General features: G+C 35.2%; 2 protein-coding genes across 2 annotated transcripts; one reads left to right on the top strand and one right to left on the bottom strand.

Annotated features, from left to right (window-relative positions):
• The first annotated feature begins 191 nt into the window (after positions 1–191).
• On the top strand, positions 192–24,555 carry GNPDA2 (glucosamine-6-phosphate deaminase 2). Its single transcript, XM_080796812.1, has 7 exons — positions 192–290; positions 3,477–3,637; positions 6,763–6,864; positions 8,360–8,542; positions 14,096–14,280; positions 17,830–18,004; positions 23,256–24,555. The coding sequence occupies exons 2-7, from the start codon at positions 3,514–3,516 to the stop codon at positions 23,315–23,317; spliced, it is 831 nt and encodes a 276-aa protein (XP_080652938.1). The 5' UTR covers positions 192–290; positions 3,477–3,513; the 3' UTR covers positions 23,318–24,555.
• Positions 24,556–26,731: 2,176 nt separating this feature from the next.
• On the bottom strand, positions 26,732–48,990 carry GUF1 (GTP binding elongation factor GUF1). The gene is made up of 17 exons (XM_080796175.1): positions 48,630–48,990; positions 46,514–46,625; positions 46,215–46,363; positions 45,867–45,947; positions 44,710–44,787; positions 43,429–43,512; positions 39,152–39,216; positions 38,264–38,467; positions 36,797–36,936; positions 35,949–36,072; positions 35,344–35,476; positions 34,170–34,313; positions 33,079–33,212; positions 30,447–30,548; positions 29,288–29,407; positions 27,708–27,744; positions 26,732–26,905 (listed from the first exon to the last, which is right to left on the bottom strand). Exons 1-17 carry the CDS (start codon positions 48,792–48,794, stop codon positions 26,768–26,770), a joined length of 2,010 nt encoding a protein of 669 aa, XP_080652301.1. The 5' UTR covers positions 48,795–48,990; the 3' UTR covers positions 26,732–26,767.
• Between the last annotated feature and the right edge of the window lie 23,099 nt (positions 48,991–72,089).

The following is a 72,089-nucleotide window of genomic DNA, read 5'->3' as shown; positions in this document are numbered from 1 at the left end:
TTGATAAAAAGAGTAGCGGCAAGGTGATGGCCCAGGAACTGGAAACTCCGGCGTAGGAAAGAGATGCCGCCTCACAGAATTCCTAAGAACCTCCGCACAGCCCATCCCCAGAGTGCCAGACGTCCGCGCACGCGCAGTACCCAAGGGCTGCGCCGCCGTCCCTTCTGCGCCTTGGGTTTACATCCGGGTCTTTGGGCTTCACGCTCCGCACGCCGGCTGGGGTCGCTCGGGGTTGCTGGGTTCTTGTTGTTTCCGCTGTTCCAGCATCAGAAGAGCCGTTGGGTCGGCAGGTGAGTCCGGGTTGGGGACCAAGAAGGGGAGTCGGGCGGGGAACGGATTGGTCATTGCCCCCTTAGGGTGGCCTTTGTGCCGAAATGGGGACGTGCGGCTGGGGCAGATTGGGGTCCTGGGAGCTTCGAGGCGGGGCGAAGGGTGACGCGTGGCTGCTGGTGCCCTTCGAAACGCGGCCTCAGGGAGCGGGTACCTATTCCTTTCTCTGTTTTGGAGGCTTTCTCCTGACATTTGTTAAAAATCAGTAACAGTCATCCGCATTTGTATTCGTTATAGTTTGCGGAGTGATTGGGGCCAGCAGCCACGGAGTTGAGGTGGGTTTGCAGCCGGCTTTCCGGGCAGGGACCACAGCCTTTTTCCGCCGCTTCTCGCTGCTCTTAGAGATGGGGCTCCCCTGCCCTGCACTTCAGAGTCATTTTCAGGTCTGGTGTAGAAAAAAAGCTCAAAGCAGGGATTCTGAAGTTCAGATGCCAGTGTAGATTATAGAATAACTGCAAGCTAAGTCGTGTGCAAGTTCCCATCCTGCTCCAGAGTTCTGAGATTTGTATTCAGCCGCCCATTCTCCGAGTTAATGCACATTGAGAATGAATCAGCACCAGAGGAAGGTGAGGGAATTGAGGGAATTGGGACGGGGGTTGGGGGGGGTGGGGTGCAGTGTCATTTTTTGTAAGTGCTCTTTGGTTGTGATGCCAGAGAATTGTCCAGAGCCACCCCAGTTTGAATCCATGAGGATTAGCAAAAACACGTTTTTTAATCTGAATAAATGTGACCAAAACATTCTGCTTAACTTTGCCTGGGATGATTCATTTGAGACTTTCGTAATGAAGTCTGAGTTCTCTGAGTTTAAAACAAACAAAACTTGCCTGTACCTGATCTGAGAGACTTAACTTCTTTGCAATGAAATCTCTTCCTGTGGTGGTGTTTTCGAAATTTAACCTGATTGTAATAATCATCCAAGATATTTATGAAAGTGCAGATTCCTTGGATCCCATTTCACATCTGTTGAAAGACTTGATGTCCAATGAGAGGGGCCTGGGAATCTATATCTTTAGCAAGCATCCTAGGTGCTTTTTTTAAGGCACATGTGGAACATGGGTCTTTCAGTCAGGTAGACCCTGTACCGTTAATAGCTTTATAACTTTAGCAATAAAGTCCTGATTTGCAGTTTTTTATATCTGACAAATGAAGAGTTAGTTTCTTTTTTTTTTTTTTAAGATTTTATTTATTTATTTGACAGACAGAGAACACAAGTAGGCAGAGAGGCAGGTGGAGAGAGAGGAGGAAGCAGGCTCCCCGTGGAGCAGAGAGCCAGATGTGGAGGTGGGTCCTAGGACCCGGGGATCATGACCTGAGCGGAAGGCGGAGGCTTTAATCCACTGAGCCACCCAGGCGTCCCTGAAGATGTTAATTTCTACCCCAGAGACTATTCGAAGATTCTAAGCCTTTACTAACAAGGCCCCAATCTTAATCATTTTTGTGACTACAGAACTTAGTGCTTGGCATTTAATAGGCCCTCAAAAGTGTGTTGAATTGAGAAAAAGAGCGTGCCCAGAAGACAGAAGGCACTTGGAAAATTCTAATCCTCTTCCTCCTTACCTTACAGTTTTTTTTTTTCTTTTTATCAATAATCAGTTTGCTGAATATTCTTGTTAGAAGTAAGTATATCTCTTGCTGGCCATACTTACTAGAATTAAATGTGTTTCTTCATGGCCAGGAAATGTTTCTGATTCTTGGTGTAATTTTGAAATTGTTTCTGGCATTAGTTCACTAGTTCATTAGTTCATTAATGAATTTAAATAGAGGTCAAGTCCATTTATGTTGGAGTGAATTTATAACTTACTATGTAAATTACTGTCTGTAAAAGCTATTTGTCTCTTGTTACTGTGCCAGAATTTTAAATCATGGTGATATAATTTCTTATATCATATATTATGCCAGAATTCTAAATCATTGTGTTCTTAAGGATATCATTTGGGTTTCATATATTCATTGTAATAAGACCTACTATTCCCATTAATTTCAAGAATTTGACTTAATTTTGTATGTAAAGTGTATGGGAATTCGAGACTGCTGAAGCCATTTGTAAAAGGATTGGTATGGGTGATAGATCCATCTAAATATGAAACTAAGAATTAAAATATGGAAATTATGGTTCTAGAATACAGTGTAAATGTTATAAATCTTGTCAGTATAAAAATAATACATTTTATAGAAATCAGGGGTTGTGAGTCGTGGTAGTAGGTCAGTCCACATTGTGTAAAATGGAATTATAGTTTTTAAATGACTCTGATCTCTTAATATTTGTGAAATATTTTGTCTTAACCTTAAAGTACTCTTTTAGGAACCGAAATTGCTTTTTATGAAGAATTTTTCTTTTTCTTCAGAGATCAGCAGTTTTAGTTCACTTTTTCTTTTGTTAAATTCAGGAAGAATTACGTGTTATGCTTTTTATTATAAAACAGCATGTCTAGTGTGATTTCATTGTTGAAAATTTCTATACATTCTACTTATACGTGTGCACATTAGATAGACATCTAGAATGTTGTTTACTAATAAAAATAGTTTTTATTTCTGAGTGTAGGATTTGGGTTGATTTTTTTTTTCCTCTAATACCTTTCTATACTGAAAGAAATTCATAAAAAGTGACAAAAACATTTAACAAAAGGGAGGTTTGGTTTTTACAGTATTTATAGGGAAAGTTCTGGATTTTAGCAAGTAACCCAAAGGATGCTAAGTATTCTTTACTCCTTTTAACTTGCATTCAAGAAATGAGTACTGCTTTGTTTGCCTTTAGGTTTGTTTTATGTTGCTTTATATAACATCCCTGTCAAGACAGTGTAGTGTGGTGTCTTATAAAAACTTTAAGTTTGCCTTGGTGTGAATTCTGGCTTTGTCATTTAGTAACTGTGTGACCTCAGTCAAATTATGTGACTTCTCCTCATCTAAAAGTGGGTGTTATATTTACTTCAGAAGATTGTTGTATGTACTTAAATTACGTAAGCCACTGCTCAGAACCCAGGGTCTGTTCAAACAAGAAAGGCTATTACTATTTTAAAAGTATAAGTTGTATTTGTATATAAGTATGTCTTTCTTAAATAATGTCCTTTTTAAAGTCATCAGTTTTAATACACTTATGTTGCATGTCTGTAAATTACTTAAAGTGCTCTACAATGGAATTTTCTCAGGTTTGAATTCTTGTCCTGGAACCTGTGCATCACCATAATGAGGCTTGTAATTCTTGATAACTATGACTTGGCTAGTGAATGGGCAGCCAAATACATCTGTAATCGCATCATTCAGTTCAAACCTGGACAGGACAGATACTTTACATTGGGTTTACCAACAGGTAACGTACCATTTTTGTTCCATTTTAGATACTTAAAATCATGGGATGGAAGAGTTTCCTTTAGTAAAATATGTTTCCCCTTTATTTCTTGCCATATCACTTATTGAACATTTTAGTATATAAAGCCAGAAACACATATATAACTATCTGGTATCTGTGTTTCATTACTGTTTTGTTTTTGTTTTTGTTTTTTTTGTATTAAAATTATATATCACTTACCACTCCAAAATGCAAAAGGAAATATCCTGACTTCAGTGATGGTCCTAATATTTTTGTACCTTTATCTAGTCATCTTTTGTTTTATTAAGGATGTTACTTTCATTATTCATATAATCAATTAGTAGATTAGCCTTTCTAATGCCTGAAGTATGTACTCTTGCCTCTTGGTTTCACCTCCCCTGCCTCATACACTTTATTACCTTATTAGCCTTTTATAATTTCTGTGTTTATTTTCTTTTTATGATAGAAGTATTATGACTGAAAAATTGAAGACATCTGTCATCATGACAGAGGAAACATAAATATGAATTACACATTTTACTGTATTTAGTTCCCTGTTAAGGTTTTTCTTAAAAATTAACCAAGTGGTGTCATTGATCTCATGGCACTTAACTTGATATTGTTGACTTCCACAGGAAAGATTATTGGACATGGAATCAGAGCTACTATTTTCTTGGTGACTGCAAGGCATTTATTCTACCTCCCTGATCTTTGATTTCCTTACCTTTAAGAAAGATAAGGATAATAATGGCCGAGAATGCAGTTTGAGGCTCAGTAAGGCAGTGTTTATGCCACTCCCTTGTATAGTGTAAATACCATATAAATTTAAACTTCCCATAAGTGTGTCTTATTTAAACAGTATTTTTTTCCTTCTGCTCCTCGCACCATATGTCCTAACTACGTAAAAGCTACAATCATACTTTTTTCCACCTAATTTCCATGAAAGGTATTGTTTAGCTCAAGTTATTATCTTGCTTTTTGTCTTTTGGTCTAAGGCAGTCAATCTTGGTGAGAATGACAAAGAGAGATTTTTTTAAAAATTGCATACACCAGACTGGTACCCTCAACACCCCCATTTTTGATACATGAGCCCAAGTGGTTGGACATGGCCTCTGTATCAGTCTGCATACTGTAAACCTGGGCTGCAACCGGCTAGCTGCTTTGATCACGCTGTCTTAAATATGATGTAGAAATAAACAGTAATTTTAGCTTGGGGGCAGAAAGTCTTCAAAGTCATGAATTCAGGCAGTTCTAAACATTATTTCATGTGTTTAAATTTACAAGTTTTGCTTATTTTTGGATAATATAACTGCTAATAATACACCTGCCAGTGACATATCTTGGGAAACCTTTGTTGACATTTTCCACTTTCCTCCTTCATTGACCATTGATAGTATTAATGATGCTCTCTCCTCCTTGCTTTTGAAGTTTGAACATAGATTTCTGTAATTGCGGATAGCATCTCATATTGTAATCATCCCTCCACCAAGCACAGTTTCTGGGCAATCTTTTCAGTGCTTATTGATGTGATCTTAACAAGCTTCACATGTAAGGGCCTGCGTGCTTCTTGCCTCCCAAACTTATTCCCTGATTCTCTTACTCTGAGTCATAATAGGAAGATTAGACTACTTGTAGTTCAAAGAATAGACCTGGCCTTGGTGGCTTTACTTTCACTCATGTTGCTAGTATGTTATATAATGAAAACTACATGAGCTGTGGAACCAGACAGAATCTCTTGAATCTCTGCCTTCATTACCATATGATTTGGCACCATATGATTTGGCAAATTCCTTAATCTTTTTGACCCAGTTCTTCATTCTCAAAATGGGAAAGATAATACCAGTTTCCCAGGGTTGTGAGATTTACATGAGCTGATGTATAAAAATACTGGTATATAGCGTCTAGCACATGGTAAACATACAAATATTAGTGGGCTATAGTTCTTTGAGATGGAATTGTAAAATTTGTATAAATTATTGATTACAATTTAAAACAGTATGTTTGCATTAGCTTTAAGAAACTCTTTTAGTCTTCTCTGAACCTATATTTAGTATTTATAACCACTTGTATTATTCTTTTATCTCAGATAAAAGGCAATCTTTTTACCACCATGGAATTTCCTTTGGTTTTTTGTTTTGTATTTTTGCCAAAGACTGTTTAGTTCTGTCATACTTCTGTCTGCCACTTGAGTAGAAATTTTGTGTGCAGATGTTTTGTCTTGTGATGGTGGATATTATTAGGAATTAATCAATACCCCAGTCAGCATTGGGAGGGCCAGATCACTTGTTAAGAATGCAGTCAAGCTAACCTTCCAATTTTTAGTTAAAATGAAAAAATACAGCAGATTTGAAAACGGAAGCCGTCTTCAAGTGGATAAATTTATTAATCTTTCTTGTGCTATGTCAAGAAGCACTATCAAACTGATTTTAGTTTCATAAAACATGTAAAAGAATCACATTTATAAAACAATTAAAATCAAAAACTCAGATGAAGGATCCAAAGCCAAAATCCCATTTCCCAGAGGATATTTTACTTTATACATTTTAGCTGATACATGCTGAAGATAACACAAAATAGGAAATAGAACCTCCAGTTAAAACCATAAAGGCTAATGTTTATCAAAGAGTCCTTGCCAATTTCTGAGTCTATTTTGGAAGTAGAGGCAATATTTAAATTTAGCTCTGGTTTCCCTTTTGATTGCATTAAATGGTCAACTTGACCTTTTTATATTTGTTTTATATGATACAAATCCTGAAAAAAAGCTTTTTCTCAAAAGGTGAGGTGTTTATTTTTCTTTTAATTCAAATGTACTTTCTAGAAGTTTCTAAGCTTGGAATATACAACATTAATTCCAAATAGTGAACAACTCTAGGATAATTTTCTAACTATGATTTCTATTGACAGATTTCCAGTTTTATTCAGCAAATTCTAATTTACTAAGATCTCAGGGTACTTTGCAAATATATATATGATTCAAAATACATTTGTTAATTGAATGTATTTAAATTATTGTTTCCCTAGTAAATTAAAGATAGAGAATATCATTAAGAGAGTAAAGTAAATATAACCTTTTAAAAAAAAGATTTTTCATGTTATGTTAGAAAATGGAATTTCTTTCTTTTTAGGGAGTACACCTTTAGGATGTTATAAAAAACTAATAGAATATCACAAAAATGGGGACCTTTCTTTTAAATATGTGAAGACCTTTAACATGGATGAATATGTAGGTAAGCTATATTATTTGAATATATTATTTGGATGTGTTATATTTTAAATGAATATTGTCTAAGAATTAGTATATTATTTGCATTTATGTTTTGAATGTAATATGATTATTTCTAGAAGATAATGTACTGCCTTGTGATGAAGTTGGGAGTTTATATTTTTTAAAAAAACTATATTTTTATGATGCCAACACAATATCCTGGAGGAATATGGGACCAGAAATCAGAAGATCTGTTTTCATTCTTGGGCTCTGCCACTTACCAATTCTGCAACTTTGAGCCAGTCCCTCACAGTTCTTTTTTTTTTTTTTTCCTTAAGGCAAAGTTAAAACCAGTGTTGTGGGAATAGAGTACCACCTATGTAAAAGTAATTAGTAAAATAAAGATTTTTCAAATATAAGCATATTTATATTTGTGGCTATGAAGCTTTTATGTTATATTGATTGTTAACTTGCTTAACAGGAAAGATGTATGATGCAAATAAACTCTTGTTTTAAACTTTGAACATAGGAATACATTTCTTTTGAAGATTTTATTTATTTATTTGACAGAGAGATCACAAGTAGGCAGAATAGCAGGCGGCGGGGGCGGGGGGGTGGGGGAGGGAGGCAGGCTCCCTGCTAAGCAGAGAGTCCAATGTGGGGCTCGATCCCAGGACCCAGAGATCATGACCTGAGCTGCAGACAGAGGCTTAATGCACTGAGCCACCCAAGGCACCCCAGGAATACATTTTTAATGGTAGCCTAAGTGATAGCCAAAGAATTGTGATTTGGTATACTTTGCATGCATATAGAAAAAATAGGTGAGAAACATTGACCAACATTTCAGATGTATGGCCAATTAATTTATGTTGAAATTAACACATAAATCAGTTCCATTGGTGGAAGTTAGTACGCTTGAGAAATGGAGGACAATGATTAAATGCATGTGAACTAGACTTCTTTGAATTCTTGTCTTTCTATGAGCTAGGTGACCTTGGGTAAGTTAACATTTCTGTGCTTTTGTTATTTATAAGATGAGAATGATAAAAGTAATTCCATAGATGTTCTGTAAATTATTTGAATTAATACATACATGTAAGGTGATTAAAATAACATCTGGCATGTAATGGGCACGTATTTCACATAAAAATGTCTTTAGGGGGCGCCTGGGTGGCTCAGTGGGTTAAAGCCTCTGCCTTTTTTTTTTTTTTTTTTTTCGGCTCAGGTCATGATCCCAGGGTCCTGGGATCCAGCCCTGCATCGGGCTGTCTGCTTGGCGGGGAGCCTACTTCCTCCTCTCTCTCTGCCTGCCTCTCTGCCTACTTGTGATCTGTCTGTCAAATAAATAAAATCTTTTTTTAAAAAATGTCTTTAAATTGGATTTAATTTGGATATCCATTGGATATGGAATAGGAAGGTTATATATTTTAAATAGCATTTATGGCCTAATCAGAAAAGTAAACTTTGGATTTATTCCTGGAAGTACTTACATTTATATTTATTAACATTTTATTTAGGACTTCCCAGAAATCATCCTGAAAGCTACCATTCTTATATGTGGAATAACTTTTTTAAGCATATTGATATAGATCCTAAGAATGCTCATATCCTTGATGGGAATGCTGCAGATTTACAAGCAGAATGTGATGCTTTTGAAAAGAAAATAAAAGAAGCCGGAGGAATTGACCTTTTTGTTGGAGGTAAGTAAAACATTTTGTCGTTTATCTTACCTTTGTGTAATGTAGGGAACACCTGTAACTGTCTATAATACCCATTTATTCAGCTACTGGTTTTTATTTTATTTTCATCAAAAGATAATATTAAGGTTGCAAGTTAGAATTGTTTAAATTATGTCTTGAGAAATAAGTTCCAATACCTGCTAAACTTTTATGTCTTTAGAATTAACGGTTTACATCTTACAAAATGAGTGATCTTTTTTTTCCTAAATGGTAATTCTTATCTTTTATGCTTTCTTTAAATTTCCAACCCCGCTTTCTTACCAGATTACAAAGTTAAATCTCTGATAAAAGTTTGCATGTGAAACACATGGATTTTAGCATTTCTGTATTGATTGCTTAAATTGCTTCACCTCACTAAAAAAAATCAGTTAAGAAGTAAGACTTTACCATCACCCTTTAGTTAATGTGAGCTAAGCTGTATAACTGTCTTTGTAAACTCCACATGAATACGTTTAATTGGCTAAATTCCACTTAAAATGTATATATATCTACATGCATGTGTGTGTTCACAATGTAACATTGAAAATAGGAAGTTTCTTTCTTTGTAACAACATGGTTTTCTGTTGTCATTATGAAGCCTGAGACCGCTAATTAATTACCATAAAAATATAACATCAACTAAACTGAAATCAAAATGCTTTTTGCTAAAGCTTTTAGTATTCAACTAAATGTACTAAAGCTCTAAATTTAGTTCGCCAGGTATATCTTATATTTATATTAATTTATTAAAATTTATTAAAAGACTGCTTAAAAGTACATGAATTTGATCTTCACTAGAGCTGAATTGAGACTGACTGATGGTTGAGGTGACCAGGTATGGTTGCAGTGGTTGATTGCCTTTAGGGAAGATTGGGTATTACAGTCAGACATGAATTTGTATTCTGTTTTGGTCACTTATTACTTGTATGACCTTGGGAAGTTTATTCAGTAAAATTAAGTTATTTGTAAAATAGGAATGAGTATTAACCATTCCAAAACTTGGAAGAATTAACCATGTTAGAACATGTAAAATGCTGGTATGTAATTGGTACTCCATTAAGTGTTACATCAGTCTTCTCTTAATTATTCCTTAGTTCATTGAATTTACTGCTTTTTTACTGAATTACCTCTAAGGGTATCCAGTGAGATTAAGATTTTTTCTTTGAGGAAATTCTTTTCTCTACCTAATAGAGCCAGTGTCATTTACTTTCTTTTGTAGGTGGGATGGTTTTTATCTGAGCAAGAATCCAAGCTAGACTATTTTGCTTTTCATAATAGAAACTTACCTGTGTTTGAAATAAAATTTGCTAATATTGCTTCAGTATTCCTGGAAAACATTTGTATTCCAGTTGTGTCAATATTGTTTAATTCTGAAATAATTACTATTTGTAGTTGCCAATATCAAGGCTATGGCAATCCATATTTGGGAATGTTTAAGAAATGCACTACCCGTGCATTCTTTATGTTTTCTCCATACCAAAATCAAGTAAAATTACTATAATGTATACCTAATTACTGTAATGTAATTGTACCTAATGTATCTGTATTTTAGTTATATCAAGAAATACTTTCACTCCTTTACCATTATACAAAAAAGCATGGCGCTGATAGAGGTTCATTATTGAAAATGACTTAATGAAAAATATCTTTTTTACTTCTTCATTTGAATATCCGGTTTTTTCCTGTTAATTGAATTGGCTTACATAAGGATCCATGTGACAAATCCCTTGAGGATCCCATGCCAGAAAATAGAATTTATAGGGGGTGGGGGAGACCTAAAAACTCTTGAACTCCATTTTCTCCCTTTGTCTGCTTTCCAGAAAGTACTTATTGCTAAATATTGTGTTTAAGCCTGAATATCCCTTCTCAAAGATTTCTCATAGAACTTTATTCTTTTCCTATAGCTTTAAGTCACTTCTCATTTCTTTTTAGCTTAAGTTTTTTGGTGTTATTTCCTCACTATAGGTCTTTTTCCCTTTGAAACAGATGGAGCAAAGATTTTAATTATGTATGTGTATCACTGCCTCTTACTACTAGAAAGAACTTTACTTTGTTTTCTAACCAATTTTTGTCTTAAGCTTCCTGTAGGCATTCTCTTCTGACCACCAATCAGTTAATCAGTCAATAAATAAGATTTCCTTACCTCTTCCATTAATATCTTCACTGTAGTCATGTCATGATCCACAGTCTGCCATTTTATATTTACCATCCAAAGGACATAATTACTCTGTGGATAAGGGGAGAAGGGTTAGCTTATTGCATTTTCTTTGAACTTTTTCCTATTTGGGGTACCCTATTATTAGATGTATACTCATGAAAGAATCTCATTTGATTCTTTGCCTTTGTTGATCTAGGTTTGTTATTAGATTTTCAAGATGAGGCATGGTATTTGGGTCTTACCACTTACCCTTCTTTTGTTCCAGGGTTTGTTGGTTAATAAAAACACTAAGAACTGAGCCAAATGGGATCAAAATATCAGCCTTATTAAAGGTAAAGTTGGATTAGAGATTTCAGGTTGGGCTTAGGCCAAAATGGAGTTTCCTATTCTTCCCCTCTAAACTGGGAATAGTAGAATGAGGACCTCAAGACTATGAATCCCTCGTGTCTTACTCCTGGGAAATAGAAAAGGAATTCCCTTTCCTACGTAGAAAAGAGAAAGGAAATATATACTGCCAAAAGTTCTTATTCTCCCTGTGACAATAGAATTGTTAAAAGAAAGAGTAAAGTGTGTCATGCAATCCCTGACCCACCTCTAGCAATAAAATACACAAATATGAAATTTTGTAGATAAAATCTAAAGATATTACTAACTTTAAAATTATCTTAAGGTACTATTTTTAACTCTCTTCTTTGGGTACATGATTAGAATCTTTGGTTTGCAAGTAACTGTAATCTACTTTGGGACCAAAAGTGAATTAACTGGAATGACTCTGGGCTAACTTGCAGAATTGTTAGAAGAGTTGAAACAGCGAAGTCTGTGGAAGAACAAGAACCAAGGTGTCTCAGATTTCCAAAGCAGGAGCTTACAGATACTCTCCTGCAATGCTATCATCAGATACCTCAGCTGTAGATGCCTTCCTTCTTTTCTGCACCCTTGCGCAAGGTTCAGAATTTCTTGAGAGAAATTCTGTTTTAGCTTGGGACAAGTATTTATCAGTAGACCACAATCATCTTGACTCAGAGAGATACAGAGTAGATAAAGGTACCCCCCCCCAATTGTGAGGGGGGCAGACAAAGGTAGAAGGAAGAGAGAGAAACTATACTGAGCATACCAAAAAATAGTAACTATTCCTTTTTTCAGCCATTATTTATTGAGGGCCTCCTATCTGATGTATTGTTCTAAGAGGTAAGGGTATAGTAATTAAGAGAAAGTCCTTACTGCAATGAAATCTACATTCTACCCCACAGAACTGTAGGAACACAGAGAAGGCCTGTAATCCAGACTTAGGTTTTAGAGATGTTTCATAAAGGTGTAAATATATTAGTTTAGACTTAAAGACTGAATGAGAATGTGACGTGGTTTTTAGATCTCATGATTAGTTTTTTTAAAGTTTTGTAAAGCTTTGTGAAACATTCTGAATGCTTTTAAAACTTTTATATCAGAAAGCTCAAATTTCTAATAGGTACTTAATAGTCGGTAAGGAAATATATTACCATGAACCGCTGCTGATAATTTCAGTCTTAACTGTACTCTTGTATGACCCACAATACTAGTTAGAAGACTAATGTTGATCCTTTAAGGACTTCCTTTTTTTTCTGGAACTTTTATTTTCCTGGTTCCAGCTTTTTATCTATATACATAGAGAAATATAAATATTTACACAGATGTATACTTTAGGAGGAGAAACTATAGTTTTACAAATCTAGAGAGAATGCATATCTGTAATTTAAAACTTATATTTATAGGCAGGTATATATACGCTAATAGATCCATACATATTAACCATATGTAGGTCAGACATTATGTCACCACATTAAAAATTCCTAGAATGTGGTGCTTTGGTAGCTTATATCTGTTCCCTAAGATTTTCATTTCTTCTTTGTTCCATCAAAACCAGGTTATTCTTTGTCATATTTTACTTTGTTGTAATCTGGGAGAAATTGGTTTGAATTATAGGCTAAGAGTCAATAAAATATACATATCTATCATTAAAGTAAAATGTAAATGAAAATGTAAAATGTAAAGTAAAGTAAAATGTAAATGAAACAAAATGGGATTGGGAGGGAGACAAACTGTGAGTGACTCTTAATCTCACAAAACAAACTGAGGGTTGCTGGGGGGGAGGGGGGTCGGGGGTCGAGAGAGGAGGGTGGGGTTATGGACATTGGGGAGGGTATGTGCTATGGTGAGTGCTGTGAAGTGTGTAAACCTGGCGATTCACAGACCTGTACCCTTGGGGATAAAAATACATTATATGTTTATAAATAAATAAATAAATAAAATAAAGTAAAATGTAGAGTATAAATGTAACAGGTATTTCGACTCAGAACTTGTGGGTTTATTTTTTCATGGAGGTTGTGAGAACTCCGACTAGCTAGTAGGGTACACATATATAAAACTTGATTTATTAATGCCATGGAAAGATTCTTCATTTAAAAAAAAATTTACTTCCAGTTTCATTCAAATAAGGAATATCATATTTTTATCTACATTTTAGAGGCAGTCCTAGAATATTAGAGCTGGCAGTACGTCTCTTTAAAGGAGTGTTTTCAGGTTGTGGTGGTCACCCATTATTAGGTCATGAAATACAGTCATTCACATTCTGCAGTTACCTTTTGTAAGTTTTGCTAATGAAATAGAATGACTCCTAGCAGGGTAAGTATTGTTTTCATGCAGTTCTTGTTTTTAATTACATTTGCATGTGTGTATATGTGTGCTAGATTGCAGTGTCAAATATATTTCTTCTAGTAGGCTGTAGTCAACACATCTGAAGAAGACTACTGCCCTGTATGGTCCAATCTTGACATTTTTGTAAGTGAGGAAACTCTACTACAGGGAGGTCCAGTTGTTAATCGCACCATCTAGACTAGAACCAGGCAGGTTAAAGGGTTGACCATAGAAACCACTGCGTTAGGCATCAGAAGATTTGGATTTGAGTTTTGTCACAGTATTTACTAAATTGTTATCTTGAGCAGTCATGTATTTTCCATGCATGTCTGAGTTTCCTTTTGAGCTCAAAGAAAGCTTGAGGAGAGGAGGGAAATAGATATTCCTAATAAGATGATCTCATAAGATTGTTATATATATGTGTTGAGATGTGAAAATACTTTATAAACTTTGAAGTATGCTAATACAAGCTAATATGCTAAATTCTACTGTTGTTACAATAATGCTAGCTCTGTGCTAGGTGTATGGAATATATTGAAATACTTATTGAGTCAAATACAGGAACAAATATTTTAATGCAGCATTAGAAATTCAGCTATCCTATAAAACAAGGTGAGCCTGTTTATGACTATTTTCTCTTAAAAACAAGTTGAACATTGAGAAATCTTACTTTGTGTGTCTATGTGTGTGTATACTTCTTTTAAAAGGAATTGGTCCAGATGGTCATATCGCTTTCAATGAGCCAGGATCCAGTTTAGTATCAAGGACAAGATTAAAGACTCTAGCAATGGACACCATTTTGGCAAATGCTAAATATTTTGATGGAGATTTGTCGAAGGTGCCAACTATGGCTCTAACAGTTGGTGTGGGGACAGTGATGGATGCAAGAGAAGTAAGAATTCAATGTTCTTTCATGTCTGTAGATTTTGGAGGAATTATGGCACCAGATAATTTTGGTTACATCCTTTTCACTATGTAAATTGTTGTTTAGCTTTCAGTGACTTCTCTCAGTCTCATTGCCATGTTGAGAATCCAACTAAGTCAAGTCTTCTGGAGCTTATGTAAACTAAGAATCAGGCACCACCCCTTCTGGAATACTGCTACATTGTCTGCTTCTTCACAGTTTGAGTTTCTAAAATCATACTGATCAAATGGTCTGTTATTAAGTGAAATGGTCTGGTGAAAGGTCTGTTGTAACAAAGATGCAGTGCTGGTTAACACTAAACTATTTTTGGAGGCTCAGGATAATTTAGTGTCAAGTACTTCTTGACTGTGGGAAGATAGCCAGTTAGTTTCCAGCAGAAAAAGAACCCATCGAAGGCTGAATCTGTTCCAAATTTGGTATACATAAGAAGGCAAATACTCTGAATAGACCCGGCCTAATTTTTAAATTTTTAATTGGGCTTTCATTTCCTTCCCTGAGAACAACAGAACAAATTATAGTTGGCTCATGATTATCAGTGGTTGTTACATGGAAACTCCATTCCTTCCTGATAACAAGATGGGACAGGTTCAGAGGAAAGCACACAACAAGTTATGATGTATAAGAAATGGATCTTAATGTAAATACGTCTAGACTTGAACATACAAATAGAACTGTCATTCAGAATGTGGTTTTTCATCTAAAAATCAGTATGTGAAGAAAGACCTTTCACGAGTTGAAATTCGTAGTAATTAAGTTGAGAAAGATTTTAGAGCAATTGTATTTCTAAAATACGAAACTGAAAGTTATACAAATAGATTTCTTACATTTAGTAAGATTTAAGTTGTAATAAGCTAATTCTTAGTGTGAACAGAGAGTTACTAAGATACTGAATTTTTTTTTTCCATTTGGTTTTTCCAACAAAATTTTATGATGCCAGTTACCTCACAGTACTCACTCCCAGCATGATTACAGAGAAAATTATTATGGGAAAACTATTTTAGGACTTCCTTATTTTCTCAGGGGCCTTAGTGTGCTCTTTTATATCATTCTTTGGAAACAAGTATCATGTCATCATACTTAGTGATTTTCCTATTTTTCATCGTAAGGAGCTTAATGTATACAGATTTTCATTTGCCAGTGATTTGAACTGTGATGTGGGCTGTTCTTCAATTTTAGTTTCATTAAGAACAAATACACTTAATAAAATTTTGAATCAATGTGTGGGGAAAATGCTATTGTTAGATGAAAAGTACATATGAATGGTAAACTAAATTTCTAAATGGTTAGTGTGTCAGGAAGAGCTTCACAGTCTGGCAGCTCTGTTAATGAGGACCTTCTGTACACACCTTGTAAGTGACACCCTGGAGTTATTATAGGTTCCCTTAAGACTTGGGAATTATGAACTAGATAAGGAACCACACCGATCACTACTTTATCACTCTTTCCTGGGCTTGAGGCTTTTATGCTGATGGTATGTGTGAAATGCTCTACTTTTCCAGACTTTGCTTAGCTAAAATGGCACTTTTCAGTTTTTAGCTTCCAGAACTCCCTTTCTTGACCATAATTCTTATAGTCAAAGTTACTTATATTTTCTCTTAGACCTCTCTGTTCTTTTCCCTTGCAGCACTTTTCACAATTTCTGATTGTTCTTGCATGTTTTCTGGTTTAATATCTTTTTTCTCATTAATTTACAATCTCTGTGAGTTTATAGGTCATGTATATCTAGCACCTTACACTGCCTGTCATATAATAGGTATTTAATAACCATTGGGTATTTAATAACCAGTGTGAAGGAATTATGTTCATAATTCATGTCAGACAAAGTTCTATCAACAGCTTCGTCATTTACTTGAACCATCAAATCTGATTTTTGTTGACTTTTGGCTCTTTGCCAAAGTCTAAATCTACCTTCAAAGCATTGAAATTTGTTTTTACTGAGGTATGTTTAAAGATAATGTCATATATTTTAAAGGTAATTTCAAGAGAAAACAAATTATATTCCACTATTGCAATATCTTTATAATTGTTACATATAATACTTTGGATATTTATTCTTAAGGTGACATAGGAAAAAACCAAAAAATTTTAAAATCTGCTTTTGATTTTGCTACCTTACTGAAAATCACCGAGGTTAGTAATGATTTCTTCATTGCTAACACTGGCATCTTCTCTGCAGGTCTTACCCTACTGGGTCTCTTTTCATCACCTACTGCTGTTGACCATGCCTCCCATCATAAAACTCTGCCATTAGTCCTCTTACTTTCTGAGCATTTCTTCTCAGTCTCCTTCTCAAGCTTTTCTTCTTCATCTCCCTTTTGAATATAGCTGTTCCCTAGGGTTTCATTCTGGAGCTCTATATTCACTCTGCATGCTTTGGGGCATGACTTTTTTTTTTTTTTTTTTTTTTTTTTTAGTTTTATCACTATTCCAAAAAGGTAAAGTACTCTTAATATAGTGATAATAATGTATCTTTATCTTGTACTCCTTCTGAAGCTGCCCATTTTGTATTTCCAACTTCCAGCTGACATCTCGATATTTAGATGCCCTATATTTAAGCTGTCCCAAAATTAAATTTATCCTTCCACAAAATTTGTCTTTCTTCTGAATATTCTCTGCCTTGCTGAATAGCAACACTCACCATGAAAATTATCTGAGCTTGAAACATGTGTCCATTCTCGGTTTCTTTACATCTCATTAGTCACCAAATCCCAACCATTTAACAGATAACTTAGAGGTAAATAAGGATCCTGCCCTCCATCACTACTGCCTATTAAGTCTGTATATCCAGTTTTTCAAGGATTATTGCAAACCCCTTCTCAGTCACAAAAGTGGTAAAGATTCATTCTGATATATACACACTTAGATTTGCCCATGTTCTCTGAATTGCAGGCTTTTAGGAATTTGGGACCAAGAGTTTGGATTTTCTATTAGTTTGTAAGGGTATTCTTTGTCTTGTGTGCTTAAAGGGCTGTTCTTACATTTAAGTAGATCCCTAATCCTTTAAATCTAGGTTTTGTGTCAAGACAACTTTGATAACATCTGTTTCATAAAATAGTCTTTAGGCTTCTTTCTCTAACTTTCAAAGTAATATCTGCTGTGTTGATTGGATTAGAGCAGTTTGGTATATCATTCCTGGTTATGTAAATTCTTTGTTGACCCTCAGTTCTGCTTTTGCAAAACAGCCCTTTTCTTTCTTTTTTCTTCATTTTCCTGGTCACTTCTGCACATCAATATCTAATATATTAATAAGTACCTGCATTATGGTTTATTCATTAATACTTCATAAGAAGATACTATTTTATTTTCTTAAACCAGAAGAGAATTACACTTTATGCTTGCCTTTTACCTTGAAGAACAAAAATAAATACCTCGAACTGTGAAGAAATATGTAGCTATTTTTATTTTACCTTCGAGAAGAATATTCGTGCTAACATCTTTCTTTTTAAAAAATAGAGTTTTAGTCATTTGAAACATGTTTTAAGAATTAATTAACATGTCATGGTCATGACTTTTCAGGTAATGATCCTCATAACAGGTGCACACAAGGCATTTGCTCTCTACAAAGCGATAGAAGAAGGAGTAAATCACATGTGGACTGTTTCTGCTTTCCAACAGCATCCTCGAACTATTTTTGTGTGTGATGAAGATGCTACTTTAGAATTAAGAGTTAAAACTGTGAAATACTTTAAAGGTGAGCATTGAAATTTCAGAAGCAGACTGTGAGAATGTCCGATTGTAGATGACAATTAAAACTTAATAGACTGTGGAGTTACATCCTGCTCTGTGCCTATTGAAACCAGCATTTTGCCAACACAGTAGCCAGTTCTTTTTAAGGAAAAAAAAAAATCTCACCTCAAATAATAGTAGCTTTCAGAATAGTTTCCTATTTTTTCTTGAAATCCAAAATTTAGTAAAATATAAAATATTTTACTTTCATATTGTATATATAAGATTAAATAATCCAAAAGGAAATACATATATGTTACAATGTTCTTTTCTGTTTCCCTGTCCCACCTTCCTCACCAAGCTATGGTTTAGAATCTAATCAGCTTACAAGTTGGGTCACCCACAATTTCAAATTATTCCCATACACCAATTAATAACGGTTCAGTGTCAGAGCAGTATGGAATGAACTCTGCAAGTAAGCAGGGGTTTGACTGCCCACACTTCTGTATGTAGCTTGTCCTTTTGACTCTTCCTGCAGTCTAGTTCAGTAATTCTCAAGCCTTACCGTACCAGGTTGTATATTTGAAACCACATGTGCTTGATGTAATGGGTGATTTAAGAGATTTTCAAGGAAAATTTGACTATTTAGAAACCATTCCCTGCTTAAGAGTGAATTCCACATATAGATACACACACATAACAACCTGTATAAATAGGTGCTCTTTATAAAGTACTTGTATTTCATATAGCTAATATGGAAATATTATATAACTGGTTATATATATATACACACATAGGTATATATATATATATATGTATATATATCCATAATTCATAGTGTGTGTAGTATGTGTACTGTTGATATTACATGAATATGTATTTTTAATCTTTTTACTCTAGTTACTAGGTGTTTATTTAACATGTATTAGAAAAAATACACTAAACTGATCAAACCTATATTCCATGAGTATCAGTATTGACAGAGAATATTTTACTGCCTCTGAGACACATCTTTTTTCACATCTATCTTGCCTGAAATTGGGATGTGTTTCAAATTGGTCATTATCAGTTACCTGGTAGCATTTTTTCTTAATGGTACATAAAATAATGTGTCTTACAGTCTTCAGCGTCTCATTCATGAAATAATAGTGTATAATTTTAAATTATAAGTTAATTTAAAGGAAATCTTTAACTCATAGTTCATGTAAATGGTGTGAATGTGACAAAAATCTTGAAGATGAACCACAAATGAAGTTTAATGAATTGTGAACAATCAAAATTTTGATCATGCTTATAGTTCTTTATTTGCACTTAGCTGTTGCGAGCACTTCCCTATTTCCCTATTCTTCAAAAGCATTTTTAATGGCTTTGTGAGTAGATGTATCATAATTTACTTAAATCTTTCCTTACTGTTAAATGCTTAGATTATTTCCAGTCATTTATATTTTTATCAAAAATCATTTTTTACCAAGCCACAAAAGTATCAAATTAAACTGAAATATTGTCAAGTTTTTAAATAAGTTGACAGGTAAAAGAGAAAGATCTGTGATGAGTTGTGAGTAAGAGCCCGTGTATGAAGTTTTACCCATATATTTCCATGTAGTCTTTCATTTTATTACAAATACTAGATTCCTTGAAAAAATTAATAGAAGGAATCCCTATTATCCACATATTTTAATGCCAGAGATTTATTTAACATTCCCATGTTCTGGTACCAGCAATCCTCAGGTAAACCCTTGTGCTTATCAGATGTTGTCAGTTATGTTTTTATTATATAATGTTTACATTTTAGTGAAGTAAATATTTAATAAGATACTCAATAATAGCCAGTACTTGTATGACCAGGCATTACTCAAAATGGATTATACTTGATTTACTTAATTCTCACAATTCAGTGAAGTGGATATTCTTAAAATCCCATTTACAGATGAGTTAACAGGCTTAAAAGAGATGTTAAGTCACCCAAAGTCATAGAGCTCATAAGTGGGCAGAGCTGGGTGAGTGAAATCAGGCTTATCTGGCATCTGGGTTTTTGTCCACTGTTTATACTGCTTCATAGGAGAGGAATAAAACTCTGGCTATCTTAATCATACTTCTGTTTGTTGCATTGCATTCACACTATAATAATTGCTTCCAAAAAGGTATAGACATAGGTTAAAGAGCATTTAAAACACAAGAGACATAGGTGATTACATGTATTTTGTTCTTTTAATTCATCTATCCAGATTCTAAACTTTTCTGAAACATTTTGAATACACTGTTCTGAAACATTTTGAAGAATAGACTATTGATGAGAGAATTGCTGCACTGCTCTTTTGAGGACATTGTATTTTCTACTGTGGATCTGTATATATTTCTGGAGAGGTTCAGGGTATCAGCCTCAGAGTGCCTCCCATCAATATGGAGAAAAATGGAATTGAGATATTATTCTGGGCTTATGCAGACCTCATTTTACTTAATACAGGGTAGAAGTGAATATTCATAAACTTACATGTATTATAAGTATAGTTTTATATTTTGCCATATTCTCATTGAGTTATTTTATCACTTTAAGATGTACTGAAGGATATGTATCTTGTAGTTACTTACCTTCTGTAATTCTTCAGATTCCAGTCACATTACTACCCTTTCTTCTGCCATCACTAAAATGTACATAAAAGGGCTCTAATTATTTAGGTCCTAAAGAAAATCTAGGTCCACTGCATCGAAAACAATAAAAACCATTAGCAAGTGGAAGTTTATTTCAGTATATACCTTTTGGAAGATACAAGTAAATCACAGGAAAACAGTTTAATATTTAATGGTTTTTTCTTAATTTTTTTCTTTTTGCTGATTTTATATAAAGCCTTTGTTTTATGGCCTTGAGAATATATTTTCAAGACATTTATGGTGAACATTTTTTGTTTGTTTGTTTCATCCTTTGTAAGCCCCCCTCAGTAGCTTGATTGAATGAGTTCAGATTGAGTCAAAACCATAAAATTGACATTTAGAATCTATGACATTTAACTTCTGGCAGCATGTTAGGAAGTCTGTACATTTTAGTACTCAGAATTTATTTTTTTCTGTTAGTGATTTAAGTAGCCATGATTTGTTTCTACCAAATTCTTGTATAAAAAATTGTCAGTTTTACCTTGTCATAATAAATTATTTATGTATCATCCAAAATGCATTTCTAGTTTGGAAACAGCCTTATATGTAAGTTACAGCCAATGTATAGTTAAACTTTAGAGTTGAATTTTTAATGTTTATTCTGATATTTTGTGTTTTCAAGCTCTAATGTATTATTTCCATGATTAAAGCTGTAAGTAAGTGATAGATGAATTGTATCAAGTAGAATGATCCTATTAATTGCAGCTGCTTCTCCATAAGAGGTTATATCTTCTAAACTGAGTGCCTAAAATTACCATTGTTTTTGTTGTCCCCTCTCCTCCTGAGTTTCTCCAGTTCCTATTTTACTGCTCTTTACATTCTGGTTGTTGAAATGGATTAAACGTCTCAGTTAAATCCTGTTTTAAATAGGATTGGTTTTGTTTAGAGATACCATCTGGTAAATAGTTTTCATTACCAAATACTACTTCTGCACCATAAAAATTACCCTTTAATATATATTTTTGGTAAATACAAATTATATTTTCCAGTTAGTGTCATCAGCCAAGGAAACAGGCCAAAATGCCTTCAAGTACATAATCTCTTGCATGGTGTTAGTAAAAAAAAAAAAAAAAAAGTATAAGAAGTATCTCTTCCTGAAAGTGGTTGACTCACCATCATAAAAAGTTGGCATATTAAGTGATTTGAGAAAATAAAATGTAATATATTTCATTAAAATAAAAACTCCACAAAGGTAGGGATTTAAATTTTGTTCACTGCATTATTTCAGCATCTGGAAGTGTGCCTGGTACATTGGAGGCATTTGATAAATTGTGGGTAGGTAGATGGACAGGTAGATGGATGGGAAAACACAAGACTATGAAACCACCGCCGTCTAAGCATTAAATGATGTAAATCACCCTATGAAGCCCAAAGGATATTAAATAAAGAGCAAGAGTTAAATAGTAGTTGAAGAAAACTTTGAGTTGATAGAATGGAAAGCCCTAGAAAATGGGTAGTAGCTCTCAGATTGGGAGGAAACAGCATAATTTCCAACAGCACAGATACAAGGAAGATCTATAACACAGGAGCAGAACAAGTTCCCATTAACAGACTAAAGAACAGTTAAAGTATATTGATAAAATTGGACTAGATTGTATGTATGTATGTATTCTTAGTAATCTCTACACCCAACACGGGGCTTGAATTCTACAAATCCAAAATCGAGTCACATGCTCTTCAACTTAGCCAGCCAGGAGAACTGGGCTAGATTATACTTTAAAAGCAAATGGGAATGTAGAGGTTAAGAGTGCAAAGGAGAACCAGGGTTCACCTCTTTTGCGTCACGGACCACTATGATAATCTGGTGAAGAGACTGCCCTCAGGAAAAAACGCACACATGCACACACACTTGCAGACACAAATTTGTATATTAACATGGGAGAGTCAAAGACTCCTTGAACCTTCTCTAGCTCTATTATACCCTAAGGTTGGGGCTGTACTTGATTTCTGCCAGGTGGACAGCTTCCAGGTGTCATCAGTTTGGGAGTCAGAAATGATTCAGTATTGACTGCTCTACATTTTTCGCATTCGAAGTTTAAAACGTTGGTTATGTTTAAGTATGGAGTCTTCAACTTTTTAATGGCACCTTGATTTTTTGATTAACCTCCTTCAGTATATTTTTTTATCACCCCAATTGTAAATACATGTCAAAATCGTGGAAAATAATTTGCTAGATGAATGAATAGGATAATACTTCGGAGAACTTAGCTATCCCAGTTTAACAACAGTTCTCTGAGTTCCTGGGCTGAAGTCTGGTAGAGAAGTGCCAGAGGATCAAACTCAACAGCTTTATAGGATGAAATTAAAACGTATTAACCAAGTCAGTATTGAGATTTGTTATTTTGCCATACTGAAGCTTTGAAGGCAAGAACTGCTGCTACGCCAAAGGAATTTGTGCTCATTCTATATCTACAGCTTCATAAATAATTGTACATTGCTATTTGCTAGGTAGTACAACCAAACCTTATGAAACATTTAAAATACATTTTTCAATAAAACTTAACTATTTTGTATCAGATGGGAACCAGCATACTTATGGTATCTTATAAATTCTTCTGTTTTTCTAAGGTAAATGAGATAATTCAAAATTAAAAATAAAACTAGAATTGTGCTTTTTTTTCTTTAAGGTTTAATGCATGTGCACAATAAACTTGTGGATCCACTATACAGTATGAAAGAAGGAAATTGAAGGAGATTGGAGCAAATTCTACTTGAATGAACAGAACACTTTTATAAGTAGTAGATGAATTTTCAGCTATGCAATATGATAAAACATGGGGATTTTTTGAAGACTGTCATTTTTGAAGTCCAATATCTATATGTTAAACATTCCAGATTTAGAATGTGTCCATTTTATACTAAGGTTTAGGAGAAGTAGTTGGCTGTCAAAAATAGCTGTTTATTATAAAGTACAGAAGCCACACAGCCACTCTGTAAATCATCACAGAAATGAAATGTCTGTTTAAAAATTTCAAGTCATTTTAAATGTGAAGAATCTATACATCAAATATTATTCATATGAATCTGGTGGCATTCTCAGAGTTTTATTTTTTAATCACATAAAGACACTCCAAGCCTTTCAGGTATCAATCATTGCAAACCTTTACTTTTGGAATGTAATCTTTGTATTTTCTGTGCATTACACACAAGCTTTTCTGCACGTGGTTGCCTTAGTCATCTTTCTGCAGTAGCATTTGGACATCAAAAGTCCTGCTATATATTGTTGGAACAGAGAATCTGAAGAGATGCCAGTGCCTAAAAGTACAGTTTACGTCCTTTTGGAAAGTATGTATAAGTGCATGATTTTTGTGCACCACCTTCTATAGCACTTTTTTACAAATGTGCTCTTATTTTTATTTAATGACTTGGGTTCATGCTTTTAATATAAGTATTTTGGCAATTATGAACTTTATACCTAGCAACGCACTTAAATTCTTTTGAAGACAATTTTCTGATTATTGTTAAATTCATAAATGATTAGCTTTATTCCTGATTTACATGTCTAAAAGGATAACATGATGAAATATTTATAAAGGAATTACTGTAAACTTAAAATTGCCATTAACTTGCATCATTAAATTGCAAATAAAAGTATATTGTTTTCTATCTTTAACTCAAATAAAGCTTATAATAAATAAATGTTATCTAAATTTTATTTCCAGAAGTAAAACTGAATACATGCATCTGAGATATTCTAACATTAGTAGTAGTATTGATTCTGCATTTACTTTTTGTTTGTTACCATCAGGCATTTAGGAGATTTAAGTTAAAAGACAGTAATTCTACCTATAATTTAGTAGTTGCTCAGTGGGGAGTAAAAAATTCTCCCATTTCTTCAGCATATTTTACATCTTATAAGCCCATCACAGAGAAGCATTACTTACATAATAGAAATGTGACTGAAATGTATTTATAATTAAGTTCCTTAAAATAAAAATAAACAGCAAATAAAAAATAAATAAAAGTAAGTAAAACTGTTTGTATAAAATATGTTCCTTAAATTCCAAATAATGTAGTTATTATTGCCTTAAGTGATATACATGGTCCTTAAATGACTAGTTAAGTCGTATCATCCAGTCACACATCTGGTAATAAATTAAAGTACTGTGTTATTACAAGCCACCCTATCTTAGAAAGTGACAGTATTATAGTGAAAACACTAAAGATAACTGTTTTGGTGCATGATTCAACTTGTTATTTCTGTGCTTTAAATGTGCTAGGTGAAACACAATTTAAAAGATCTTTCCATCGCTGCCCTTGATGTTAGGGGGCTAGTTTGAGTCAAGCCCATGTACTCAAGCCCCTCAGCAAACTGATTTCTGGCCACTAACTCCCTAACTCAGAGGTTAAGCTGCTATTAAAGAACTAAGAAGCCTATTAGATTTCCACAAGGCAATAAAGCATGGCACCTAAGAACTGGTAGGGTTTGGATAAAGAAACCACTGTTTGAATTCCAGCTCTGTCAACTACTGACACCAGCACATGTAAGTCTGAGCTGCCAGCTCTATAAGATAAGGTGGTAATAGTACCTGTACCTCAACTGTTGTATAGATTGAGGAAATGCCTATGGAGCTCAGCTCAATGGCTGTCATATACTCAATAAATGGTGGCTATTCTAATACTCATATTTAAATTATTGTAATGTTTGCAAAAATCTCAGTATTGTTAAGGTCCTCTGGGAAATATACTTAGAAGGCACACAACTCCGTATCATGAAAATCATCTGTTTGGGAGAATGGTCAGGGGGGAGAACTTAAGCTTATACTACAAAATTTGAAAAATACTTTTATCACTACTAGTAATACTGCTTAAAAGAAGAGAACTAAATGTGTCTAAATTATACACATACTAATAAAGCACAAATATTAAATGGTAGACACATGGTGCATACTTTGTGCCAGGTATCAACCTGTAACTTTCACCTGATAATAATGGTAGAACAGAACATTTAGAAATTATATGTAAATGCTCTTCTAGTTTCAAATATACTACATAAAATACAAGTATTATTATGGAACCTCATATTTCAACTGTTCTATTACAGCTAGAGAAGACAGGGAAGATACCTGAGCAGATGATATAAGTAGGACAAAGTCACAGGTTAATTAACTTCTATATGCAATTTTAAGTAAATCCCACTATCTTATAGTTAGAATTACCTCATAATGTAATAACCCTAGTATAAGATATATTGATAGTCTTATCCCGAAAAGACATTTACTTCATTTAGTTCATTCAAGGTACAGAACAATATTCAATGGCTAAAGTATCTTCTTATTGTAATACAATTTGCCCTCCAGTTTGTTCACTAACTGGGTAAATGGAGGTAAGAACACATGCTTTGAAGCATGGCAGCCATTTGCTGGCTGTGTGACATCAAGTTAACTAAAGCTTTGTCTCATCAACTATGAAATCTAGACAATAATTACTAAAATTGCCATTAATAACAGCTACTGCTAACACCAAACACCTATTGCTTTGCACCCAATGCATGTTAATAGCCCCTACCCTTATTGTAAGTTAGACGTGTATTAAACTGTTTCATTTATAAAAATTTTAACAAAAACTAGACAGCACATGTTCAGCTAGAATGCTATTGACTTTGTTTAATAACTGACTGCTATAAATCTAAATTTATCCAGCTAAACAAACTGATACTTAGGTGATTCTGAAAATATCAGACTTGAATTAGATAGAATCTTAATTATGGGGTCGTTCAGTATAAGAAAAAATGTGCATGAAAACAAAATAGTTAAGATTCACTAAACACTACTGTGTCATACACTGAGTATTTTAAACATACTATATGATACAATCTTCACAACAACCTATGGAGGTAAATAACAGCATAATCCTGACTTCACCAAAGAGTAAACAGAGGTTAAGTAATAATTTACCTTGTTCTAGTGAGTGGTGGAACAGAAATGTGAAACCGGACAATATGGCTTCAGAATCCAAGTTCTTAACCCACCCACTACTTACTTTTCAAAGAAGAGCTAACAGGTTCTTTAAACCTAAAACCCAGAAGGCAACCAGCAAATTTTATAATTTTCATTGTCATCAACATATAAATTATGAAAAAAATTAAAAGATACACAAGTTTTAATTTATGAAAATTCACTGTATTTTTTTCCACCAATTACTTATCACATTGTGTTCTTAGAACTTTTATGAAAGCATCTTTTGGAACTTCAATGTTGCCAATTTTCCTCAGTTTTTTTTTTCCTTCTGCTTGTCTCTTCAAAAGTTTCATTTTTCGGGTAATATCACCACCATACTGAAAAATATTTTTAAAAATTGGAAGTCCAAATCACTCCATAGAAAATCATACAAGTACAAATAGACATCAACAGAATTATAATAACCTTATAGTTATTACCCATGAGGTAGATATCTGCAAAGTTATTTTTCTAATCACCTTCATAGCAAATCATAATTTAACATCTTCTCAAAGAATGATAAAGGGTTTATTTATTTTTTGGATGGAGATGAAGATCACCAAGGAAACCCAACATTAAGTTATGCATGTCAAGAATAATTATCAAGCCTCTTACTGATTCAAGTCTTACAATTCTGGATCATATAGCTGTAGTCTAATAAATTCACACAGGCATAAGTGTGCCAGTCTGACAGTAAGGATTTAAAAAAGCATTAACCATTTATTTCTCATAACTGAGTTAAGAAATTTTAATAGAGGAGACCACAAACAGCAAAGCAATGTAGGAGAGGTGGATTTCAAATTGCCATACTCTTCCCAGGGTAAGACACAGTCATTGTCTTCAAAATTTCTCCTTATAAATTAGATCAATAAAACATGTTATCCTGATCATAACTATTACAAAAATACTGGGTAGTACTTCATATATGGGAAATTTTTATAAATAAGATGCAAAAATAAGAATGTTATCAAAATGAATATATTAACAGTCAAGCTGAGATTTACCTATTTAAAAAGAAAACTAGAGATGAAATGGTTATTATAAAAACAATGGAAACCAATATATTTATATCTCCCCTCTTACTTTAAACTCATAAAAACAGATATATTAATAAAAAGTAGAATACAGGCAAATACGTACACATTTTGCCAAAACGTTTTTCCTATAAGCTTTCACACTGTAAAAGAAGAAATTTTATATAAAAATTGTATCATTTCAATATACTCTTTATAAGAATTTTATTTTCAAAAACAATCTCCTCTTTGCAGATTTAAATAATCATGTCATACCTAAGTAAAACTGCCATAAACAAATAGCTCAAATGCTCTTGTATCTATTTTTATGTATTTGACATAAAACAAAAAATGGATTCAACATGAACATCAACATAAATTTTATTAAGAATAAAAAACATCAGGGCTTGTGGGTAGTCTTGATTTAGGCCAAATTCAAGAGTAAGTATAACATCCTAACATCATTTCTGGCTCAACCTAAAACTGTTCTTACTACTATTACTTCCAAAAAATTTAAAAATGGTTATCACATTACGAACTCTACCACATGTGGGTTAAGAGTGACTAGGAATATAAAAAAAAATTTCTTTTATAAAGGCCTTTTCAGGGCAAACTAAATAATTTTAATATACCCACCCAAACAGATACAAACTAATCTATTTCTACAGTGTTTCTAAGAAATTTAGAAATTTTAAAAAGTTCCATTTATATGTATTTCTTATAAGATATAAAAATCTATTTTTTTTTTCCCCTCTGAGTTTATCTTCTACCTCAACACACATGTTGGAATTATTTGCTATTTTAAATTGTGCTTTCCAGGATGTTCCCTAGTTATCAACTATGTTCTGCCTAATCTCTGGGTACTCATGAAATTCAAAACAATTAACTAAAACTAAATTGCCTTAGGAAATGAAATTCACTGCAAATATAGGCATCAAATTTGTCCCATGACTATGTAAAATGTTGGCTGTAATTTCACCACTACTGATACCTGTAGGTTTGGGTTTAAACTACAACTGAATGGCAATTTCCAGCTAGGGGACACTTCTGATTTTCCAGAAACCAAGGAAATATGTTACACAATACTTCCCGCACTTACTGTTACTAGTAGAGCAGCTTATTCCGTGTTCTGATTTGTGTATCACATCTCTCATACAAAAAGACCAGTTTTCTACATAAATTAGTCTATCTTCAATGTCTACTACAGATCACATAATCAATCTACAATGCAAAACTCAACATGTTAGCATTCCTCTGTCAACTCTCTGATCTCTAAATTGGCTAGTTCTGAAAAGTGATATTAAATGCGTCAAGTAAAAATCATAATTTAGTTTTGTCTTTTGGAAGACTATCCCCAAAACCTTTTTTTTCCCCTCAAAACTTCTTAAAAAGTTTCAGTTGCTATTAGCTTATAAGCCATACCTTACCCAGGAAATTCAGTAGTCATTCAGTAAAATGAGTGGAAATAAAGCAATTCCTCAAACCCATGCCCATTATATTATTATAAATAATATCACTAGGTGTTAAGTAAATCAACAATTATCAATTAAGTGGAATTAAAAATCAGATTAGTGTTTCTACAAGTAGGAACAAAGTTTAGGCCAATGTGAAGTTAAATTTTTCAATATTTCATAATACAGTTCTAGTCCTATCATTTCTAACCATTTACCATTTCTAAAACAAGAACAAAAATGAATTTCAACTCACGTTTCTCTTGCAATGATTTTACTTCCAACAGCAGCCTGAATTGCTATCTCAAACAGCTGCCTAGGAAGAGAATCCTTAAGACGTTCACATATGGCTTTGCCAACAGAGTGTGCCTTGTCTCTGAGAGAGAAAATGCAACTATTTACATATCCCAAATGTGAATATTTAAAGTACCTTTCTAGTCCATATGCATAATCAATGTAAAGGTGATTTCTTAAGGAGATTCAAATGGAACTCATCTGTCATAAACATCTCACTCTGAATCATATGACTTTTCTGACTGCAAAAATAACATTATGACCATTACAGGCAATGTAGAAAAACATACATAAAAACCATTATTGATGCCATTCCCTTCATCCATAGAAAACCAGTGTTAAACATTTTTGAATTTCTATGTTAAAAACATATATCCTTCCATTATTTTCCTGCATATGTTTGCTATTTTATAATTTGAATCATAGTGAATATATGTCTACCCTTTCATTTAATAGGCCTTTTTATGTCACTTAAGATTATTTCATAGTATAATTTTAATAGCTTAACAGGATTTTTAAAGAGGTGCTCCATTATTTATTGATTTGCTGAACATGTAGGATACTTCATTTTTCATTATAAAATTCTATGAATATAAAAAACTTTTTGTTCTTAAAAACTTTTTGTTCTCAATTATAAATCTAACATAAAGTTTAAAACCGTTCCTTCTACTTTACTCTGGCGAGGGAAATATTTCTTTCCAAGATACTCTTCTTTTTAGCTATTGTAATTCTATTCTTCCACATTTAACAGTATGGAAAAAGAATGGAAAGAAAAACTAGTACAAGGAAATTTTTTTTTTTAAGATTTTATTCATTTATTTGACAAAGAGAGATACAGCGAGAGAGGGAACACAAGCAGAGGGAGTGGGAAAGGAGAAGCAGGCTTCCTACCAAGCAAGGAGCCCAATATGGGGCTCAGTCCCAGGACTCTGGGATCATGACGTGAGCCGAAGGCAGCCGCTTAACAACTAAGCCACCCAGGTGCCCCAGTACAAGGAAATTTAATTACTTGTAAGTTTTCAAAATATAGCTGTCAAATAAAAATAAGTAATCCATAATTAAATAAAACATGTCAAAAGTGGTTACTTTCGCATTCCATGATTAGTTTCTATTCAACTTACTTGTGTACAATAGTTACCAGCTCCTCTACAGGATTTCCATTCAGTAGAATATCCATTTTTACAAGTTCTGCAGTCTGGTAGCCCGCATCTTCGTAATCAAAACTAACAAGAAAGAACATCCAAGTAATAGATAAACATACTTCCCAAAAGACTGTATTATTTTTCTTTGCAAAACATTTTTTCTACCCATTCTCTTACACCTGACCCAAAGATGTATCCAAACAGTAAATGTACATTTTACATAAACGGGATCTACATGACCACAATGAGGAACAAACTCCCTCATCTTTTTACATTTACAAAATGAAAGGCAAAAGCAAGGGAAACATGCTTCACAGGGGAAAGGAAAATAAACTTGTAAGCCAGTCTACGAAAATGGGACACTGAAAGCAAATGTCACCTTCTTCCCAATGCTTCCTCCCAAGAGCTGGCTGGCTGTAGACAACAGTATATATTAATGGGTCATTCTCCAAGATTCATTAAGTATGGATTTCTGTTTAGCTTTCTATTACCAGTTAAATGCATGCTACGGTACTGATAAAAAGTCACTATAAATAAGATTTTTGGATTTCTTACACTACTCTTCGGCTTAAAGTTTCAATGCTAATTTTTGGTTTCTAAAGCAAGAAGGTCATAAGTTGATACTAATACTCTCTAAAATCATATTACCTAAAGTTTTGCTAAAACCCTTTCAATAAATATTAAGCATTTACTATATGAAAGATATCACCTTAGGTATATGCAGAAAAATAAAATCTACACATAGTCCCTAGATTTCACCTGTTTACAACTTTAAAATCTTCTATGCTCCAAAATTTTAGAATTTCTTCATTTTTTTCCAAAAGAAACCATTAAACAAACGTCTCTGTTTCCAAGCCAGCCAAATGGAAACCTAACCTCTATTCAAAACACAGATTATTCACTCAAGTGTACCCTGGAATGCAGGAACACATTTAGGACTCAAAAAGGCCACGTGTGGGTTTAAGGACAAACAGTTGCATCAAGTTAAGTATGAGAAGCAGCCTCCCTAGTCTTCAAATAACAAAGGAATTCTTCTTCTGACCCAGCTGCAAAGATACTTGCCACCTGGTGTAAGAGAAATTGTTCCTTATCTAAGTCCAGGAGAGGCCGATGGCTAGGCTAGACAGACTATGCTGCATTTTTATTCTTAGGAACTGACTACATGTAAAAAAGATCCATCTTGAACGTAAGAATCACCTTAATTCTGAAAGCTGGAATTATTTTATTTTCACATAGTTCAAAATTAAATATGTTCTTTCATTAATCTGAAGTATGTTTAAGTTTCTAAGCTAAAAGATTTTAAGACCATAACTCATAAAGGGGTATCTAAATGCAAACTACAATTGATAGACTTCGTTAAAAATGTTTATAAACACTCAGCTTAGTAACTATTCTTTTAACCACAATAATTTTTATTTATTTTTGTTTGTTTGTTTAAAGATTTTATTCATTTATTTGTCAGAGAGAGAGAGCACAAGCAGGGGGAGAGCAGCAGCCAGAAACAGAGGGAGAAGTAGGCTTCCCGCTTAAGCAAGGAGCCTGACTCGGGGCTCAATCTCAGGACCCTGTGATCATGACCTGAGTTGAAGGCAGATGCCTAACTGACTGAGCCACCCAGGCGCCCCACAATAACTGTTTTAACGACATGCTGCCTCAATTCATTCTACTTTAAATCCCACTGCCACTTATTTGCTTATGTTCTTGTCTGAAAGAAGACACATAAGAAAAAAACTGGCTGAAAAGATAGAAAAAATAGTTTCTCCATACAAAAAAAACCCACAAAGAACACTTCATTGAATCAATTATGATAACTCTTTCATTCTAACACTCATTTCATAAAGCTAAATTTCCAGATCACTGTAGCATGTTCTTTGAACACGAATCTTTCTTTGAATGTTAGTATTAAATATGCCGGCACATGCATGTAGGTGCACGTGTTATTTTACAGATGTGAATGTTCATTTTCCCTACTTTCCCAGTGTATTTTGTATTTTCTTTAACATTCCAATATATATCCAATATCCAATAACATAAGATTTTAGGGTATTAAGGGCATCTAGAGTTATTTACCCCAACATAAAATACTCCCAAAATGCTATGACGGGGTTCTTTGTTACTTAGTATTAAATCTTCCTTCACTTGTATCAGGCTGACCCTCCATACACTCCTGGGGATTAGACAATGGTTTTCATAATGTGGACCACGTATTCTGGAGAAGACCAAGTTATTAAAGTGTTCACAGATATGGGGACACATGTAGAATTTTTTACAGACTAAATATGTAGTTCTGTTTTCCAAATACATACAGGTGCTCCTAGGATTATATAACACACAAATCCAATGTGTCACCATACAAATGTGCCACGAAGATCACAGTAGCTTCTTGAAATTACATATAATTTTTAATGGACAGAGGAGTATACTCTTTCATGAAGAGGACACGATAATTTTTTTATTAGAAGAAGGCTAAAAATTTTATGAACTAAAGGAACTCATTCTTCCATAAGCAAATTAGGAGTACTAACACTTTTAAGGTTGCTTTAAGCCTTTCTATACTTATGTTGGTCAATATTTCAAAAGAATTATCCAGGTATCTGAATTAAATTTTTACCTAGCATATCCAGAAGACAGGGATTTCAAAGAATCATAAAAATCCACCACAATTTCATTCAAAGGGAAGAGATATTTAAGCATAACTCTATTTTGATCAATATACATCATATTCTTCTGAACTGCTCTTCGAGCCTAAAAAAGAAAAAAAAAGTGTTTAATGATAACCTATTGATGAAATGATTTACAATGACTATAGAAAGATGTCAATTACCAACCTAAAAATTTCCTTACAAATCCTAATAAACAGTGGACAAAATGAAGGAATATTTAATGGTCTACCAAAAACTTGCAAATAACAATTTTAATACAGAGACAACTATTTCATATTTCAATTGTATTTATTACCAAAGCTTTTAATCCTTTGTCTTTATCTAACAATTTTATCTTTTTAAAATTATATAGTAATTAGTGATAAACCAAATTAACCACAGATAACATCAAAGTTCTGATTTCTTGGTTTACAAATAAACTTAAGTCCCAAGAAATTAAGCAACTGACCCAAGTTTTGAAAGTTTGTGATTACAGAATTAAAATTCAAGTCCACTAGTAATCATTTGAGAGTTCTTTCCAATATATGTCAGAGTACTTCAAATGGTTTTTTTGATGACTATGATTTATGGATTAAGTCATTTATTACATTGTGGCAAAAACTAAGGCAAAATAGGGAATACCCACCCTTTAGTCAAAAGTGTCAAGTATTACAGTAATCTTTCAAACTATCCTCACTTTCAAGTACTATAGAGGCTAAAAGAAATTATTCTTTGAGCTAGTCAGTATAAGCATCAAATTTCTTTCCTTTGGGCTAACATATCAAATCAGTAAATTAACACAGATGACCAAAATTCTGGTTCTATTTTTCTCATTTAAAATCAAAATTATTTTAGAAGTATCTCTCTCATATACATACATACATACATATGTATATTATATATATATATATATATATATTCATGTAGATGTAGATCTTTATGAAAATTTCTTACAAATTCAATGTGCTCTACAGAGAGAAATCTTTCAAAACCTGAGTGGGAAACCACAGTTAGAGAGGACTAAAATTTACTTTTCTATTATACTGTATTACACTTATACCTGGCAAAGCATCATTACTTTTCCAGTGTATTCATCTGGTGTGATAATTGTACCCAAAACAACTGGCTCCAAATATTCTGTTACTTTTGATTTATCAGGGAATTGTGCAGGATTGATGATTGTAATTTCCTTCTCTCTGTATTCCTAAAAATAAGAAAAATCACCAACAGCTAAAAATAAGTCTTAATTACCACGCTTTAAAATCTTTTAATTTATAATAAATGTTAGAATTTATTATAATTGCATTTGCTGAATTAATAAAATCAAAAGAATTCCTAAAGGTTAAACTATTATGTTAACAGGCTTTGTATTTTATTTTTTTTTAAAGATTTTATTTATTTATTTGACAGACAGAGATCACAAGTAGGCAGAGAGGCAGGCAAAGAGAGAGAAGGAAACAGGCTCCCTGCTGAGCAGAGAGCCCTATGCAGGGCTCGATCCCAGAACCCTGGGATCATGACCTGAGCTGAAGGCAGAGGCTTTAACCCACTGAGCCACCCAGGTGCCCCTAACATGCTTTGTATTTTAAAAACCACCCAACCATAACCCCTTAATAACAATTTTTAGTAAGTAATGTATCCTGTTCATTGACATCCACTAAGCACATCTTATGTACCACTTAGAAAAAATATGATGTAAAAGTACATTTTATTCTGCCCTTATAAGGCATTATCATTAGTTTCCTAAGTTCATTTTGTTGGAAAATATTTACAAATACCAAAGTTAAAATTTGTTTAAAATGAAGAGACTGCCATTCAGATAAAATACAATACTGTCTCTATCACTACCTTGAAATCTAAAATTTCCTTTAGCCAGGTAGCCATGAATACTTCACCTTTCATTAAGATAAATTACTTATGACCAAATTATGTTCTTAATTTCTGTACTGGATTTAGACTGATAAATACTGATTCTACGTTTTACTCTCAGTAACAGGATAGTATCAACAATATATAGATTTCTATCAGGTTAAGAAAAATACTGCATAAATTAGTTCTCAAGTGGCTTCTCCATCATTAGTCATAAAATAATTCAATTTTTAATGCTACTAATCAAGAAATGTTTCATGTAAAAGCTAGTCAGGTAATGGTGTACTAAAAAGTTTCTCCTGCATTCTGCATATATATACACACACTTATTTAATTTTCCCTTGTATGCTGGTTCACAACAGTACCTTTATCAATTTTGCTGATGAAAGAACAGCTTTATATGGAACAGTTGGGGTTGTTAAAATTACAGAAGCATTATATTCTTGCTCCAGTCGCTGGTTGAAAACTTCCATATGCAAAAGTCCAAGAAATCCCAACCTGGGGGAGAAAAAGGCAAACTCCAAAATGTTTATGTCTCATGGGCTCTGGCTTCTTTGATGAATATAGTATTATATACTATAATACCGTATTATTCATATATTATTTATATACTATATATTTATATATTATAGTATAAATAATATTATATTATTTTGTGGGGGATGGGTAGAATCGAAAGTCATTCCAAAAAAAAGGTCATTCAAGCAATTCACATCATAATTAAATGCTACCAAAACTTCATTAAATAGGATTGAAAATTTCAAAAAAAAATTTCTATTGGAATTCTATTTAAAATTGCTATAAAGCTTACCCATGGAGTATGAATACAATGTGAAATAGGCAGATGTTTATTTTGTCTCACTTTACACTAGTAAGAACTTATCTTCAGAAATGAAATGTTCAGGACCAATCAAACACTTAAACTTCACTTTTCAATAGAAATTTGATCCTACAGGGAAAAGAGTCTTACCTCCAGCCAGCACCTAAGGCAAGGCTACTATCCCGATGAACTGTCACACTGGAATCATTTATAGTCAATTTTTCTACAGCACTCTTCAGGTTATTATATTCAGATTGGTCTATAGGGTACATTCCTGAGGACACAACGATTTCTAATTATCACATGTGAAAATCTGCCTAAAACTAAATATACAATGCTTCCAGGATCAAAATTAATCATCCTCATCTCTCACATCCTCCAAAACTCAAATGATTGACTTTGCCTAATGTGGGAGTAAACAAACTTCATACTTCCCAGTGACACAAACAAAGGGAGAAAAGCAAGTGCTGGATACCCAGCACAGAGTAACTTGATGACTTTCAATCAAGCCTTCCTTTTCCAAATGTCTGTAGTATCACACAGTAGTAAAAGGTTGTGAAGTCGTGCATATGAGAAGTAACACTATCCTCTGCCATGCCTACACTAGTACTGTACAATATTAAAGTTCAACTAATAGAAAGGCAGTCAGTAAATGTCCACTGACAATTAGTAATGAAAACATCCTAACTAGAAAAATATTCCAAATGCAATGATTTACTCTCTAGCGAAACAAGGAAAATCTATGTTCTTTTATATATCAGAGAGCTCGTTTAAGAGCTTATACTTTCTAAGAAGTGATAAAAAAAAATGTAGGACATGATCTCTCACATTAAGTTGCACTATACATATGAAATTAACTGATACACAAATAGCACACAAAAAAACTAAAAGAAATAGAATATTCTGGAAATAGCTGTTATTTAAAATGAGTATTTCTAATAATTATTTCAATTTACATAATAAATTGGCCCTCATCCTTGCATTTGTGGGCTCCTCACCTGCAAATACCATTGGTTTCGCTGATTTAAACCCAGGCAAGGGCTCCACTGGTTGTTTATGTAAATATAATGTATCTCCTATTTGTGCTTCAGTGACATCTTTCATCCCAGCAATCAGATAGCCCACCTGTCCTGCATATCTAAATAAAATTATTATACGGAAATATTTACTGCTTTAATGTTTCAACTGCATACTCACAATTAGCTCTACCCTTCCCGGAAATGATTGTATTTTCCAAAGAAAACCTCATCTAATTCAAAGTAAGTATTACGTATCAATTCTCAACACTAAACTGTCAGCAAAAGAACATACCATGCCTTACAGTCCATTATCAAAGACCTCTGAAACACAAGTCTACAGCCTTCCTCATGACTCTAGCCACCTCTGCATATTAAACAACAGCTTCTAAAATATAATGTAAACAAAGTAAAACTAAGTGCAGAAACACAAGATAACTTCTTGAAGTGTAAAACACTATTTTATTAATGAATTGTGTCACTAATGTGATCTAAAAATAAATTTTTAAAACCAAGCAGAAAAATGTGAACTCTAAACAAATCTGACACCAATTTGATGTTCCTCTTGTATGAAAAGAGCACATCCCAAGATTTCAGAGTTTTAGCTTAGTTTTGTTTTGTTTTTGAAGCAAATTTCCTACATGACAAACTAATTTACGTCTAGGATAAGATATCAGAATCTTAGGTGAAGATACAGTAATGGTCAATGTATGCACTACATGATGAAACAGACTTCAGAAATCTTTTGAGTAAAATTAAAATAGACTTTATGACTCCATTAAATAAAAAAATTATTGAGCAAAATAGTGCTGGTTTTAGACAAACATTAAACTATTGAGTGTGACCTATATGATCACTATCTTAATTTTTACAGATGAGGAAACAAAGACCTGAGAATGCTCCAGGTATATGCCAGATGATTTATCTCATCAGTACCTTGCAGTACTGATGGAGCAGTCACTCAAGTATTTGTCAGTGAACTCAGAATTCAGTTTTTCTAATACACACTACCTTACCAACCCCATGTGCAATGGATTTTAAACAAAGTTTTACAATGAATTCCATACAAAAGGAAAAAATTACCAAATTTTCTTCACTACTTTTATGTTGAAAAATCTTATTATAAAAAAATTAAATATTAAAATTGATACCCAGTATGATTTGGATATGGGTGACAGAACCATCTCTTTCACTGGCTCATCAAATACAGCAGATCATAAAATTTGTTATGACTAGTCAAAAGGAATAAAAATATATCAGATTTATACTGTCCTTCACACATAAGATTCCTTTTACAAGAGCTTTTAATATTTAGGTGCATTAAATAATTAGTTTGGGTTTTTCTTCTCTGAGTTATCAAATTGGGATCATCCTAAGCATACCAAGCTGAGAAAGGCAAAGATTGAAACACATACGAATGTATTTTAATTACTATTGCAGATTACTTACAGTTTATGTGTTGGCTGCTCATTCGGATTCAGAACTCCTACTTCATTAACTTCATATGTCTTTTTAGTATGTGCAGATACAATTTTATCTCCTTTGGAAACCACTCCATCAAATAATGCTACATTGGCTATCACACCCCTATACTGGTCAAATGTGGAATCAAATACCAAAGCTTTCAGGGGATTTTTGCGATGCACTTTAGGACTATTAAAAATAAGTAAAAAGAAAATGTACATATAATAAATTAAACTCAATAAAATGACTATTATTTAAATAATAGTATGCCTAATTTATTCTAGTACCTAAGAAAGGCTAATAAGTGACAGCCAAAATAAAAATATCTTCCTATAAAGTATAATGCCTATTTTTATATTAATTTTATTTCAACCTTGAGTTTAAATGTTTTAAGATGATTTATGAAACTGATGAAATACATTTATTCAGTATTAAAACACAATAACTGCTAATTTATTCAAGTCTCTTTATTACAATGATTTTTTTTAAAGATTTTATTTATTTATTTGATGGAGAGAAAGATCACAAGTAGGTAGAGAGGCAGGCAGAGAGAGAGGGGGAAGCAGGCTCCCGCCGATCAGAGAGCCCAACATGGGGCTCGATCCCAGGACCCTGAGACCATGACCCGAGCCAAAGGCAGAGGTTCAACCCACTGAGCCATCCAGGTGTCCCTATTACAATGATTATTAAGAAGAGAACTCAATCACCCTTGTTTGCTTTCTTTTTCTATACTGTACTTGATTTCTATGTACAACTAAAAATAATGTATTATCACTCACCACAAGTATAGTCTAATCTAAAATTACAGATCAAACTGATGGCCTTTGTACTATTAAAGATAAGTAAAAAGTACAAAAATAACAAAATACTTACGGTGGTATTCTTTCAATGACTGCCTGAAGAACTCTTTCAACATTTGTTCCAAGTTTAGCAGAAATCTAAAAAAAGTATATTAAAAAAAATAAGGATTTAAAGACTACTTTTCTATCCAGGTGACTGAGCTTTATAATTAGAAAAAAGAAAGAATTCTAACAGTTATGAATTTGAAAACAGTAATAAAAGGAAGCACAAAGCATATACTATACTGACAAATGTCCTTCCAATACCGTTAGGTGAGTCTATGGTTCTTGGATTAAATTACAAAAACATTCTGATTATGGTAATGAAAGAGCAGTGGTCTTAAGAGTTCAAAAAAATCTGAGTAACAGTTATGACTCTGTATGGACTGTATGACTTGAGCAATACATATTTGAGCTTCAAGTTCCTCATCAAATAAATGATCATTTATATTCTTCCTAAATCTCAAGATTGTTGTGTAAAGAGAATAAACAATATATGTGGATAACACACATGCAGTTACACGGGATATTACTACTATTGTTCTCCCACTGAGAGAGCAAGTCTAAAGACTCAAAAAACACAGGTATGACTCAACTTTGTTATAACTAATAGCTGCACTACCTCTGAAATCTTGATTTTAAAACCCATTTCCTAAATACCACCTCTTAACCTTTAAACTCTCTCCAGATCAGTTTCTCAAATCAGCACTAAGGACAGTTTGGGCTGATAACTGTTTTAAGGGATTTTTAACAGAATCTATGGAATGTCATCTACCCACAAGATGACCATAGCACCTACTCCCCGTATGACAACAAAAATCATCTCCAGATATTGCCAAATGTTTCCTACAGGGCAAAACTACCCACTAATGAGAACCACTGCTCTAGACTTCAGTACCTTCTTTGCAACAATCCTTTAAGTTCCCATCTCTAAACCACTGAATGGACTATCTTCTTTAACTATCCATTAGCCCCATGCTCCCTACTTTCCCAGCTGAGACTCCAAGGTCCACTATTTACAATCACTGTTCAACCACTACCTATTCTCTCCCTATCATAAGGTTGGTAAAACTCAACTGTGACTGGTTCCAACACTGTGTCTTATCTATTTTTTTTTTTAAGATTTTATTAATTTGAGAAAGAGTGAGTGAGTGAGCACAAGCGGGAGGAGGGGGGACAGAGGGAGAAGCAGACCCCCTGCAGAGCATAGAGCCCAACACAGGGCTGGATCCCAAGACACCAAGATCATGACCTGAGTCAAAGTCAAACACTTAACTGACTGAGCCACCCAGGTGCCCCAATAAGTGTCTTTTCTGTGCCTATAATACAAAGGGCTCAACATCACTGGAGAAAAATCAAGTAAGTGGTCTGGCAAGTTTCTCTGAATTCATGACCACACATCTCAACATGCAGTTAAACTTCCTAACTTCCTAAGATGCATCCCGTAGTAAATTCACATTACCACTCAGTAAGGTGTTTGACCCTACCTTCTTTTTCAATCTACACATTTTCCCCTCTGGCCAATTCACTCTTGGTTGATGACTTTGCCTGTTATTTAATTTAAGGAAACAGAAAATATCACAAACTCCCTTATCCAAAATATACAAATCTATCTGTATCTATAATCACAACCTCTTTGCAGTCTCTCATTATAATCTGGGAATTATTCCCCCTTCTCTGGAGACTCAATCCTTCCATACTTTTTATTCTGAATTCCACTCTAATCCTTCTCAAGTTCTTACTTGTAATGCCCTCAAATTCACAATAATGTAATTCGGCTCTTAGGATCTTTTCTCTACACTTCTCCCTATGAAATCCTATTTGTTTACTACATACATGTTAACAACTCCTAAATATCTATCTCTGACTGCAATTAACTCCATGAATGCCTGAATTACAGATTTACACACTATCTCTCCTTGGATGTCTAATAGACAAAAGCAAAGCTTTTGTTTTCTCCTATATCATTTCCTCTCCAACTCCTCTTCATATGGATATTAACATCTAGTAGCAGCTACTTGCTTAAACCCAAAGCTACCTGATTCTTCCCTTTATTTCACTTCCTCTCATGTAACCCACACCAAATCTCTCCTATCCAAGTATCTATCTCCTATCTCTCCAAATATAGATCAAATCTGCCGAATTCTCTGACATCAACATCACATACTTAGCCACCTCTATAAGCACTTTAGCTATTACTGCAAACCAGTTTCCCCTTACTTCTTCTTCTTCTTTTCTTTTTTTTTTTTTTTTTAAGATTTTATTTATTTATTTGACAGAGAGATCACAAGTAGGCAGAGAGTCAGGCAGAGAGAGGAGGAAGCAGGCTCTCCGCAGAGCAGAAAGCCCGATGCGGGGCTCGATCCCAGGACCCTGGGATCAGGACCTGAGCCGAAGGCAGAGGCTTAACCCACTGAGCCACCCAGCCGCCCCTCTTCTTCTTCTTTTCTAATGAATTCTCTGTAAGGTAACCAGATCAGTTTATTGTCCTCAACTACTTTAAAATCCTTTATCATAGAATAATTTTCAAACCTCAGCACAAGAAGAGTCTCAGCATGACTTGATTCCTGCCTATCCCTACAAAGCCATCTCATCTAATTTGCCTCTGTTCTGTTCCTTAAACATGCCAAACCTTGCTAAACATGCCGAGCCTATACACTGGGTCTTCCCTCCTCTTGGAAGTTTCTCCCAACTCTTCATTTCTTCAGTCTCAGTTCATCAGAGATGCCCTAAGTTACTCTGCATCATAGCATCTCTCCGAGAAAAAATTACCTTTCTATAGTTAAGTATGATACTCCACCTGAAACAACACAATCTGCTAAATGAATTTTCTTGACAATACCTTGACAATTTTCTTGTCTTATTCAATAATTACTATACTTATTCGCTTACTTCTTTCTTTACTCATTTAATGATGGCCTCCCTAAGGAGAACATAACACAATGATACAGCAGTCTTATCTAGCCTGTTCACTGCTGTGCCCCTAGCTGGCACATTCCAAATAAGTATCTGAATAAATTTTGTAAAGATGTATTAAAATCAGAATAGTCCATTATACTTTAACATAACCCAAGTTATGAAACCATAATTCCAGGACTGCTTTATAATGACGTCCCTCTTTGTAATAAAAACCATTAAATTCTCTATGTGTATATCTATCTCGAAGGGGAAAAAAATAGTTTTTCAGTTAATACCATGTTGTATGTAATCCTCCACTGTGTTAAACAAAAGAAAACAATTCATCACCTGAAACTTGCTTTCTCAAAAAATCAAATGAGACTGAAGTGGAAGCTGAATGTTATACTGTTGCACTGACACACTTAAAACACAGCACAGCACAGTCTGGCCATAGCTATTCAACACCTAATCATCATTCGAAAGGTAAATAAAAAAATTCAAATTTAAAGTAATATCAACTTTGGGTGCCTGAGTGGCTCAGTTGGTTAAGCATCTGCCTTCGGCCCAGGTCATGATCCCAGGGTCCTGGGATCCTAGTCCCCTAGTCCCACATTGGGCTCTCTGCTCAGCAGGGAGCCTGCTTCTGCCTCGGCCTCCTTCTGTCTGTCATGAATAAATAAAGAAAATCTTAAAAAAAAATTATAAAGTAATAACAACTTTGACATAAATAAAATCTGTTGTTTGAGATTATTACTATATCTAGTTCTATTATAAAAAAAAGCTTTGTCAATTCCAAAACTAATGCAAATGCCTTGTAATTAATTTGAATCTGTTCTCTAAAGAGAGTATTTCCAGACACACCAGGGTAGATCAGTCAGTTAAGCCTCTGACTCTTGATTTTGGCTTAGGTCATGATCTCAAGGTCTTGGGCCTGACCCCTGAGTCAGGCTCTGCACTCAGTAGGGAGTATACTTGAGGATTCTCTCTCCCTCCACCTGCCACCCCCACTCTTGCATACTCTCTCTGTAAAATAAAAATAAATAGATCTTTAAATAAATAAATATAGAGAGTATTTCCACAGAGGCAAAATGGCTAACAAGAAATACTACTGTAATCAGTTGCACAAGACTTGCATTTTAGTCCTGGCACATTAGCTAACTAGATCTGTAATCTTAAGAAAGTGATAAAACCTTTGTGCCTTAGTTCTTTCAACTGGATTGTAAGAATAATTCCTATCTGTCCTAACCATGTAACAAGGATTTTTGGTGAAGATCAAATGAAATATCAGTAAAAAGAACTTTGTAAAACTATGCAAACTTTATACACCGATGGGCTATCAAATACTATGAAATTTCACTTAGGCCAATATCCAACATTTTTTAAAGTATGTCTTCAAGAAAAAGGGTATTTTACCTTAATACATTCATCACTTGGAATATCAAACACTTTTTCAATTTGCTTTTCAACCCTTTCAGGATCAGCATTCTTCAGATCTACCTTAAGAAGAAAATTCATTATGTCTTAACACAGCAAAAATAAAATAAAATGTATATTAATAGCATTCAAAGACAGTCAAAAGCATACCTACAATAACTGATACCTCTATTTTTCATTTCAAAAGTGTTAAAATAATCTAGATATAGGCAATATAATTTTAACAAGTATGGCTACTGAAAAACAGAGGGTAGGCAAAACAGAACATGCAAAAATTTTAGGGAGCAGGCAATTCAAGGCAGAAGAGTTCAATAACAATATATCAACCAACACCATGTAAACTGATTTTACAAGTTAGATGTAACTTATGACAAGAAACTGTCTTACCATAAGCAACTCTGCCTCTTTTAAACTTAACTCCATTATAAAAAAATTCAACTGAATGCAATGCAGTTTTTTTTTGGCTTGTTTGTTTTTTAAAGTAGGATCCATGTCAAGCAAAGCCCAATGCAGGGCTTGAACTCTTAACTCTACATTTAAGACCTGAGCTGAGATCAAGAATCAGACACTTAACTGACTCCTAGGTGCCCCACAATGAAGATTTTTAAATTAAGATTCTTTATTAATTTCAAAATATAAAAGCTAAGTTTATCAACAGTACTCAGCTTAGCACTTAACTATAATGCTTCATGTGTTACACTGTTTTCCCCCAAGATTTTAAGTGCTTTTTCTTTTCCAATATATGTTTTAGTGTGATAAACATAATTTTTTGGCTGCCATGCATGTATTTCTTTCCTAAAGAAATAGCCTTCAATCACTCCATGTTAATTCAGGGAGACTGTCTTCTCAAATACGTGTAAGGATATAGGAGTTCGAGTTGCGATTCTATCACGTACAATTTAAAGAAATAAATCCTACCAATACATTTAATATATAATTGAAGATTCCTCATATAAAAAATAGTATACTTTACAAACACCAAATTCACTTTTACAAAATAAAATAATAAACATTATTGTTGTCTCATTAGAATTACCTTGTTTATTTTTCTTTAAATTTTTTTTTTAAGATTTTATTTATTTATTTGACAGAGAGAGACACAGAGAGGGAATACAAGCAGGGGGAGTGGGGGAGGGAGAAGCAGGCTTCCCGCCGAGCAGGGAGCCCGATGTGGGGCTCGATCCCAGGATGCTGGGATCATGACCCGAGCAGAAGGCAGAGGCTTAACCCACTGAACCACCCAGCCACCCCTAGAATTACCTTGTTTATAACTGGGATTATCGACAGCTGCGCTTCAAAGGCAAGAAAGAAGTTTGCTACGGTTTGCGCTTGAATACCCTAGAAATATCAAGACACAAGATACTGATATGACCATTCTACCATCTATCACAAAACTTGTAATTTAAGCCATTCCATACATCTTCACCAAAAGCAGAGGTACAGAGTAAAGTACAGTATCTATACTTCCATGAATACATATAGAGTATTTCCACAGAGGCAAAATGGCTAACAAGAAATACTATTGTAATCAGTTGCAGAAAACTTGTGTTTTAGTCCTGGCACATTAGCTAACCAGATCTGTAATCTTAAGAAAGTGATAAAACCTTTGTGCCTTAGTTCTTTCAACTGGATTGCAAGAATAATTCCGAAATGTCCTATCCATGAATCTGGATAATTCCTTGTGAAAATTCCTTTCATTTTGGGAAACATTACTGGAGACAAAAAAAAGTGAAACATGAACCCTCAAGGTCATGAAAGCCTACTAAAGGACAGAGTCATATGATGTGGTTTATAAAACCCTGTACTATTTGTATAAGGTAGACATAAACTTTCCCTGACAGGAACAAGGAAGGCTCAACACAACAATTACCTTGGGTTTTAAATGAAAAGTTTGTGAGAAACTGAATTATATCAAAAGCTTACTTCAATAGTACATAATAGGTCTTATATCATCAATGGATATGTTTTTATGGTTCTCTTTATACCAAACAAGAACCTGGTAATGTTACTGACATATTTCTTCAAACTTAAAACATTATTACCTTAAAATCACCCAAAATGACCTCCAAAATAGATTCATTTTCAAGTTCTGCTAAAAATTAATATTAAAACCCCAAATAAAGAACTGCTAAAAATTGAGATTTGGGTAGGATGAATATAAATATAATATACTTCAATAATCCCTTCATTCATCTGGTCAGCTTAAAGTGTTTAAAATATGAACTAGTCAATTTCACAGACTGCTTTAGGGCAATAAAATTCAAAGCACCAGGACTAAATCATGTGCTTTGGCTTAAATAATACAATAAATCTTATTATTTTCAAACACAAAAATTCTATTTCCAAAATACATTTTAAGGAAAATATCCTGAAATAACCTAGAGCGAATCACACCACATAAAATTAAAAGTACCTACCTCGTTTGCATCAACCACAAGTAAAACACCCTGGCAAGCAGAGAGTGACCTGGATACTTCGTAACTAAAATCAACATGGCCCTGAAAAACAAAAAATATTGATACTTCTAAAGTTAGCTGTAATATTTTTAGGGAGGGGCATTATGGCAAATCCACTGACTCCCCTTGATAAAAAGTTAGTACATTTCTTTTTTTAGCCTCTACTTGTGAAACAATTTACTCAAACATAAGAACAGTGAGAAAACAAAGAGCAAAGTGTTTAATGTTCAGTTCAAAAACTGAACAAGGATTTGTTCTCACTATTAATACAAGGCTGACTTAACAAGAGAGACAAAATATTAAACTTACTGGTGTATCAATGAGATTTAAAAGGTACTGCTTTCCTTCACAATCATAGAAAAGAGATGCTGTCTGGGCTTTAACAGTGATTCCTCTTTCTCGTTCCACTTGCAGTTTATCAAGAACCTGCTTATTATTTTTTGTTTTATCAATTGTGCCTATAAAGAGAAATACTGATATTTCTATGAGCTTTTAAAAAGACACAATACTGTGTATAAAATTAAAACCAAAATTTTAAAAAGCATAGTAAAAATGATGATTAATTACTCATGGCCATCAATTAACTATATAACATAAAATGAAAATACCTGTTAGTTCCAGGAGCCTGTCAGCTAAAGTACTTTTGCCATGATCCACATGTGCAATGATACTGAAATTTCTAATATTTTCAACAGAGAATCTAGACAGGTCAATTTTTTCCTAGAAAGGGAAGAAAAATAAAACATTTATGAGTATACATTTTGCATCATATGAAAAAAGAATACTAATTCAAAGATAATTCCTTTAGTCTAAGCCATTTCATTTTATAACATTTATATTATTCCTATGACAATAAAAAGGTGTATAGCTAAACTCTAATTACAAGCAAATGATTACGACAGCACTTATCAAATATATCAGTTTCACAGTCAATGTGACAACCAAGCTAAAGAAGAGTCCTTTATAAATATTTCCACCACTTAGAGGGCAAATGAGGAAATGAATTTATTTGCATGAAAGAAGAACACAAGATACCTAGAACTCCTGAACAGCCTTAGAGCGCCTAGTCTAGTAAAACTGCTTGAAGCAAAAAAAAAAAAAGCTACAGAAAAGTTTAGGGGAAAAAAAGGAAATTATTTGCCCTCATCACACATTTAGTCAGCAGTCAAATCTATTTAAAAATCTGTGCTCCTAATAGAACCTTCAAAAGTTTAATCAGATACAATTATGTTATTTGGCAACTTCTTTGAAGAGAGAGGAAAAACAAGAAGGTATCAGCGGCAAAAAAAAAAAAAAAAAAAAAGAAAAAGAAAGAAAAGAAAAAAGAAAAAAGAAAAAAAAACCTATTATCATTCAAAATTTTAAAATATTTTAAAATGTAACTCCCGATTTTTAGTTGTATACATCTTCTTTAATGTTTTATGTAGACTCATTGCAAACTGCTAAAAATGGTTATTCAAGTAGAATATGCCATCTTTTGGGGTACTCTAAACATTTTATTTTTCCAAGCAAATGCATCTTACAATCAGCATTAAAAAAGTAAAATTATTGGGGCTTCTGGGTGGCTCAGTCATTATGTGGCTGCTTTCCAGTCATGTCATGATCCTGGGGTCCTGCCGTCCTGGGAACAGCCCCTGCACTGGGCATTGGGCTCCCTGCTCAGCCGAAGCTGGCTTCTTCCTCTCCCACTCCCCCAGCTTGTGTTCCCTCTCACTGTGTCTGTCAAATAATAGATAAAATATTTTTTAAAAAGTTAAAATTACAATGAAATACATAATACTCAGGGGCTTTACGTTTTCTTTTTATAAATGCTCTAACACAAAGCAGACAATGAAAGTGCAACTTATATTTGAAAGAAATTCTGATTAAAATCTAAACCTGATTTGTTTGCCCAGTGTATTTCCCACACTGCTCTTTCAATTGCCATTCAATTAAAAAGATACACAGGACTGTACCACTTTTAAGAACTTTGAATTCCAAGATAAATCCATTTTACATTCCACAAGCATGTTAGAAGAGGGCATTATCATACTTTAGTCTTATTTTTTTCCAGGTACTCATAACTTATGTTCAATTACTCTACTTTTCTTCCTAAACTGTATCTTTTTCTAGTAAATAGTGTATTTTTAAAAAGCTGCTGAATTCCTCACCTTCTCCACTACAAGAACAGAAACTCAGAAAACAAGTTTGCTTTGGATCACTTAAAATTAAATAATGAACAGAAGCTAAAGCATACCCAGCACGTCTTCCATTCTAAATATTGGACTAAAAAGTCCTATTCTTACATAGTTACCATCCTCATGAAGAGCCATTCTTTAATCTTATTCATTTACCACTGAAGAAAAGTTACAGGACGTTCAAGTAGCTTCCCCAGGCCACAGAGCTAGTAAGTTGCGGGAAAATGGAAGTTACACCAGCCTCTTCAGCAGGCTTTTAAGAGAATTAAATGCATGCAAAACCCCTGCATCAGTGTCTCGCATAATCAATAAATTAGTTACTGACATTACAAACCAGTGAACTCGAGAAGTGACTTGCCCAAGGTCACAGTGGTGAGCGGTGGGGCATACAGAACCCCGAGAGCGAGGCGCCTTCTTAGCTCTACCGCCCTCACAGATCTCAACCCGCATTCACACGTAGTCTAGGAAGCCCTTCCAGCCTGCATTTTTGCACGGAACGCCCTCCCGAGTTTTAAAACACGGTTAATCAGAAACTAATGGCGGTCACCTTGCGGTCGGCAGAGCTGTAGAGCCGGTCGAGAGTCCTGGACTTGGCAGCAGCCTGACGGCTCGGCGTGGGACGAGGCTCCAGGAGCCCCCGCTGTGCAGCTGCGGCGGCCCACACCGTGAGCGCGCCACCGTGCCACCTGCCACGACCCAGAGGAGCCCACATCCCCCCGCGCTACAGAGGCGTCAGGAGAAGGTCTCGAGACAGTTCGGCGCCATGGCCTGCGCCCCGATTTCGCAAAGACGCCCGCAGCTAAGAGCCCACGAAAAAGACGCAACCAGCCTTACGCAGCCGGAGAAGAAAAAGTACTGTGGCCGGTGTGGCCCAACTAGAGCTTCCGGCAGCGCGACACCCGAGACGCGGCGCCGCTGGTCGGCGTCTGCAGGTCGCACGACCGGATGACGTCAGCGCGCTTCCGCGAGAGGCGGTTTGGAAGACACGTGAGGGCGAGCGCTACTGTAGTGTTAGTTGCAGTCTGAAAGCATGTAGTGATTCAGGTTCCTACCAAATACCAGAATAATATAGCAAATATTTTAAAATTTGAAAGTCGAAATAAACTCCCCCTGCTGTTACTGATATGGCTAATATTTTAGTGCATCTGTAAGGAAATGGGCGGTAAAATTGGTTCCATTCATGTATCCTAGGAAAATTTGGACCAGAACGGAAGGTGGAAAAGAGTTACACCCTGAACTGCCATAGGCCTCCCATTATTTTCAAGTTATGATTTCAACAAATATGACCTTGCAGGCAGGTCTCTGGCTAAGTAACGTGGGTGATGATGGTAAGAGATCATGAGACCTCTGTAGCACATTCAGTGTCTGTCTCCCACTCTCTCTCTTGGGCTTTTCTGGAATATCTGAAGTTTGGTGCAGAGGAGTGAGACAACAGCTGCGTTGAGTTCACCGTTGCATTGGTTCTAGTTTGTTCTTGGAGTACTATAAATCAAAGCAATACTTGATACAACAGTAATTGCTACCACCTTTGTTAGAGAGTAAATTTAACAGTAATTCTCCTTGCTTTCACCATATATACTGCTATTACATACCTAATATTTTTCCTTAAATCAAATCACCTTTTATACTTAATTTACTTTAAAAGAAAAATTTGTATCATTATCATAAACTGAAAAAGCATTGTGACCTGCCATGAATTAAAATAAAACAGTAAAAATAAGTGTAATTAATTTAAAAAATTGATTCAGTGCTAAGATCTTACCTAGTAGAGGCTCTGAATCTCTCTTGGTTAAACATGTAGATTAGCAGGACTCCTGAGTGCTGGGTCAGTTGAGCAACTGGGGTGGGGGGTGGGGTTCATAATCTGGGGTGGTGTGATCCAGTCAGATGTCAGGCTTGGAGCCTGCTTAGGATTCTCTGTCTCCCTCTGGCCCTGGCCCGCTCCCCTAACTTGTGACTCTTACTTGTGGGCATGCTCTTTCTCAAAACGAAGAAGCAAAAACCAAGAACAAACAAATGTGGATCAGCAGATATTAGAGAAAAATGTTAAAAGCATAGCACTAAACAAAGATTTCTCTCCTTGACCTAATTAGCAGTATTGAAATAAAATTGAGGGGCACCTGGGTGGCTCAGTGGGTTAAGGCCCCTGCCTTCAGCTCAGGTCATGATCCCGGCGTCATGGGATCGAGCCCCGCATCGGGCTCTCTGCTCAGCAGGGAGCCTGCTTCCTGCTTCCTCCCTTCTCTCTCTGCCTGCCTCTCTGCCTACTTGTGATCTGTCTGTCAGATAAATAAAATCTTTAAAAAAAAAAAAGAAAGAAATAAAATTGAAAGGAGAATTTTATTGGGGCATCTGGGTGGCATAGTCAGTTAAGCATCTGCCTTCTGCTCAGGTCATGATCCCCGGGGTCCTGGGATCCAGCCCCAGGTTGTTGGGCTTCTTGCTCCGCAGGGAGCCTGCTTCTCCTGCTGCTATTGCACCTGGCTTGTGTTCTCTCTCTACCCCAAATAAATAAATAAAATCTTAAAAAGAAAAAAAGAAAGGAGAATTTTTTGTGTATGATTGGCTATTCTTGATGCCATGTCTGTGTCATCTAAAATTATCTTGGTATTTTCATTAGTCCCACCCTTTGGGAACACTGCTGTATCTTATGTAGTTGATGCTACATTCCCAAACATATAAATGAAATATGTATTCATTAGAAAAATAACCACTGAGAATTCCTAAGTCAGGGTAATGTACTTGATACAGAAATTCAAAGAAATTAAGTAAGTTGTCTGAAATTACATAATAGGTAAGTGGAAAAATCTGTATTTGAAGCCAAAGCTCAACTCTTTGCAATATCTTTAACAGCACAAGTTTATTTAGTTTTCAGGATGGGAAGAAAGGGGAGGTTGAGTCTCTAAAGTTTCAAAGTAGAGTTGTATTTTCCTCTGGTCCTGGAAGGATAAAAGTTTTTCTCAAAGAGATAACTAGAGCCTAACCAAGCAGAGGAATTAGGGACAGCGTAATTACATTTACTATGTTCCCAATACTACTCTACACACTTTCAGTCTATCAACTTTTTTAATCCTTACAGAGCCCTCTAAGATAGGTACTCTTGTGACGGTTTCTGTACAGACATCTGAGGAAAATGTGGCTTTTTAAGTAACTGCCCAGAGCTACACAGTTAGTGATGAAGTGGGCTATGAGCCCAAGCAATCTGGCTCCAGAGTCTACACCCTTAGCCATTCCATTAAATTCTGCTGAGCAAGGGTAAATGAGTAAAAACATACGATCTGCTACATTAATGATCAGTAGAAGCAAATGGGCAAGGTTTCAGACAGTGACATTTTACTTGAGGCAAGGATTTCTGAAGAGTTCATGGATTAAAAACTCACACAAATCAAAAATCATTTCCCCTTAGGAATAACTATAATAGGGAGATTACATCCTTACATATTATATCAATCCACAACTATCATATTTATGTATATCGTATGCATGTATTTTAAAATATTTGAAAGGCTTATTAGTGTGCTAGGGCTGCCATAACAAAGTACCATACACTGGGTGGCTTAAACGACAGAAACTTGTTTTCTCACAGATCTGGAGTCTAGAAGTCCAAGATCAAGGTTTGAGTCAGCAGGGTTGATTTCTCCTGAGGCCTCTCTCCTTGGCTAATAGTTGATTGTTTACTCGTGTCTTCACATGGTCTTCCTCTGTACTTGTCTGTGTCCTAATCTCCTCTTATAAGCACACGCATCATTTTAGATTTGCGCCAACCCTAAAAACCTCATTCTAATTCAATTACCTCTTTAAAGACCTTATCTTCAAATACAATCATATTCTGAAGTATATTGGGGTTAGGATATCAACATATGAATATGGATTTAGCCCATAACAAAGTGAATAATAAAAACACAATACATAAATAATTTTAACACCTCTAAATTTGTTTCAAAGTTATTGCAGAGCATTTTAACACTAACATACTATTAATAATGTTTAAGATAATATTACAGCAGTCATCACAAAGCACATGCACAAATTTATAAGCATATCCACAGCATGTTAACAAAGGAGTTCCAATACAGCCGTTAGGCAGCTAAAATGCTGCCATCATGTGTCTCCAGTGGAAAATACAGTTTGAAATTCATTTTTTAAGTCAGTTTTTTAAAATCTGTGATTATTTTCAGAGTTTCATATATTCTCAAATTAGGGCTTTATAAGTATTTTTTAATCACAAAATAGACGGTATTTGAGGAGAGAAGGAGAAAAGTGGAAGGAGTTATATATGGAGAAAACAACCTCACCCAGGTTTGTGAAGAACTTTAAGTAGGGTCTTGTTAGTTAAAATTTCACCATTATCCTGTACAGAAGCTATTCTATCATAGGCAAGGAAATAACACACCAGGTTTTTGTTTTAGGAAGCCTACTCTAACAATGGTGTGTACATAGATTGAAGAAGAAAGCAGATGAAGTGATGAGAGAAATGGAACAGAGAGATGAGAAGCTCCTATTTTTATAATCTAGGTGGGACACAGCAGGGGCCTGAATAAGTCACTGCAGAGAATAGAGATGGAAGAGTAATTGGTGGATATTTTGGAGATAGAATTAACAGAGTTCATTTGATGTAGAGAGAGGGTGGAGTCCAGGATAACTTCATATTTTATAGTTTGGATATATTGGAGAATGTAATGGATGTTTACTAGAATGTGAAACTTAGATACACAGTATCTAACAGGTTTTTATAAATGGAGCTTGGGAAAAAAGTTCAGGGCTAAAATTTTAGAAACCACATATAAAAAGACAATGAAAAAACTATGGGAGTTTTTGAAATCAGAGAGTAGGAAATAAAATAGTTGAGAAAAGAACCAGACATACTAAGTAGGATACCCTTTTGTGAAATGAAAGAAACAGTTCACAGTCACAGAAGAGCACGTATGATGTATGTTTACTTTTTTTTTTTTTTTTTAGAAATTCTGGTAAGTATTCAAGAGCACAGTATCAAGTTAGGAAGGCAAAAATGAAATAGATATGGTTACAGCAATCGAAGGATTCACAATCAAAGGAAGAAGGTCATTATATAAAAGATAATTGTTTCTTTCCACAGTTTGGCGACTGTGGCCATTGTTGCTATGAACATTGGAGTACAGATGACCCTTCTTTTCACTACATCTGTATCTTTGGGGTAAATGCCCAGTAGTGCAATTGGAGGGTCATAGGGAATTTCTATTTTTTTATTTCTTAAGGAATCTCCGCACTGTTTTCCAAAAGGGCTGCACCAACTTGCATTCCCACCAACAGTGTAAGAGAGTTCCCCTTTCTCCACATCCTCTCCAAAACACGTTGTTTACTGTCTTGTTAATTTTGGCCATTCTAACTGGTGTAAAGTGGTATCTCAATGTGGTTTTGATTTGAATGTCCCTGACGGATAGTGCCCTTCAACGGACGAATGGATAAAGAAAATATGGTCCATGTATACAATGGAGTATTATGCCTCCATCAGAAAGGATGAATACCCAACTTTTGTATCAACATGGACGGGACTGGAAGAGATTATGCTGAGTGAAATAAGTCAAGCAGAGAGAGTCAATTATCATATGGTTTCACTTACTTGTGGAGCATTAGAAGTAACACGGAGGACATGGGGAGATGGAGAGGAGGAAGGAGTTGGGGGAAACTGGAGGGGGAGATGAACCATGAGAGACTGTGGACTCTGAGAAACAATCTGAGGGTTTTGGAGGGGAGGGGGTTGGGAGGTTGGGTGAGCCTGGTGGTGGGTATTAAGGAGGGCACACATTGCATGGAGCACTGGGTGTGGTGCATAAACAATGAATTCTGAAACCCTGAAAAGAAATTAAAAAAATAAATAAAAATTTTTAGAAAGATAATTGTACTACAGCGTTGTAATTGCTATGACAGAAATGTGGATAGGTTGTCACAGGAGAACGGAAAGGAAGCATCTTCCGCACTCTTCACACACTCTTCTGATAGATTTCAAAACCATTCCACCGGCCACAAAGTTATTCGCCCTACATTGGGGGAATTAAAGTTTTAACTAGGCTGAGAATTGGAAGGGGAGGGTGGCATTCATCGCCCTATGTGAGCAAAGGTGTGATGCACATAGGAAGCTTCTAGCACTTTTAGCTTGCAGGAGTTGACAGAATTCAGAAAGAGATGAAGCTGGAAAAGAAATCAGAAGCCCAGATCCTGTAAGGAGGAGCTGGGACTTTATGTTGTAGGTTATTATAGCCACTGCAGGGTTAGGCAAGGGTAGTAACATGGCAAGTTAACGTTTCATGTAGGTCTTTCTGACAGCCACTTGAAGGCAGGGGTAAGTTAGGTTTAAGAGATAAATGAAGATAGCCTATTACGGCGGTGGTAGTGTGGAAGGGGAAGAAGTAAATTCGACTAGAAGGCAAAATTAACCTGTCTTGAAAAGATAATAGAAGGTGAAAAGGCAACTTTTACAAAACCAAAGGAAAAAAAAGGAAAAAAAGAAAGCATTTTCCTATTTCACATTTGAAATGTATCCACTGGTCTGTAATTTTCATTCATCGCAGGTATCGTTTCTTGGTTTAAAAGATTAAGTAAGAACACAGGAGAAGAGGCAGTGTTTTGTTTTGTTTTGCCCCAGTGAGACTCTTGTGACAGACCTTACAGATGAAGACCAATTCAACTACTTTCTAACTTCATGGGATATTAGTCTTTATGATTAAAAAAGAAGAAGGAGGAGGAGGAGGTAGAGGAGGAGGAGGAGGAGGAGGAGGAGGAGGAGGAGGAGAAAGAGAGAAAAAAACATTAAGAGCAAAGCTTCTGGTTCACAAATTCCTCCATGAAACTTATGGCTTCAGGGATTTAGAAGTAACTTAAATGACTTGCCTTTGGCATTCTTACTTCTATTGTTTGGGTATACAAAAACCTGTTTGATGACCTAGCTTAAAGTCGTTGACCCACTGAAATGATGTGCGACTCATGCACCAAATTATCTCACACATGAACGGCCTGGCTGCTGTGTTCATCAGTCAAGTAACTTTCATAACCACAAGGGAAGGCCCAGCAATGGCTGTCCCCTTTGAAATATCATGTTTGGGAGCCCAAATCTTCACTAGTAAAACTTTGAAAGCAATGTCTTCTTCCAATGCTATGTCAGTGAGCATTTGTATTTCATTTAAGAAGAGCACGTGATTAAAAGTTTTAAGCAATTTTGTTATAAAAAATTAAATTCCAGAACACCTGGCTGGCTCAATCGGTTAAGTGTCTGCCTTTGGGGTCCTGGGATTGAGCCCTGCCTCCAGCTCTCTGCTCCTCAAGGAGTCTGCTTCTCCCTCTCCCTCTGCCCCTCCCCTGCTCGCGCTCTTCCTCTCTCGAATAAATAAATAAAATCTTAAAAAAATAAATTCTTAAGTAAGTAATTTAATGTGCATGTGAATGTGTAATTTTTTCCTCTCAAGACAAGGGGAAGCATAAGATTGCATGTGGTTTTGTTTGTTTGCTTGTTGTTAATTAAGCTCCATGCCCAACAAGGGGCTTGAACTCACAACCCTGAGATTTTGTGTGTATGTGTGTGTGTGTGTGTGTGTAGTCGATTTTTTTTTTTTTTTTTTTTTTTTTTACAACCCTGAAATTAAGGGTTGTGTGCTCTACTGACTGAACCAGCCGGGCAACCCCAAGTTTGGAAGTGTTTAAACTGATAAAATATCTGACACCGAGCATGTACAACAATACCTAAATAAAGAGCAGCAATAAGATCCCTTGGTTATTACAGCGTTTCTACCAGAAGATGTGCTGTCATTCTGGTCAGAACCACACAGCTCTCAAACCTCAAAAGGATTTTCTCCAAAGGAGAAACAAGGTGTTCACAGGAAATGAGCACAGAGGTGGACACTGGAGGCGGTAAATGTCCATTACAGGAATTAAAGGATTCATAACCAATCCAGAACGGTGCATTTCTAAGAGCAAAAATGCCGAGGAAAGTAGATCTTTATTTCTCAAGGGAATTAATTTTTTTGTAACTCCGTTTGTCTTTCCGAAAATAGCTTTTGCATCAATTTCTTCTTTATTTTTGGCTTCTCTGATTTTTTTTTTTTTGTGAATCATTATTTGTACAGTGCTGATCAGCTTTTCCTCTTCTAATTGCTCTGATTTTTATCATTACTTTTAGATTCATTAAACCCCTCACAAATATTCATTTATTTGGAAGGGAGTTACCTTAGGGTGTGTCATTCTATTTTGTGCTTATTTCTCTTTCACAGTGGTGGAACTTATTTGTTGCTCTGAAGGAAAGAAACTGAAGGAAAGAAATTGTCACAACTGGAGTGAAGAATATGAGGGACAAATACTTTTAAAGTTGCACGAAGAATTTGAAAAAAGCAAACAACTGTCAAAAACAAACCCAAAAAAAGGCCTAGAAGCTCTACTGAAAAGACTCTCTGTAGATTGCAGTAGATTTAAGTTTGTAATAAAATGTGTGAGCAGAAATTATTGACACATTCAGGGTGCACATCAAGCAGCTTTGCTCACAAGTTATAGTCTCCCATCAGGAACTTCTGCTGTGGCCACATCAAGAGTGCGGCATTTTTTCTAGATGGACTTACTCGCAGTATTTCAGTAGTTATTGGAGGTGGTTTTATGTATTATAGTTCCAAACCTTCATTTTATTGATGAAAAAACAGAGATCCAGAGAAGCTACGTAAATTGCCTTGGGTCAAATGGGAGAAGACCTCTGACGTTATTGGATGCGAGACTCTGTGTTTGCAGGATGTAATGAATGACTAGGAAAGTCTCTGAGACAAACTCAGTGGCTGTCTCAGCGGAGAAACTTGATACCGTTCTTCCCTCTAGAAAAGGGTCAGCTGTAGGTCCTCTGGTGTCACGTAAGCTTTGTTGGATGAATCTTATGTCTCTTATTTCCCTTCTTCATCATACCAAGTGATTTAGAGAGAAATAATGTGTCTGACATCTCAAGGAGACATTATAATGCCTATTGGTTTGACTTGGCAGATAAATTATCTGACTTTCTTAGGAAAAGAGAGTTGTGTAATGACAAAATATCTATGAAGATGAGTTTTTGTTCACTTAGTTTTTTTTAAGAACTTACACAAAAGCAGTTTTACTGACAAGTTTCTTTTCTTGTCTGTTGTTAACCAAGCAACACACATTCATTATCTCATAGTTTCTGTGTCAAGAAACTTCCCATGGCTTAACGGGGTGCTCCGTTTCACAGCCTATCAAGGCTGCAATTAAAGTGTTGAACAGGGAATGCCATTTGAACTAGAATCTCATCTGAAATTACAGCCAGAAAAGGGTATGTTAACCAAAGCCACTCAGTGATTATTGGCAACATTGTTTATTAATAAACATTCTGTTTATTGGAGCCCTCCCAGTTCCATGCCCCCTGGGGCCTCTCCCACATTGTGGCTTGCATCATCAAAGTGGGCAAGCCATGAGGACAATAGTCTCCTAACAAGACAGAAGTCATAATCGTTTGTAACTTAATCATGGTTATAACACCCCATCACCTTTGCCATGTGTTACTGATTAGAACCAAGTTACTTGTCCAGAGGACACTCAGGGAAAGGTATTGTACAAAGCTTGAACATCAGGATGCTAGGATCAACCGTAACCATATAGATGCTTCCTATAACAACGAGAAAGCAACTTTGCCAGTAAGACCTCTCAATATAACTATTATTCTGTGAGAATTGTAGACTTATATCAACAACCAAATATTCACAACCTAAAAAGCTGCTTAGTGGGAAATTTCCATGTAGAAACAATGATATAACAGAAAGTAAACGAAGATTTTAAAGATAATTTTACTGTATTTAAAACATATGATAAACTTACTTTGGCAATAAAAAATTACCAGAAATTATTTATAACCCACAATATTTTTTTTCTCCAACCAAAAAGATAATCAGAGACACCCAAGTGGTTCAGTAACTTAAGCATCTGACTTCCGTTCAGGTCACGATCTCAGGGTCCTGCGGTTGAACCCCACTCAGCAGTGGGTCTGCTTGTCCCTCTCCTTCTACCCTTCCCCTGCTCGCACTCATGTGTACTTTCTCTCTCTCTGTCTCTCAAATAAATAAGTGAAATCTTAAAAAAAAAAGTAATCATACTTATAAATGGGACTTGAATTGTATTTATTTTTAAGACTTTATTTTTTAGGAGTAGTTTTAGGGTCACAGGAAAATTTCCCGTATCCTCTGTGTTCTGTCCATTGATACTAACTCCCCACAACCATGGGGCATTTACTGTCTCCATAGTCTTGCTTTTCTCAAATATCATATAGTTGGAATCATACAGTATATAACCTTTCCAGATTAGTTTCTTTCACTTAGTAATATGTTAATTGAAAGCACAGAGAAATAAACTTATAAGTGGATCTTACTTTTAATAAAATACTAATTAGAAAGGCTATGAAAGGAGAAAAGTAATTGTTGGTGGGGATTTTTACTATGTTATGTGATATTTTAGAGTATGTTACTCTGATAAAATGTTAAGAAAACCTGTTATACAGAATATTTATTCTTAATATGTATCCATTAGTCTTGATAAAAACATCAGGTAAAATTTTTATTGACCTCATTTGGGTATTCATTAATTCAACAAACTTTAATTGAGCATCTTCTATATCCCACCACTATGCTATATATTATGAAAGAAATACAAATGCAAATCAGCTTTCACATGTCTTACCAAAATAAAATACAAGCCTTGGACATAATTATAAGAGATGCTAAATTATGGCAACTCTGAAATATGTGAGAGGAAGATTTTCAACTTATAGCAGTAATTGTCATGATACATTTAGACTAAATGCTGTGTTTTCCCACAAATGGTTCTACTAGGTATACCTGTCAATCTCTTGGGTTTCACAGTCGTGACCTTGAGTTTAATCACCTGATTTCATGCTATGATGGTGGCATTCTGGGTTTTATCTTTGCTCTGAAACCATTTCTTATTTTAAATATCTTTGCTGAGATATTTAAAGTTGGCAAATAGTTTTATTTTCAAATTAAACAAATCCTAGTTCTCTTATATTTTTTCTAAATTCTGTTCAGAACCTTAAAAGTGCCTACTTTCAGTTCAAGGTGAAAACAAATAGATTCCACTTCTTAATGAGAGAAGTGTCAGAGAATTTACAGCTATCTTTAATGTGCCTCAAATTGCAAAGTGTTCAGTTGAGAGGTGTATCAGGATTTCTTTAAGTTAGTCCTTAATATTAGACATTCAGGCCAGTATAAGATTTTACTTTATGTGTGTCCCTGATCACATCCTTAGGATAAAATCCTTCAATTGCATTTGATAAATCAGGAGAATATACAAGTTTTATAACATGTTTCAATGCCTACTTACTTGCTAAGGATTTTTCAATACAACATATACTAAAACAAACTCTATGTGAGAGTTCAGGTTTCCTTCATCTTTACTAAAATTAGATGTTTTCACTGAATTTGATCTGTGTTAATTTGATAGATCAAAATCATATCTAATTTTACTTTTAAATTATTAATCATTTTTATTCATTTCTTTGCTGTTCTTTCCTCTTTCATTTTAATTTCTCTGTCCTTTTATTCTGAATTAGAAGATAACATCTTAAATGTGTTCTCTATAGCCCTGATTAAATTTTCTACACTATGGTTTATATTTTGTCATTTCCACTGAAGATTTAAATTATTCTGTTTTAGCAAACAGCTTCCTTACTGATTTCCTAGATAATACAAATCTCTTTTGGTGTCAAATTCCTGCTCTTATGTTTTGTTCTCATTCTTTGTCTTCTCATTTAATCTGCTCTGTGACTTTGAAGCCATGGGTGCTTATTGTGAAGAAAATTTAAGTTTAAAAAACCCAATGCATTACTCTATTTAGTGGGCGTTAATAAACCACAATATGTTGCAGGCCTACAAAAGAGAAGGGATGAAAATGGGCATCACTGGCAACCTCTCCAAGTTGTGGGCTCCCACTCTTTCCTGAGGAACTCACCAACACTGCAGATAAGACCTGGAAAACAGGGAGGCTACAGTAAAAATTTGTACACTCAATGCTGGTAAATCTTCATTTTTTTCTTCTTATTAGATATTGGTTTCTGTACTCTTTTGGTCATGTTGATCACCTTTCACATCAGATCGTTCAGTGGAAGTATTGTAGGACATGAAAAGTTCTATTCCCCCAATATACATTGTCACTAAATAACATGTCTTTGACCCCACCAACAGCAGCATAAAGGGGAGACAGTAGTTTCCAGGATGCATCAAACCATAATTAGGAATAACTTGCACCCCCCCAATCGCACTGTGGCAAGTCCCCTTCATGTTTCCCAGCTCCAGTCTCCTTCTCACCGGAAGTGGTCTTCTCTAAAAATGTGTCAGCATAGGAGCAGATAGCAGGATTTTTCTACTGGCACTTTATTTTATAGAGCTTTTATTCACTCATTTGAGAGAGAGAAAAAGAGGGAAAGTAAGAAGCAGACTCCCCACTTAGCAGGCAGCCTGATGTGAGACTCGATCCCAGGACCCTGGGACCACCACCAGCACTGAAGACAGTTGCTCAACCATGAGCCACCCAGGCTCCCCTCTACGGGCACTTTTTAAAATTTTTTTTTTATTTTTTAATTGATTATTTTTACTAACATATAATGTATTATTTGCCCCAGGGTACAAGTCTGTGAATCCTCAGGCTTACACATCTCACAACACTCATCATATCACACACCCTCCCCAGTATCCACAACCCAACAACCCTCTCCATAACCCCCCTCCCCCCAGCAACCCTGTTTGTTTTGTGAGATTGAGTATCTTATGGTTTATCTCCTTCCCGATCCCATCTTGTTTCATTTTTTTTCCTTCCCTACCCACTATATGCCCCAGCCTGACTCTCAAATTCCTCATATGAGGGAGATCAATAATTGTCTTCCTCTGACTGACTTATTTCACTCAGCATAGTACCCTCTGGTTCCATCCACATCATTGCAAATGGCAGGATTTCATTTCTTTTGATGGCTGCATAGTATTCCATTGTATATATATACTACATCTTCTTTATCCATTCATGTTGATGGAGATCTAGGTTCTTTCCATAGTTTGGCTATTGTGGACATTACTGCTATAAACATTCGGGTGCACGTGCCCCTTCAGATCCCTACATTTGTATCTTTAGGGTAAATACACAGTAATGCAATTGCTGCATCGTAAGGTAGCTCTATTTTCAACTTTTTGAGGAACCTCCATGCTGTTTTCCAGAGTGGCTGCAACAGCTTGCATTCCCACCAACAGTGTAGGAGAGTTCCACTTTCTGTGCATCCTTGCCAACACCTGTCGTTTCCTGACTGGTCAATTTTAGCCATTGTGACTGGTGTGAGGAGGTATCTCACTGTGGTTTTGATTTGTATTTCCCTGATGCCGAATGATGTTGAGCACTTTTTCATGTGTCTGTTGGCCATCTGGATGTCTTCTTTGCAGAAATATCTGTTCACATCTTCTGCCCATTTCTTGATTAGATTATTTGTTCTTTGGGTATAGAGTTTAATAAGTTCTTTATAGATTTTGGACACTAGCCCTTTATCTGATATGTCATTTGCAAATATCTTCTCCCATTCTGTCAGTTGTCTTTTGGTTTTGTTGACTATTTCCTTTCTTGTGCAAAAGCTTTTGATCTTCATGAAGTCCTGATAGTACATATTTGCCCTTGCTTCCCTTGCCTTTGGCGATGTTCCTAGGAAGAAGTTACTGTGGCTGAGGTTGGAGAGGTTGCTGCCTGTGTTCTCCTCAAGGATTTTAATGGATTCCTTTCTCACATTGAGGTCTTTCATCCATTTTGAGTCTATTTTCATGTGTGGTGTAAGGAAATGGTTCAGTTTCATTCTTCTGCATGTGGCTGTCCAATTTTCCTAATACCATTTGTTGAAGAGACCATTTTTTTTCCATTGGATATTCTTTCCTGTTTTGTCAGCGATTAGTTGAGCATAGAGTTGAGGGTCTGTTTCTGGGCTCTCTATTCAGTTCCATTGATCTATGTGTCTGTTTTTGTGCCAGTACCACACTGTCTTGATGATGACAGCTTTGTAATAGAGTTTAAAGTCTGGAATTGTGATGCCACCAACTTTGGCTTTCTTTTTCAACCTTCCTCTGGCTATTCGAGGTCTTTTCTGGTTCCATATAAATTTTAGGATTATTTGTTCCATTTCTTTGAAAAAAATGATGGTATTTTGATAGGGATTGTATTAAATGTATAGATTGCTTTAGTTAGCATAGACTTTTCACAATATTTGTTCTTCTAATCCATGAGCATGGAACGTTTTTCCATTTCTTTGTGTCTTCCTCAAATTCTTTCATGAGTACTTTATAGTTTTCTGAGTACAGATTCTTTGCCTCTTTGGTTAGGTTTATTCCTAGGTATCTTATGGTTTGGGGTGCAATTGTAAATGGGATTGACTCCTTAATTTCCCTTTCTTCTGTCTTTCTGCTGGTGTATAGAAATGTAACTGACTTCTGTGTATTGATTTTATATCATGACACTTTACTGAATTCCTGAATGAGTTTTAGCAGATTTTGAGTGGAGTCTTTTGGGTTTTCCACATAAAGTATCATATCATCTGCAAAGAGTGCGAGTTTGACTTCGCCAATTTGGATGCCTTTAATTTCTTTTTGTTGTCTGATTGCTAAGACTAGGACTTTTAGTACTATGTTGAATAGCAGTGGTGATAGTGGACATCCCTGTCGTGTTTCTGACCTCGGGGGAAAAGCTTTCAGATTTTCTCCATTGAGAATGATAATCACTGTGTGTTTTTCATAGATGGCTTTGATGATATTGAGGTATGCCCTCTATCCCTACACTTTGAAGAGTTTTTTTCTGTTTTGTTTTTGTTTTTGTTTTTTCTTAAAGATTTTTATTTATTTGACAGAGATCACAAGTAGGCAGAGAGGCAGGCAGAGAGAGAGGAGGAAGTAGGCTCTCTGCAGAGCGAGAGCCTGATGCTAGGCTCGATCCCAGGACCCTGGGATCATGACCTGAGCTGAAGGCAGAGGCTTTAACCCACTGAGCCATCCAGGCGCCCCTGAAGAGTTTTGATTAAGAAAGAATGCTGTATTTTGTCAAATGTTTTTTCTTCAACTATTGAGAGGATCATAGGGTTCTTGTTCTTTCTTTTATTAATGTATTTTATCAAATTGAATGATTTGCAGATGTTGAAACAACCTTGCATCCCAGGAATAAATCCCACTTGGTGGTGGTGAATAATCCTTTTAATGTACTGTTGGATCTTACTGGCTAGTATTTTGGTGAGAATTTTTGCATTCGTGTTCATCAAGGATATTGGTCTGTAATTCTCCTTTTTTTTAATTTATTTTTTTTAATTTTTTAATAAACATATAATGTATTTTTATCCCCAGGGGTACAGGTCTGTGAATCGCCAGGTTTACACACTTCACAGCACTCACCATAGCACATACCCTCCCCAATGTTCATAACTCCACCCTCCTTTCCCTCCCCCCCTCCCCCAGCAACCCTCAGTTTGTTTTGTTTTTTTTTTTTTTTTTTTTTCCTCAGTTTGTTTTGTGACATTAAGAGTCGCTTATGGTTTGTCTCCCTCCCAATCCCAACTTGTTTCATTTATTCTTTTCCTACCCCCAAACCCCTCATGTTGCATCTCCACTTCCTCATATCAGGGAGATCATATGATAGTTGTCTTTCTCAAATTGACTTATTTCACTAAGCATGATACCCTCTAGTTCCATCCATGTCGTCGTAAATGGCAAGATTTCATTTCTTTTGATGGCTGCATAGTATTCCATTGTGTATATATACCACATCTTCTTTATCCATTCATCTGTTGATGGACATCTAGGTTCTTTCTATGGTTTGGCTATTGTAGACATTGCTGCTATAAACATTTGGGTGCACGTGCCCCTTTGGATCACTATGTTTGTATCTTTAGGGTAAATACCCAGTAGTGCAATTGCTAGGTCATAGGGTAGTTCTATTTTCAACTTTTTGAGGAACCTCCATGCTGTTTTCCAGAGTGGTTGCACGAGCTTGCATTCCCACCAACAGTGAAGGAGAGTTCCCCTTTCTCCGCATCCTTGCCAGCATCTGTCATTTCCTGACTTGTTTATTTTAGCCATTCTGACTGGTGTGAGGTGGTATCTCATTGTGGTTTTGATTTGTATTTCCCTGATGCCAAGTGATGTGGATCACTTTTTCATGTGTCTGTTGGCCATCTGGATGTCTTCTTTGCAGAAATGTCTGTTCATGTCCTCTGCCCATTTCTTGGTTGGATTATTTGTTCTTTGGGTGTTGAGTTTGCTAAGTTCTTTATAGATTTTGGACACTAGCCCTTTATCTGATATGTCGTTTGCAAATATCTTCTCCCATTCTGTCAGTTGTCTTTTGGTTTTGTTGACTATTTCCTTTGCTGTGCAAAAGCTTTTGATCTTGATGAAGTCCCAATAGTTCATTTTTGCCCTTGCTTCCCTTGTCTTTGGCGATGTTCCTAGGAAGAAGTTGCTGAGGCTGTGGTCGAAGAGGTTGCTGCCTGTGTTCTCCTCAAGGATTTTAATGGATTCCTTTCTCACATTGAGGTCTTTCATCCATTTTGAGTCTATTTTTATGTGTGGTGTAAGGAAATGGTCCAATTTCATTTTTCTGCATGTGGCTGTCCAATTTTCCCAACACCATTTATTGAAGAGGCTGTCTTTTTTGCATTGGAAATTCTTTCCTGCTTTGTCAAAGATTAGTTGACCATAGATTTGAGGGTCTATTTCTGGGCTCCCTATTCTGTTCCATTGATCTATGTGTCTGTTTTTGTGCCAGTACCATACTGTCTTGATGATGACAGCTTTGTAATAGAGCTTGAAGTCCGGAATTGTGATGCCACTGACTTTGGCTTTCTTTTTCAATATTCCTTTCACTATTCGAGGTCTTTTCTGGTTCCATATAAATTTTAGGATTATTTGTTCCATTTCTTTGAAAAAAATGGATGGGATTTTGATAGGGATTGCATTAAACGTGTAGATTGCTTTAGGTAACATAGACTTTTCACCATATTTGTTCTTCCAATCCAGGAGCGTGGAACACTTTTCCATTTCTTTGTGTCTTCCTCAATTTCTTTCATGAGTACTTTATAGTTTTCTGAGTATAGATTCTTTGCCTCTTTGGTTAGGTTTATTCCTAGGTATCTTATGGTTTGGGGTGCAATTGTAAATGGGGTTGACTCCTTAATTTCTCTTTCTTCTGTCTTGTTGTTGGTGTAGAGAAATGCAACTGATTTCTGTGCATTGACTTTATATCCTGACACTTTACTAAATTCCTGTACAAGTCCTAGCAGTTTTGGAGTGGAGTCTTTTGGTTTTTCCACATATAGTATCATATCATCTGCAAAAAGTGATAGTTTGACTTCTTCTTTGCCGATTTTGATGCCTTTAATTTCTTTTTGTTGTCTGATTGCTGGGGCTAGGACTTCTAGTACTACGTTGAATAGCAGTGGTGATAACGGACATCCCTGCCGTGTTCCTGATCTTAACGGAAAAGCTTTCAGTTTTTCTCTGTTGAGAATGATATTTGCGGTGGATTTTTCATAGATGGCTTTGATAATACTGAGGTATGTGGCCTCTATCCCTACACTTGGAAGAGTTTTGATCAGGAAGGGATGCTGCACTTTGTCAAATGCTTTTTCAGCAACTACTGAGAGTATCATATGGTTCTTGTTCTTTCTTTTATTAATGTGTTGTATCACATTGATTGATTTGTGGATGTTGAACCAACCTTGCATCCCTGGAATAAATCCCACTTGGTCGTGGTGAATAATCCTTTTAATGTACTGTTGAATCCTATTGGCTAGTATTTTGGTGAGAATTTTCATATCTGTGTTCATCAAGAATATTGGTCTGTAATACTCTTTTTTGATGGGATCCTTGTCTGGTTTTGGGATCAAGGTGATGCTGGCCTCATAAAATGAGTTTGAAAGTTTCACTTCCATTTCTATTTTTTGGAACAGTTTCAGGAGAATAGGAATTAATTCTTCTCTAAATGTTTGGTAGAATTCCCCTGGGAAGCCGTCTGGCCCTGGGCTTTTGTTTGTTTGGAGATTTTTGATGACTGTTTCAATCTCCTTACTGGTTATGAGTCTGTTCAGGTTTTCTATTTCTTCCTGGTTCAGTTTTGTTGGTTTGTACATCTCTAGGAATGCACCCATTCCTTCCAGATTATCAAATTTGCTGGCATATGCTTGCTCATACTATGTTCTTATAATTGTTTGTGTTTCTTAGGTGTTGGTTGTAATCCCTCCTCTTTCATTCATGATTTTATTTATTTGGGTCCCTTCTCTTTCCTTTTGATAAGTCTGTCCAGGGGTTTATCAATCTTATTAATTCTTTCAAAGAACCAGCTCCTAGTTTCATTGATTTGTTCTACTATTCTTTTGGTTTCTATTTCATTGATTTCTGCTCTTACCTTTATTATTTCTCTTCTCCTGCTGGATTTAGGCTTCCTTTGCTGTTCTTTCCCTAGCTCCTTTAGGTATAGGGTTAGGTTGTGTACTTGAGACCTTTCTTGTCTCTTGAGAAAGGCTTATATCGCTATATACCTTCCTCTCAGAACTGCCTTTGCTGTGTCCCACAGATTTTGAACAGTTGTGTTTCCATTTTCATTTGTTACCATGAATTTTTTCAATTCTTCTTTAATTTCCTGGTTGACCCATTCATTCTTTAGTAGGATGTTCTTTAGCCTCCATGTATTTGAGTTCTTTCCAACTTTCATTTTGTGGTTGAGTTCTAGCTTCAGAGCATTATGGTATAAAAATATGCAGGGAATGATCCCAATCTTTTGGTGCTGGTTGAGACCTGATTTGTGACCTAGGATGTGATCTATTCCGGAAAATGTTCCATGTGCACTAGAGAAGAATGTGTATTCTGTTGCTTTGAGATGGAATGTTCTGAATTTATCTGTGATGTCCATCTGGTCCAGTGTGTCATTTAAGGCCTTTATTTCCTTGTCGATCTTTTGCTTGGATGATCTGTCCATTTCAGTGAGGGGAGTGTTAAAATCCCCTACTATTATTGTATTATTGTTAATGTGTTTCTTTGACTTTGTTATTAATTGGTATATATAGTTGGCTGCTTCCATGTTAGGGGCACAAATATTTTAAATTGTTAAATCTTCTTTGTGGACAGATCCTTTAAGTATGATATAGTGTCCTTCCACATCTCTTATTATATAGTCTTTGGCTTAAAATCTAATTTATCTGATATAAGGATTGCCACCCCAGCTTTCTTTTGTCCATTAGCATGGTAAATTGTTTTCCACCCCCTCATTTTAAAATTGGAGGTGTCTTTGGGTCTAAAATGAGTTTCTTGTAGACAGCATATTGATGGGTCTTGTTTTTTTAATCCATTCTGATACCCTGTGTCTTTTTTCTTAATTTTTAATTTTTTATTAACATATAATGTATTATTTGCCCCAGGGGTACAGGTCTGTGAATTGCCAGGTTTACACACTTCACAGCACTCACTATAGCACATACTATCCCCAATGTCCATAACCCAACCACCCTCTCCCTACCCCCCATCCCCCCAGCAACCCTCAGTTTGTTTTGTGTGATTTAGAGTCTCTTATGGTTTGTCTCCCTTCCAACCCCATCTTGTTTAATTTTTTCTTTCCCTACACCCAAACCCCCCATGTTGCCTCTAAAATTCCTCACATCACCCTGTGTCTTTTGAAGGGGGAGTTTATCCCATTCACATACAGGGTAACTATTGAAAGATATGAATTTAGTGACATTGTATTGCCTGTAAGTTGACTGTTACTGTATATTGTCTCTGTTCTTTTCTGGTCTACTATTTTTAGGCTCTCTCTTTGCTTAGAGGACTCCTTTCAATATTTCCTGTGGGGCTGGTTTGGTATTTGCAAATTCTTTTAATTTTTGTTTGTCCTGGAAGCTTTTTATCTCTCCTTCTATTTTCAATGTTAACCTAGCTGAATATAGTATTCCTTGCTGAATATTTTTTTCATTTAGTGCTCTGAATGAATCATGCCAGTTCTTTCTGGCCTGCCAGGTCTCTATGGATAAGTCTGCTGCCAATCTAATATTTCTGCCATTTTATGTACAGACTTCTTATCCTGAGCTGCTTTTAGGATTTTCTCTTTGTCACTAAGAATTGTAAGTTTTACTATTAGATGACAGGGTGTGGACCTATTTTTATTGATTTTGAGGGGGTTTCTCTGTTCCTCCTGGATTTTGATGCTTGTTCCCTTTGCCATATTAGGGAAATTCTCTACTATGATTGGCTCCAATATACCTTCTGTCTCCCTTCTCTTTCTTCTTCTGGAATCCCAATTATCCTAACATTGTTTTGTCTTATGGTAACACTTATCTCTCGAATTCTCCCCTTATGGTCCTGTAGTTGTTTGTCTCTCTTTTGCTCAGTTTCTTTATTCTCTGTCATTTGGTCTTCTATATCACTAATTCTCTCTTATGCCTCAGTTATCCTAGCAGTAAGAGCCTCCATTTTTTATTGCACCTCATTAATACCTTTTTTGATTTCAACTTGGTTAGATTTTAGTTCTTTATTTCTCCAGAAAGGGATTTTGTTTCTCCAGAAACGGATACTCTAATATCTTTCATACCTTTTTCAAGCCAAGCTAGCACCTTGAGAATTGTCATTCTGAACTCTAGTTCTGACATATTACCAATGTCCATATTGATTAGGTCCCTAGTCATTGGTACTGCCTCTTGTTCTTTTTTTTGTGGTGAGTTTTTCCATCTTGTCATTTTCTCCAGATAAAAATATATGAACAAGAGAATAAAATACTAAAAGGGTGGTAAAGACCCCAGAAAAATTTACTCTAACCAATTCAGAAGAGACCCAAAACTGGGAGGAGAAGAAAGGGTGAAAAAGATATAAAAATAAAAATATATTAAAAATATATTAAATATATATAATATATATGAAATATAATATATATAATAAAATATATTATATATATGTAAATACACACATATATATACACACACACACACACATATTTTATATATATATATATATTAGACTGGTGAATAGAACAGAGCCACCTGCTTGATTTGGGGTGTATTCTGATCTCTTAGAAGATACTACCTCCCAAAATTTTAAAGAAAGAAAAACTTATATATATACAAAAATAAGGGTAAACACGATGAAGGAATGGAATATGACTGTAAAGATGAAAGTTAAAAAAAAATTCTAAAAAAGGAATTGATAAAATAAGTTGGTTGGAAAAAGAAAAAAGAAGAGGAGAGAATGTGTTCAGGTTGGAGACTAGAACAAAGCCCTGTGCTATATTTAGGGTATAATTTGATCTATTAAAAGAAATTCTATCCCAAAATTTTAAAGAACAAAAAAAAAGACCTATATGTATACAAAAAATAAGGCTAAATATAATGAAGGGATAAAATATGACTGCAACAATGAAGATTTAAAAAGATTTTTTTTTAAAGAAAGTATTGTTGAGATAAACTAGTTTAAAAACATTAAAAGAGGAAAGAGGAAAAGTTAAAAAAATAGAAAAAAATAAAATTAAAAAAATTTAACTTTGCAAGATGAAAGGATCATGGGGAAAATGCCATGAATTCTATGTGTTGCTTTCCCCTAGCTCTGGAGTTCCGCAGTTTTGATTGATCAATAAACTTGGTCTTGGCATGATGTTCTTGCTGATCTTCTGGTGGAGGGGCCTGTTGTAGTGAGTATCAAATGTCTTTTCCCAAGGCAGAATTGTAGTGCCCTTTCCAGGGGCCAGGCTATGTAATCTGCTCAGGTTCGCTCTCAGTAGCTTTTATTCCCTGAACGCTTTCCATAGAGCTCTGGAGGATGGAATGAAAATGGTGGCCTCCTAGTCTCCGGCCTGGAGGAGCCAAGAGCTCAGGCCCCACTCCTCAGTGTGCCCCCAGAGAATAGCAGTCAATCACTCCTCTCTCCCTTGTCTCCGGCTGCCCTCTGTGCCCACCTGGCCTATGACCAAGCATTTCTATCTCTCGCACACAGCCCCATTTGGAGTCTCCAAACCCAGCTGATTCCTGCTATGTGTTTCTGCACTGCTCCTCCTAGAAGAGGAAGGAGGGGATCTCTCCAGATCTGCCACTTGTGGGGTCCCTACTTAGAGAGCAGTGGCCCCACTATGCCTTGGATCATGGTTTAAAGTAACCCTAATCTGAAACTCACTCCTCGGCTCTGTCTCTGTAGTTGGCTTCCCCACTCTGATACCTGGGAGCTCTGACAGTCAGACACCCCCAGTCTTTCTGTGATTCCACAGGACCTGAGACCACACTGTCCCTTGAGGGCTCCACCCCGCTTACCCTCTGTAGCAATGTCCCTCAGTGGAGCAGACTTCCAAAAATTCTGATTTTGTGCTCTGCTGCTCCACCGCTTGCTGGGAGCCACCCCCCCCCACCCCCGTCTATCTTCCCATCATTTTGGATTCACTTCTCCTCAGTGAGAAGTGAAAATGGTCGATTTTCAGAAAATGGTCGATTTTCTGGTCCTAGAATTGCTCCTCTTCTTCTCTTTGATCTCCTGTTGAGTTTGTAAGTGTTCGGAATGGTTTGATAACTATCTAGCTGAACTCTTGGGACATAATGTCATCTCAGTCTGCTACTCCTCTGCCATCTTGGCCCCAGCCTCTCTATGGGCACTTTAAAAAGCTTCATCCTTACAGTAGTGGCACAGCTCCTTTCCCCTTTCATTTAGTTATAAAACCTAAGACTGCAAGGATCTCAGGAATCTACCTACTTCTTTTTGTATGAATGACTGTTCTTCGGTATGAAAGACAGAATGTGATAGTCAAAAGTCATTTTTCTCACTGCAGACTCTTCAACTTTATCATAGAAATGCCCAGATTCTGGCAGTAAGCCAATTCCAAGCATCAGTTTTTGAGATTGTGGGGTATTCCTCTTTTCCTAAACACCCGTGAGTATCCTTCTGGAAATTGTGAGGCAACTTTCTAGCCTAGTGCCATTTTAAACCAGAGATTCAAGACATTTTTTAAACATAAATGAGATCATATTCAAAATATTGATTTGTTACTCTGTACACTACTTTCCTACTTCATCTTTGTGAATAAAAATATAAATACTTCATTGTAAAAAAGATGCCTCTATGTCAAGGCAATGTTTGAATAAATGTCTGTTAAGTTAAAATTTTAAGCTGTAAGTAGTGAAGTCCTAGTGCCAAAAGGTGGGGAAATTGTTTTCTGAAATAAAAGTTCTATGTTAACAATTACATTTATATATATATAATATTCAGTCATTTTTTTTCCAAACTGCTGCAACTACTTTTACCCACTCAATATAATAAAATATTCAAATTAAACTTGAAATATATTGAAAAATCCAATGCTATAATTGCAAAGGTTTAATTATACTAGAACATGGGAAAGATTTTGTCTTCCATTGCTGAAAGAAATATAAACAACATATGTTTGCATCATTTCTGATTTGGCATCTAAGAGACTTTAATCAAAATAATGAGTGGTATACATATAAGAAAGTCCATTCTTAGCCTTTCCATATTTAAAATTTTTATTTTTTTTAAAACAAGAGATAAATGTTGAAGTAATGTTTTATGTCTAATCACTATGTATACATAACAGATACCCATTACCTGCTTTTGGTGAAATGGATTTGTTCATGTAGATTTATGTAATAGAATATAGACGTCACTAAGAAATATTTACGTGGTGAGTGACTATAAATAGTGGACACAGAGTGAATACAGACACCTGGTATTCTCCAACTTTATTTCCACCTAGAAGCATAATCATAACAGATAACATTTACTGAGAATTTACTATGTGCTCTATACTTTGTTAATTATTCCTGTTTTAAAAACCTGTTTTAAAATCCTCCTATTTTACACATAAATTCATTTATACTTATATATTTACTTAAATTATTTATTGATTAATAATTTAGATATATTATAAGACTTGGAAAAATTGGGAAAAAACATGGAAAAAAATTAAGTTGATGACCTAAATGTAAAATGAATAGTCC

Source organism: Martes martes (genome assembly GCF_963455335.1).
Source record: "Martes martes genome assembly, chromosome: 2".
In the NCBI taxonomy this organism is placed as follows: Eukaryota; Metazoa; Chordata; class Mammalia; order Carnivora; family Mustelidae; genus Martes; species Martes martes.
The sequence above is the reverse complement of the archived record's forward strand: the minus strand, read 5'-3'. Positions and strand labels throughout refer to the sequence as shown.

Excerpts from the sequence above, each read along its gene's own strand:
- GNPDA2 (XM_080796812.1), top strand. The coding sequence starts at position 3,514 with ATGAGGCTTGTAATTCTTGATAACTATGACTTGGCTAGTGAATGGGCA. Across the intron at positions 6,865-8,359 it reads TAACATGGATGAATATGTAG|GACTTCCCAGAAATCATCCT; the intron begins GTAAGCTATATT and ends CATTTTATTTAG. Across the intron at positions 18,005-23,255 it reads AACTGTGAAATACTTTAAAG|GTTTAATGCATGTGCACAAT; the intron begins GTGAGCATTGAA and ends TTTTTCTTTAAG.
- GUF1 (XM_080796175.1), bottom strand. The coding sequence starts at position 48,794 with ATGTGGGCTCCTCTGGGTCGTGGCAGGTGGCACGGTGGCGCGCTCACG. Across the intron at positions 46,364-46,513 it reads CAGGCTCCTGGAACTAACAG|GCACAATTGATAAAACAAAA; the intron begins GTATTTTCATTT and ends TTCTCTTTATAG. Across the intron at positions 44,788-45,866 it reads TTGTGGTTGATGCAAACGAG|GGTATTCAAGCGCAAACCGT; the intron begins GTAGGTACTTTT and ends TGATATTTCTAG.